The sequence below is a fragment of the Simochromis diagramma genome, unplaced genomic scaffold (genome assembly GCF_900408965.1).
Source record: "Simochromis diagramma unplaced genomic scaffold, fSimDia1.1 OVJJ01000596.1, whole genome shotgun sequence".
NCBI lineage: Eukaryota > Metazoa > Chordata > Actinopteri > Cichliformes > Cichlidae > Simochromis > Simochromis diagramma.
The window spans coordinates 25,154,833-25,226,921 of NW_024387245.1; the positions used below are offsets into that span (position 1 = coordinate 25,154,833).

At 40.8% G+C, this 72,089-nt stretch overlaps 2 protein-coding genes across 3 annotated transcripts; both read right to left on the minus strand.

The window, feature by feature from the left end:
- Nucleotides 1-5,909: 5,909 nt before the first annotated feature.
- LOC120714375 (protein asteroid homolog 1-like) lies at nucleotides 5,910-39,634 on the minus strand. Of its 2 annotated transcripts, none has more exons than XM_040000557.1 (4): nucleotides 38,396-39,634; nucleotides 38,085-38,289; nucleotides 6,373-6,541; nucleotides 5,910-6,292 (listed from the first exon to the last, which is right to left on the minus strand). In XM_040000557.1, exons 1-4 carry the CDS (start codon nucleotides 39,596-39,598, stop codon nucleotides 6,028-6,030), a joined length of 1,842 nt encoding a protein of 613 aa, XP_039856491.1. In that variant the 5' UTR covers nucleotides 39,599-39,634; the 3' UTR covers nucleotides 5,910-6,027. The 2 variants fall into 2 exon arrangements, with proteins under 2 accessions (XP_039856491.1, XP_039856492.1); XM_040000558.1 differs by lacking the exons at nucleotides 38,085-38,289; nucleotides 38,396-39,634 and adding exons at nucleotides 6,773-6,977; nucleotides 7,084-8,848.
- A 2,081-nt stretch (nucleotides 39,635-41,715) lies between these two features.
- On the minus strand, nucleotides 41,716-51,670 carry LOC120714374 (protein asteroid homolog 1-like). The gene is made up of 4 exons (XM_040000556.1): nucleotides 50,326-51,670; nucleotides 50,017-50,221; nucleotides 44,853-45,018; nucleotides 41,716-44,772 (listed from the first exon to the last, which is right to left on the minus strand). The coding sequence occupies exons 1-4, from the start codon at nucleotides 51,535-51,537 to the stop codon at nucleotides 44,007-44,009; spliced, it is 2,349 nt and encodes a 782-aa protein (XP_039856490.1). The 5' UTR covers nucleotides 51,538-51,670; the 3' UTR covers nucleotides 41,716-44,006.
- Nucleotides 51,671-72,089: the final 20,419 nt, after the last annotated feature.

Below are 72,089 nucleotides of genomic sequence, written 5' to 3' on the forward strand. Positions count from 1 at the left end.
TTCTTCATACCTCGCTTACTACATCCAAGATCAAATCATCGCGCTAACTTTGAGCTCGCTATTCCGGTTCTCCGAACACACCTGTTGTTGACGATTAGTATAGCTGGATGAAGTAATGTGAGATCACTGGGTGGCTTAACAGGGGCTACGCATCGATAGTAGAAACATTGATCGGCAACCCTCTGATTGGTCGGCGAAAATGTCGAAGGAGCGCGCTCGGTATTTTTCAGCAGCAGAGCAAGAACTCTTGATTGAGGGATTTCAGGAGTTTCAGAGTTTAATTAAAACGCAAGGGAACACTGCGAAGGCTGCAAAAGCAAGGAGAGAGGGCTGGCAGAAAGTTCCTGACAAATTAAACTCGTAAGTAATGTAATAATAATAATAATAATAATAATAATAATAATAATAATGGATTGGATTTATATAGCGCTTTTCAAGGCACCCAAAGCACTTTACAATGCCACTATTCATTCACTCTCACATTCACACACTGGTGGAGGCAGCTACAGTTGTAGCCACAGCTGCCCTGGGGCAGACTGACAGAAGCCAGGCTGCCATATCGCGCCATCGGCCCCTCTGGACATCACCAGTAGGCGGTAGGGTAAATTTATTATATTATATTATATTATATTATATTACATTATATCCTCTTTCACATTAGAGCCACGACAGGACCCACTGGAACATGGGAACAAGTAAAAGTGAAATGTAAGAATATTCTACTGAATGGTAATATTTATCACTTATATTGCTTTTAGTCTCTTGAAAAGAGACCCTGAAATAATCTGTTTGTTTGTTTATAAAAGCAACCAAGAAAAGGGCAGAGCACAAAAAGACAGGTGGTGGTCCTGCACCCCCTCGTCAACAAGTTGGTTAAGTAAATAATACCCTCACGGGAAAATCGATATCTCTCAATGAGCACACTGTCGCGCTGAGCTAAAGGATCCTGTCTATCCCGCAATATACGCTGAATTCTGAAAACTCTCCTTATCAATCTTGCACCTCCCGCAATGGGTGGCTCGCGTATACGGACAGGACATGGCTGCGACAGGCTTCCCAAATCCACCTTCGCTTTTATAGCCGTGGTCTCTCATCTTGATTACACGAAGTAATTTACAATTACTACTCTGAAATATGAATTACATCTGAAATAATCAAATACATGAAATAGAATGATTAATAGTACATGTCCCTTTTTTTAGGAAATGACCTGTATGTATCTGTATGAAATCAATAAAAGGATCAAGTACTGCATTATCTTTAGTTACATTGATAATATTTATTTATGGTAAAACAGTGGTAAAATATCGCTGTTGCTTTCGTATAAATGAAGCGGACATACCTGAGTGGCCGCGATCTAATCTTGTTTACATAAAGTAAACATGCTCCCGAGCAGGTTTACGCTTACGGATCTGTTGCTATGACAGCAAGTCCCAGATGAGCTTCGGAGAACCGAACGATCCAAGATCACGCGAAATCGTCAACAATCAAATCCAGCTAACTTACTTAGCGAAGTACGAAGAACGGACCCCAGAGCTGAAGCAGGTAGCATCAACACATAAATCTATTCGTGCTGCCGGCTTAAATCACAAGACCACCTCTGACTGAAAACCTGTAGATTTTTCTTTTTTGCACAAATTAATTCAGATTCACACTAATTCTGTTCACAGCTCCAACAAAATGGGGAAGAGGAGGGGGAGAAACACACTTAGATTGAATTAGAATTGGATGGAAGTCGAGGACAAGGAGAAGGAAGCTTAGGATGAGGAGGAAGAGAAGCAGCAGGAGCATCTTTAGGGATCTCTATGATGTCATTTCTTTCATTAATATTGTCCTCTCATGAAAAAGATGACCTTGTTGTAGTTCACCTACTTCCTGTATTAAATAGTGATGCGGAAAACCACAGAGCAGGCACGTATAGTGCATCTGCGGGTAAATGAACATCAAATCTCTCAGACTAAAATCTGTATTATACTTTTAGTCTTAAGACTATATGTTGCTGGAGCGGGGGGGCTAGGAGGAGGAGTTGGCCGTCCGACTGCGGTCTGGAGTGTGGGGCCTCCCTGCTGCTGCGGAGTCGGGGCGGTCTGCCTCTCCCCACCGCAGGGAAAAGGGTAACACCACCTGGGTCTGGGTGCAGTTCCCCCCTCCAGGGGCAAGGGTACCTAGACCCGGGGCTTAGAGTACGCTTGGGGAGTGTGATTGTGTGTACAGCGTCTCTTTATGTCTGTCTCCACGTTGGTTGAGTGTGGAGTAAGTGCATATGAGAGCATGAGGGTGGGAATGGATGTTTGTGTCTGTGTGTGCCTGTATGTCTGTGTCTATATGTCAGGTTGGGTATCAGACGCCACCTCTCTGGGGACATCTCAGGCCCTCCAAGGTTTGGAGGCCTATCTCCACCCACCACCACTTCCCCTGCCAGTGGCGGACTCCCTCAGGTGTCGGTGCGTTGGTGGTTCTTTGTGTCTGGGGGTGGGCGTCCGGGTACACACCGGCTCACTCCTTGGCGGCCGCTTATCGGGGCCTGGAGCCTGGGGCTCGCTCGGGCCACTTCGGAGGTGGGGTGCCCCCGGCCTCTCGGCCTGGGGCTCGGTCACTCAGGCACAGCTGGCTGCCGGCGGAGCTCACGGGCGCGTCACTGCAACTCCCCCTGGCTTCTGCTCCGCGGCTGCTGAGTGAGCCCTCATCTGGGACTCTCCTCAGCTCTTACTGGGACAGTGGCGCGGCTGCCCCTCTGTTGGTCTTCCTTGGTCTCTTGTGTTCTGGGGGCCTCTGGATGTCTGGAGTCTTGATCTCCTCCATACCTGCTTCATGCCCTGGAGGACGGGGCTGTGGCTCCCCACACTCCCTAGCAGATCGTTACATGGAGAAACCTTTGGAATGCAAGCATGCTGATCCACACAGGTATGCACACAGGTGTACACACGGGTATTCACAGACGCGGACTACAGCTTTCTTGGCTGCTGCCTCAAAGCACATTGTGCGTTGTCTATCTTGCGTGCTGCACAATATCGTTTATTATTTAGTATCTACTGATATCTACTGCTAGCTAGTTTATTGTGATGGTGCCATTTTTTATTTATTTATTATGTTGCTCTTTGTTGTTTGCTTTCTCTTCTGTTTTTTTTCTCCATACAGGTGACCCAGGAGTTTTGTTCTTTTTTTTTTTTTTTTTTTTTTTCTTTCTTCCCCCCCTTCTCACCGTCTCTTCTCCCATTTGGTTTTCTTTCTCTCCCTCTCTTTCTTTCATTCTTTCTCCCTGTCCTATCCTCCAGTCATGTCTGTCCCGTTTGTAGCAACTGAAAATAAAATAAATTCATAATTATAATAAAGGTCAATCAAATGGACCAATATGGAAAGGCCATGACGATCCACTTGGTAAAATAAATCCGCTTGGCATCTTTCTTGGCCTTAAGACAACAATTCTGATGGCTATAGATCCAAACGGGACACAAAAAAAAAAAAAAAAAAAAAAAAAAAAAAAAAAGACTATATGTTGTATATTTATCACCCTTGTGATAAAACCCATGTGAACTCATTGATCCAAGTTGTGCCTTGAAAACAGGAAAGTCGTCTGCATACAGGAGAACTTTAATAGCAGGCTTGTACAAAGTGAAGCTTTGTACTCACATTTGCTGCAAACTCTCGTTGTAATTCTGTCACCCTGTTTTGATGCAGAATTCATTTCAAATCAGGCAAGAACGGGACTTTGTTTTATAATGTGGTCTTGTGAATTGATTGTATATCGCATACATTTGACTTGGGTTCCAGTCCTTCTTTCTGTAAGAGGCTGCGGCGAGAGGCGGGACCTCGGCTCATCCAGCTGGACAGCCTGACCGGGACTTTAACTCGGCTCTTCCAGGGCACCATTCAGGCTCGGCTGATGGCACTGATGAGGGAGTGCGGCCGCCGCTGGGATGACGTGAACGCCAAACTGGAGTCCATCACAGGTCGACTGCAGGTATGCGAGTCAGACCTTCTGAGGAGGGTTTCACTTTTCTCTCTTCTTTATAATTGATCTTTTCTCTCTCTCAGCTCCTTGTCTTAGAGTGGGAGGTGTTTGAAGCACATGGGAGTAGCTTGTCGTTTGGTTGGTTGATATGGCTGTCCGCCTGAGTGAGACTGACCAGCTGACAGGAAACACCTGTGAAAATCTGAAACAACTGCAGGTGTGGGGTTGTTTTGATATGACACATACGTCAGAGACTGACATTGTCCTAAACTGGACTAACAAAGGACCAAGAGTCCAACATGAAACTTACCTTACATAATGTAAGGCTGAAGTTTGTTGATAATTTTAATCAAAAAAATTGTTGTTGAAATATTTTTACTGAACATGTAAAAATCTGCTGATGAAAATGTGTTGATTTATTGGTCTGTTATGAAGCAATTGTTATTTCTAATGTGTTTTTATCACTTTCTGATGATTTATTAATTAAACAATACATGTATTCATTGTTGTGTTATCCTAGTATAGTTTAATGTGTATTTATTTATAGAAATATTTAATTATTACTGTTTAAATGACTAATGTGTGACATGTATTAGTAGTGATGTTGTGCTGAGGGTTAAAATGCCCTTTTTGATTTTTGGTATACAACAATAAACTATTAATATATGTGTACGTGCCTGTATTTATTTTACCCTACTCAAATTCAATTTATGATACATTTTATTTTGAAAGATTTATAGTGGTTCTTTAAAGAACCACTCAAAAAAGGTTCTTTAAAGAACCATTGTAAAAAAAATAGTTCTTCGAAAAACTTCTTTGAAAAACCCCAAAGAACCATCAAGAAATGGTTCTTTGGGGTTTTTAAAGGTTCTTTAACGAACCACTGAAAGAAATAGTTATTCAAATAACCATTGCTTGAAAGGTTCTTTGTGGCACTAAAAAGGTTCTTCTATGGCATCAGTCTAACGAACCACTTTTGGTTCCAGTTGGCACCTTTATTTTTCTGAGTGTAAGAGAGATGAATTTGCATTTAAGCTGATGTTTAGATTCACTCACTGAATTCCAACTTTATACCGTCTAATACAAAGACAGTATAAACAGTATACTGTCAGTGTAGGGGACATCAGACATGATAGTTTCAGGCTGTGTACATCTTGTTGAATTCAGTTGTATAAATCCACAAAGAGGAGCAGGTCAGATCAGCTGATCACATCATACACACAAAGAAAATCTACTGAAGCTCACTTGTGCTTGTGTGGGAAAAAATATTGTGAGTTGTAATTTTTTTTCCCATTGCTGAGCCACTACACACATATTTGTGTTCCCCCAGCTGCCGAATCCAACTGTAACCCTTGACTGTTCTCAATTTAGTGTGTAGGTTTGGAGGCAAAGTCATCCTCTCCCAAACAACACCTCACCAAGAGGTAGGTGTTATTTATTTAAATTCTATAGCAATGCTTGTGTCCTACATAACAGAATAAAGCTGATTAGATTCATTAGAATTCAGATTTAGACTGGAACAGCATTTTATTGTCATGTAATAATATTTTTATTATTATATTAATATAATACAAGCTTCAATTACCTTTGCACAAAAATCCTAGTAGAATGTCCTTCAACAGGCTATTTTTTACTTCCTTACTCTGAATATATTGCAGTGCTACTTTTTCACTTTTTCTTGAATAAAGACGTTGCTTCAGCAGTTCAACTTTTACTGGAGTATTTTGTTCATACACGGGTATCTGTACTTCTACTTATGTAAATAAAGTCTGTACTTTTGCCACTTATGACTGTTTGTTACAAACGGTGAACAACACAATGATAATCAGGTTACTGAAGTCCCAAACAAAAAAAATTATAAATCATTTCCGTGTTTACTGAACTGGATCAAACATATTTAGCCCATACTGCTAAAGATTTTTACCTACATGAAGAATGCATCACATTTGACCAACCCTCTACCTGAAAAATTTAATTTAATCATAAAGACAAAGCAAAGAATAAGAACTATGTAATAGTCCTCCTTCGACCAGCAGCTCTTTTGTTCCTGACAGGAGTAGCAACATCATTCAATTTCAATAATCACTTCTTTTTCTGCGATTTGCCCCCCCCCCCCCCTTTTGTTTTTTCTTTTTTGTCTGCCACTCCCCACTAGAAGACTCCTTCTCAGTGGAGGGAACCTCAACCCTAGAGGACTGAGAGGATCCCTCTCCAGAAGATGGATTACAAGCAGTCTTTAGGTTCTCATATAATTCCTTCTTTTCTCCTCTCAGTGTTTTCTGTACTTCTTCAATCGTGTCTTCATCTGCCAGCCGATGAAGGAGAGGTCCACAGTAAAGCCTGACAAAGCAGAAAATCTCAGTTAAAGTTGATGAAGTGTGTTAAACATCTGTGGAGCGCATCATTGGTCTGGTGTTTACCGGGCACACTGAGGTTCTGGTAGAGGGGAACAGAGCAGCTGGTTCAGGTGGAGGCTCTGCCTCATGCAGCACAGCCATTGGATGAAAGCTTTAGCAACATGGGGCTGGGGCTGCCAGTTACTCACACCTTCATCCTTTAAAGTTTTCATCTTCCTCTCAAACTCGTCCTCTACAGACAAAATAAGACAAAGTTTCAGTGACACAGAACCAGAGACCAGCAGCAGTTTGTCTTCTTGTTCAGGCTGATGTGGAAGCATCAGTGCTGCTGCTGTCACACAAACTCTGACTACAGTCCATCTGCTGACTGCTTTCAGAGAGACTAACCTGCTGACAGCTGACTGTGAATAATTAACAGAATAATCAGATTTATGGAGATGAAACTGTAGAAGTTGAGACCAACCTGGGCTATTGGGGTCACACACAAACCACAGCAGGAGGGCGTGGAGGACAGTTTCAGCTTTTTTTTCAGCTTCAAGCTTTAAGATGTTAAACCAGAAAACAGTCACACAGACTGGCAGCTTCAGCTGGTCGGGGATGTTTTCTAAGGCTGAAGTCTGAACCTGCAGAGCTTCTTCAAACACCCTGTGACGCAAACCCTCAGGAGCCTGCACAGAGAGGTACCACACAGACAAGATGCTCATGTGTACCACAGAAACACATCTATGACCTGTCAGAGTAATTAAACACATATTTCACGATTAACCTCAGTACCTTATGCAGACGCTTTAGTTGTAGCTTCTTCTGTTCATCACTGCTCACTTTTGGCAGGAGAGCTTGTACATCTATTTTATGATTCCTGTCATATTCAGTGCACATCTTATCTCCAATTAACAGTCCATAGAAGTACTGTCTGATGGGGTAAGCAGCTGTGTAACTACTGCTCTGTAAAAAGTCCTCCACAGCTGGAGTCAGCATCATTGTCTTCTGATCCACAACACTTATGACGAAAGTGGTGAGTTCTCCACGCTCAACTTTTTTACGCACCCATGATGGCAACTTAGAACTTGGTTTTTCTGGTTCAACATATTTTTAAATGGAGAGTTTGAATGTTTTGTTCTCTTTTTTACCAACATGATTTAAAGCTTGACTCAGAGCACGTTCTCTCTTCTGTGAGTCGTTCAAACCATCCAGATTCACTTTACTTAAAAACCTGAGTATACCATCCAGTCTTTTAATGCTGTTCTCACCAGGTGAAGATGATTCATTTGCAAACCTACCCCTATCTTCTAATCTTGAATAATCATTTCCTGCTATTGAAGCAAAGACTGACATGAGAGCAGGGTCTAATTTGAAATGCTCACAAAACTTTGAACGTGTGTAGAGCTTAGCAGGAATTTTGCCATCCTTCTTTCTTTTCCACTCAAAGTTGCCAAGATGAAGGAAACCTTTGTGCACATCAAAGATGTAAAAATCCTTATCAATGGACAGCACAGCACATTGATTCTGATTTGCAACAGAAACAATTACAGGGTCTGCCTCTCCTAAACACTGTTCAAACATGATGTCTTTTTCCTTTAAGATTTCTATGACGACATCTTTTACCAGAGGTGGTAAGACGTTACATCCTTGTGGTGCAGCGTCAGGCTCAGTCTCTGCTACTGTCTTTGCTTTTTCCAGTTTATGTTTTAGACGATACACAAGTGTTTTGTGCTTCTCAGGCCCTGAGCCTCCATCCAGGAAGACGTACGGAGTGACTTCACAGTCTTGCAGAGTCTCAAAGAAGTTACAGACCTCATCTTTGAATCCAGGATAATCTCCTCCACAGCGCTGGTCCAGCTTTGGATCAGACGTATAATACAAAGAATAGTACAGAGCTGCACCATCAATGATGAGACCTGTTTTTTCTATATTAACCTGTTCCCAGAGACACAAATCATCTATAAGTTTCTTTAAATTTGAAACCTCCATTATTCCTTAAAGTGTTGTGAAGGTGAGCAGTGATTATTGTGCTAATGGCTCTGTGTCTGCAGATATTTATACACCTGCTAGAACATCATACAGGTACACACCCACACTGACAGAACCAGTCACACCTGTTCTGCCTAATCTAACATACCTATGTTACTCTTTGGTTTCATTTCTTTCATCTTCATGTTTTGATTTTCTGTTTCTTTTCACTCTGTGGAGCAAAATCAAATGTGTTTCATTAGCTTTCCAACTCTGTTAATAAAGCAAAGGTACTTAGTGTCCATCACAAAGGCTCAACCCTGCCATGAACTGGAAACTGTTGCAACACCAGCCTCACCGTCCACAGTGAAGACAGTGTTATATAACCATGGACTGAGAGCGTGCTGACTAAGAAAGAAGCAACAGCTCCATAATCGACATCATGAAGCTCGACTGAAATTTGTAGTTGCTCACATGGATGAGCAAAATGTTTTTGGAGAAAAGTTTAAGTTTGAGCAGATGACACAATTGACCCTGTGCACGAGAAAATGCTAACTTCCTGGTTTGAGACCGGATGTGGGGTTGTACATTTCCGGTAGCTTTACTTTGCGGTCAATCACTACTGCGAAGATATCCTCCAAAATCATGTCTAAAACTCGAAAACGGAAAGATCGCGTTAAGTTACAAAGAGCAGAAGGTGGGAACACTCACCACTGTGTGTCATAAAAAATCTAATGATCAATTTTGACGTCTAAAGAGTTTAGATCGATCAGTTGTTTACATCACTCAACACAAGCAGAACTGCATTACTGCAGCTGAAGACACATCGTCCACATTCAGAAGCACATCTCTGTATAGTGACTGGTCTTATGATCTAAACAGGCAAATGTTCAGCATTCAAACTGCAGGTGAAGAATAGTCAAACCAGATGTTTCCCCCATTATGTCGAGATCAGCTAGTCAAGTACACACCTACACAGCATGTTAACAAACCGTGAAAAAAGCCACACAAAAAATGAATGATTGCTGGTAACGGTTTCTATACGTTAGTATTTACGAAGGGTATGTTGTGACTTACCTTCAAAATTACAGCGGTCCCTCGCTATAACACGGTTCACCTTTCACCTCCCTGTTTCGCAGATTTTTTAGTGCAAGTTTGCATGCTTATTTTTACGTCACATTGTGTCCTGCGTCCTGATCGCTGCAGACGATCTCCTCCGTGACGTCTCTCCTGTACAGTACAGAATCGCTGCATCGATCGCTAGCAGTGTGACTCTGAAGTGCAGTACTGTATGTCCACGATGTCCACCAAACGTTTTGCACCGTCAAAAAATAAAATTGACTACTTGATTTCACCTATCGCTGGTTATTTCTAGAACATAACACCCGCGATAAACGAGGGACAGCTGAGAAATATAACATTTGAATCCCTTTTCTCTTTTGCCCTGAGGTGTGGGGAAAAAATATCGACAAGTCGATGAACATCATTTACAGATATATTTGCCCAAGACATCTATAGAAATGTAAATCACCGCTTGATTCATTCATTTGCTTAACTTGTTTTGGACCATAAACCAGGCGCGAATAGGACACCGGAAACAAAGCTCCCCACAGGAGTTTCCGCACCGGAAGTAGCATATGCTAACGTGCACATAGTCAATACACACATGAAACTGTTTTTGGAGAGGTCAAAGCAGCCCAAAGAGAAAACAAACAAACAAACATGCCTGTGAAGGTTCTCAGTCATCCAGGTCAACGTAGTCAAAGGAGCTAAACTGAAGAAGCTTCTCGGATGAGAGGTGAAACGTCTTCAAGCAACTTAAAGAAGTCCAGACTCTTTTCTTTGCAAGCTCCTTAAACAAACAAACAATTAAACCAAAAAATAAATCTCATTAGATATTAACCCATAATGCAAATAAGCATACAGCCTGATGTAAATCCACTTGCTTTCCTAAATTTGTAACTTTTGCAAAAGATTTAGATTTTTCTGATCTAAATTTTGCTGTAAGTGTTGGAAACATTTTATATTTAGATATTAAAACCAAAGTAAAAGCAATACATGACAACAAATATACTGTAAAAGAAGTCGATGCCAATGTTAATGCATTAACTTCTTGCCAATACTAATGTCAATTTGTGAATTACCTGTCACTGCGCTAAACATCTTTTTTTTTTTTAAATCCCTTGCTTTTACAGCTCCAGTGATAACTGTGAAAACTAAAAAAAAAAGTATTTTAATCAGTGACAGACCAGTGACCTGTCCTAACCCCCACCTCTCACCCAATGACAGCCCCTCATGACTCTGAAATTTATAATTGTCAATAAAAGAAAGAAAATGGATGTCTGTCCAGTCAGGTACAATCCTTCATTCATCCATCTATTCGCTTCCGCTTATCCTTTTCAGGGTCGCGGGGGGCGCTGGAGCCTATCCCAGCTGTCGTAGGGCGAGAGGCGGGGTACAGCCTGGACAGGTCGCCAGTCTGTCGCAGGGCCAACACACAGGGACAGACAACCAGTCGCACTCACTTTCATTCACACCTAGTGACAATTTGGATTATCCAATTAACCTATCCCCACAAGCTGCATGTCTTTGGACGGTGGGAGGAAGCTGGAATACCCGGAGGGAACCCACGCAAACACGGGGAGAACATGCAAACTCCACACAGAAAGACTCCGGCCTGATGTTGGAATTGAACTCAGGACCTTCTTGCTGTGCGGCAACAGTGCTAACCACCGTGCCACCCAGGTACAATCCTGTAGTTAGGAAATGGCTGGAAGCAATCTGATAGCAATGTCTGATTCCTGGCTCTTGAGGGAATGTTGTTTTCCAGCATGCCAACATACAAAATGTCATACAGTGCACTAACAATTGTTGTAAAAATATTAGTTACTTTGGCTGTGCTGCAGTTAAACCTTCTAGCTAGGTCTACATAGCCACAATTAAGTTTGAGCTTCATCGGGGTTAGAAATAACTGGTAAACTAGGGGCATCATTTGGACAGTACAATCAGAATGATATTTGAGTTCAAATCTGGAAAGAAGGGCTTCTAAAAACAGGACAGTAGCAGCATCAGGCAATCCAGTATAGTACTGGACCCTTTCAGGATTGTCAGATATTTGACTGAATGAGAAAGTCTGATTCTGATTCTCTACTTGTTTTTTTTAGTTTTTCATTCTCTTGTCTTAGTAGCCTATGTGATTCTGAATGTCTAGCACCAGAACAAGACAGTTGGGAAAAAAAATGGGGAACTTACAGTAGCTGTATAAAAGGCCCCAAAGTTCATAGAATAGTTTTACTGGTGTTTATAAGTTTATATAAGTTCATTTAATATTCAGTCTTCTGTCTGTCTGGGCCAGCCCACCTTCTAGTGACATCATCCGGTTAGTAAGGTGGGCAGTTTAATGTCGGATGAGCAGTGTTGGTCCGGAGGGGTGCACTGATTCCTGGGGAATGTTAGGTGTGCGTAAATGACAAGTAAGTAGTGACCTGTGTTGTATTTTGCCTTTGTTTGTGTCAGTACTGTAGTATGTTACCATTTAGGAGGTAATGTAATGGATTGGATTTATATAGCGCTTTTCTAGGCACCCAAAGCGCTTTACAATACCACTATTCATTCACTCTCACATTCATACACTGGTGGAGGCAGCTACAGTTGTAGCCACAGCTGCCCTGGGCAGACTGACAGAAGCGAGGCTGCCATATCGCGCCATCGGCCCCTCTGGCCAACACCAGTAGGGTAAAGTGTCTTGCCCAAGGACACAACGACCAGGACAGAGAGCCCAGGGATCGAACCAGCGACCTTCAGGTTACAGATGCGATTCCCAACCCCCTGAGCCACGGTCGCCCCATTTTCTGATGTAGTCCATAGTTGGAGCGGTAGGCCACGCATGCAACGCGTGAGTTCACCCTCATTTCATATGCTAATTTATGTTGTTAGCTTACCCGTTCGTATGTCCATAATGTCATTCCTGTGTTATCTGACCTTCTCTGTATGATGTATGTTATGCTTGTGATTGTTTACTTTGAAGTAGCGGAGTTTGTAGCGAACAATTAGGTACGTGGATTAATAAAATAGCGAACGAAGTTCGACCGGAAGTATGGCGTCCCGCTTGCCCTTCACAATAACAGCATTATAGCGGATTATAATGGGGGACGCTTATATTTTGTATAACTACCGGAAGTAGTTCCTGTGTACTGACGGTTGCTTAACCTCGCACTAATACCGTTTAGTTGCATAGTGTGAGCAGTTTGAAGTGTATTATATTTTTCTGATCTTTATATGTGATTATGTTAACTATGTTGTATTATGTTTATATTTGAGTATTTGACTTGTCTATTATCTTAATTTATCGTTATTTCCCTTGTTTATTTCCTTTGTAGGAAACCACACACACACACACACACACACACACACTCTTATGTACACCCAGAGGCGGAGCCAGACATTTGAAACACCCGGGGCTTAGCCCTAAAGGGTAGTATGCATGTGGTATTTTTTCTTTTTTTTTTTGGGGGGGGGGGGGGGGGGGGGGGGCTAGAAATGACTGAAAGATTGATAGGCTCTGTTTTGAGTTTTGTTCAAAAAAGAATGACTTCATATAGGGAAAAATATATATCACACATGCAGGACACCTTAAACTAGTTTTTTAATTAAGCAGCAAGGCAGAACAAAGTCGGGGCTGTATCAAGACACGAGGACTAAACCCCAATTCAACCAGACCCAGAACTGATCCGGAATTAAAACAGGACTACAACAGTTCAAAATCAGGACTACTTAGGATTTAACCAAGACAGAACCAGAATCAGAACTAGATGATAGCACTAAAAATCATCATAGACCTGCACTACACTTATTTTTTAATTCTACCAAAGTCCACTATTTAGATTGAGAAAAGTTTATATAATTATTTAGCCTTGTTGTGCAAACAAGCCTAATAAATGTTCAAGCTTAATAAATGTAGAATTTGAAAAATAGTAAACCTAAAAAGAAACACTAGGTACGAGATACATGAGGACCTATGATACGGTGATACTTTTGGTAAATAACCATTTGACTAACATGTCTGTCTCACCTGCTCTTGTTCATCTCTGTTCTGTCCTCATTCTCCATCTCCCTCTCTGTTCCTCTCTCTCCCTCTTTGTGCTGACAATCATCAAATATACAGTTGAAACCAGATATTTACAAACTCTTCAGATCAAAACACAAACACTTTTTTAATTGTAACATCAAATCAGACTAAATGTTTATTTTTTTAGATTGATAAATATAAAAAACATATTTGTTAACTTTAAGAGTAAAGTGAGAAACTATCTGTATTTCTTAATTATAAATGGCACCAAATTGTATTCAAAATTCAGCCACACTTATGGAGCTCCACAGTTCTTTTCCTGGTGTTTTGGTTGACATCTCTGGATTTTCCCATGTCAAAGAAACAGGCTCTGTGTTTTGCCTTATATGCATCCACAGCTGTGCCACCAATTTACTCACATGGACTCTACTAACCTATCAGAAGCTTCTTCAGCTCAGAATGGAATCGTCTGGAGTTTTCTTATTAATTAACAATAAACTTAGTGTACATGTACTCCTAAATTTGATGAAAGTGATAAAAAAAAAAGAAAGCTCTCTCTCTCTTTATTCTGACATTTAACTAATTCAAAAGATATTTCAATATTTTTCTAAAACAAAAGTTTACTCTAAATTGATGTTGTACAGTAAAAATGTTTTATGTTTTCTCCCTAAAGTGTATGTAAATATCTGGTTACAAATGTGAATATCCTGCTGTGTACTCAAATCCCTCTTGTTTTGCATAGAAATATACTGAACAACATGCAAAGCATAATATATAAAATAACATTTACCTGAGTTTTTTTCTTTGAAAGAAGCCTCTAATGTCCATTCTTATATTTCAGTACATAACTGAAACCGATTTAGTCGGGGAGGGTAAGAACTGAAAATATGAAATAAACACACGTAAGCTAAGACTCTCTAAAAAAATAGCATTTGTTCGGCTTTTCATTTCGCCATTTGTTGATTCACTTGAAGAGCAAGTAACGTAATATTGGTCAAGTGATCAGTTTGACATCAATCTTTCATGATACACCGTCATATTTACATTATTTGTACAGTACGAATGATTTGCTTTGGTACCTGGTCGAACTTAAGCTCTCCTTAGTATGGCTGGCTCCGTTTCTCCAACAGCGCACACAGGCAGCAGCTGCCCCGCCCCCTCGCTCAGTCGCTTAGTGCCTGAGCTTGGATCATACCAATATCAGGGGGGGATTCACGCACAGTCGTAAATTCCCACAGTGTGCACTATGTGCTTCGAATATTGTGTGTACTTTTTGTTTTATACAGTTGTCAGCCAGGCATCTAACTATGAAAAAATTACACTCCAAAATACCCCGGGCTTCTGACAAAACAACCCGGGCTTAAGCCCAGTAAGCCACCCCCACGCTCCGCCCCTGTGTACACACCCGCTGTGTTTACAGCCCCAGAAATTGAGTGGTGACAATAAAGTGCCTCAAACGGAACCTCAAGCTCCCTCCTTCTTTCGTACTCTGGGACAATTTGGCCTTAAGTGGTGTTCTGGCCGACACACCGGGGTGATCGTAGTGCTCAAAGACTGAATCAGTGCCACAGCCGTGCCTATCTTTGATATCTCCACTACAGTAGCTGTCTGTGTATCTGCATTGTTGGAGTGATGTAGCTCATCTGATCTTTCACTCTGATTTTCACCACTAGCTGGGACCTTTTTTCTTCTTTTTTCTAATAGGTTTGTGGTCATCTGGAAACTGAAAAGACTGGGGTGAGGTTTTCACGTCTGTGGACGTGTTTAAAAAGGGAGAGAGAAATTTCTGATCATACAGTAGCCCTCCATTAGTTATGTTTAATAGTGACCATAATTTAAGGATCTTGAAAAGAAAAGTGTCTGGACTTGAAGCTTCTCTCAGAGAGGTGAAATGTCTTCAAGAAACTTAAAGAAGTCCAGACGCTTTTCTTTCCATGCTCCTTAGATTACAATGACCTGGATGACTGAGAACCTTCACAGACAGGGACCCTAATTATTCAAATCTTACACATCGTTGTACTATTTGGTTTTTAAGCTTACCAGAAAGTTCAGTGCTGTCAAATTTTGCAAGGTATTTGTTGGTTAGATATCTGTTTTGGTCATTAACTCACACATAGGCTATGGATAGTATTTTCTTACACAGACAACGCTTTTTGGATGTAATTTTTATTCCTCTGAGTGTCGAAAGCTAGCTAAGGTTAATATATAGCAAAGTGACCCTTAGCTTTCAATCTTTGCTTAATATTAAACCCGATTCTTTGATCCCCATGATAGAACAGAGAAAACTCGACTCAGAGTGGTCAAAACATTTATATATTTTATTCAATCATCTTCCGGAAGAGAGAGCCCTGCACAGCCCAAAGCCAGTTGCAGAATCTCTAACATTAGAAGCTCAACATGAGTCTCATATATGTGTTATTTTAGTACTTCAGACGTCACACACAGTTTCAATACAAACAACTCCTTCTACTCAGTTCCTCTTTTCTTTGTGTCTTACTTCCTGTGCAGCTTGCAATAACTTCCCCTTTCTAAGGTCTGTTGCCAGGGTAACCTGTCACCCTTCGTCTGAACTTAGTTTCACTCTGTCTGCTCCTCATATACTGCAAAAACATGCAGTTTCCTGTTAGCCTGTGACCTAGTCAAGTCTGGGCCTCTCATAAAACAATCTAATCAGCAAATAAGCATTAATAATATGTATTAATTTCTTAACATTATATAAAAATGACATCAAAACTGTGGCGATGTCTTTGTTTTAAAAAAAATACAACAAAATAGTCTATATAAGTAAAATTACTTGTAAAAGCCGGTGTATCTTTTAGTAGCAGGTTTTAATTGTTCATTGCTAGCTATATTAGCTAACTAAAGTAAGAACTTACTTGCTCTTATCTTACAAGTTTATTCATTCATTTATTGATTGTAAGGTACCTTATCAACTGCACCAACTTCCACGGTTCATATTTGCTGTGTGGTCGGCTGCAATGTTCGATCGCACGACCGGCAAGAGAATAAGGTTGAAAATGGTTTATCTTTTCATTCTTTCCCAACCTGGAAGCAACATGAGGCAGCTCGTGTATCGATTTTACCAAACAATGGTGTCTAGCCTGGATAGCAGCTGTGAGACGAGCTGTTATCCAGTTCTCTTCCATCTCCAAATATCTGTTGGTGCTCCAGACATTTTCATTCCGGTAAGTTCTAAATATGTTCATATCACTCTTTATAGCCTATTAGTTTTATTTTCGATGCGCTCTGAGGTCATAGCAAATTAGAACAAACATCCTACTGAGTGATTTTGCAGAACTACCTTCTATTTATGGAGTTGCTAATTATTTGGCGTTATTGCAGCAAACCAGCCTATGAAATGGATGAAACATCGTGACTGGGTTCCAGCGCTACACAAGGGACCTGCTTCAAACATACCACCATGCCAATCAGATTACTTCTTCCATGTGAGGGTGAAGAGGTGACCCTTCTGGATAAGATGGTGAAGGTTTGCTGCGTTTGGTGAACAGTGTGATAGTAAAACCAGGGAAAATGAAACCTGCTCCTGTTAAATATTCTTAAGTCTTTGCTGTATAAATAGCGGTACTTTGTTTTTCAAAAGATACAGTAAATAAATTAATGTTAGTAGTGGGTGATACCATGTAAACACTGTCATAATTTGGTGTAAACATTTTGTAATTTGTAAACTATAAATGACATGGATTCTACATTGTAACTGATGTGATGTTCTGTGTAAAGTGTGCATGTTAGTCCCCGTAGGGAAATAGTTCCTCTGCATTTAACCCATTCACCCAGTGAAGCAGTGGGCAGCCACCAATGCAGCGCCCGGGGAGCAGTGTGTAGGGACGGTACCTTGCTCAGGGGTACCTCAGGGTAGCCGTTCAGTGGAGTCGAACCACCGACCTTCCGATCATGGGGCCACCACTCTACCTACTGAGCTATCCCCTATAAAGTGGTTTTAATTAAAAAAAAAAAAAAAAAAAAAAAAAAGAGGCAAAAATTAGTTTGTTTCTTTATTCAATTTTTGAACAGTGGTACTCAGTCAGTACATATTCAGTAAATGCAAATTATTTACATGACAGTGCACTACAGCCATAAATCTAGACCCCTAGATAAAACATTATGGCATTATAGCAGTGACAACTCCTCCACAGTAGCAGGTGGAATTTTTTTTGAGGACGGCTCCTTTTACCTTTTGGTCTGTTTATGTTTTGATCAAGAGCCTTTTTTTGGGCAGCTGAAGAGGAGAAGTCTATCTTATGGCCAACCTCTGGCTGTATCTTGGTCACATTCCCCAGCAAAACCCAGTATGCAGGTTCATCTGTAACAGTCCTTGTGCCACAGATCCGCACTGTTGATCATTTGCGGATCTGCAAATGTGCGGAACATTAAACAGAAGAGCAGTGACGTGGGTGCAGGTCTCCGCGCCGCGACTTCAGCCGCAAGAACTATGAGCCAAGGCCGACACAAATGTGTTTAATCTACTTCATCATAAATGTAACAAAGTGTTTAGAAAGTTAGCAGATACATGTAATTTTTCATTTCTTTATGTGTCTATCTATAGAACGCTGCATGTTATAGTCTAAATCTGCCTGTTCTCTTTCAGAAACCTGCCTGCAGAAAATGAACCTAAAGTATCTAATGCAAGGATGTCATCACTTTAGAGATGGGGAAAGGATAAAGTGACAATTATGAATCCCTTAATATGATACGGAGATTCTGCAGGTCATTAATCAATGTATAAAACTAAAATAAAATGTATTTTTAGTGACACAGGATACAAATATGGAAGCAAGTTGTATAATTAGAACTATTTATAATAAATATGAATATAAGTACAATAAGTACTTGAGCTGACTTACCTTTGTTTGAATGACGACTTGTACGCGCTGACTCCACAGACAAGGTACGAAAATATGTCAGGCTATGTCAATAGCGGTTGGTCTTCAGGGTTTCTACTCCACGGCCGTATTTCATACGGGTCCACGTTTCCAATGCACGCTATTTTCTGCAAGTACCGCTGCTTTGGGGGGGCGATCGTGGCTCAAGAGTTGGGAGTTCGCCTTGTAATCGGGCAGTTGCCAGTTCGAGCCCGGCTTGGACAGTCTCGGTTGTTGTGTCCTTGGGCAAGACACTTCACCTGTTGCCTACTGGTGGTGGTGGTCAGAGGGCCCGGTGGCGCCAGTGTCCGGCAGCCTCGCCTCTGTCAGTGCACCCCAGGGTGGCTGTGGCTACAATGTAGCTTGCCATCACCAGTGTGTGAATGGGTGGATGTGCCCGTACCTCGCCAGCTGACGTCAGTTCTGTTTATTCTCCCTCTCTCGCCTCTGTTCCCTCTTTCTCTCCCGCTCTCTCTTTCTGCTGCTGGGGCAGAGCCCACACACCTGGGGATGATCAGCACACATGCCGCTGATTATGAATTAGAGTGCTACTTAAGATGGCGGACCTGCTCAACTCGTCGCTGGATCGTTGAGCCATCAGTGTCAGTCATCCTGCAATCTGCAAAGTTTAAGTCGTGAGTACGCCTGAACCTGGAGACTAACGGTTTATCTGTATGTGTGTAGATTCCCCCCTGGACCCGTTCCCTGTGCACTGTGACTGAGCATGAGCCAGAGTGGTGGTGGAGAGAAGAGGAGCTGTTTGTGTTTAAGAAAGCTGTGTGGAAATCTTCCCTTCCTGGACTCCTGCCCCTTTCACTCCTGGAACCCCGGCCCCTTTTCTCAAACACCTTTGTATATATATTTCACTGTGGAGAGCACTGTAAATAAATTCACTCTTGTTTGAAGGAGTTAGTGGTCTGCGCCTGAGTCTGCTTCAGGATGACTGGATGTGTAAAGCGCTTTGGGGTCCTTAGGGACTAGTAAAGCGCTATACAAATACAGGCCATTTACCATTTTGAGCTGCTTTTAAGCATCTTTCTTGTAGTCGTCGTTCCAACAGTGTGTTTGTTTTGATTTGTAGACCCCGAAAATGGCGCCACGCTCCCACAGTGCATTGCGGCGTGACGTCAACTCCAAAGCCCTATATATAAGGTGCACTTAAAATCCTTTAATTTTCTCAAAAATCGACAGTGCGCTTTATGTATGAATCACTGAGAGTTAAAAACTGTGTAAATTATTTTATCTTTAATAAAATGATCAGTGTTGCTGCTTTACCAGGTGTAACAATGAAGTTTAACATCCAGGCATGCATGAAAACAGAATTTATTAAATTTAACGTAGTTAGAAATTAGCAGGAAACTAGCTCGCTAGTTTTTACCTAAACATGTTACACCATGTTCTGACTGAGAGATTTCTGAAAAAATTAAAACATACAGCTCTGCTACCACTTCCGACACCAATGAAGACGGCAATGAACTTGTTTAGGGCTACCGAAGTTGGACTAGCTGGTATATAATGATGTGCTACGTGATTGCTAGAGACACAGCTATGTTAACATAACATTAGCACAGTGAAGGTGGAGGAAGAACGCTAACTTTTTTCCATTCGATAAAAGTTAAGGTGCGGCTTCCCGATGGTTAGGGACAAATGTAATTGCCTGGTAGGATACTGTAAACCAGGGGTCGGCAACCCTGGGCACGGGTGTCACAGCTGACATGCGAAGGGTTAACTGTTGGCACGACCATAGCTGGACTGGCCATCAGGTATAACAGGCATTTCCCGGACCAATGATTTTTTTTTTTCTTGTAACGGCATAAACAATGAAAGGTGGTGGATTGGCGGAGCTTCCACAGAGGCCAGCGGGTGGATTAGGGAAAGAGAAGGCAGGAGGAGGAGAGACCCGAGGCAGCTGCCTTCTCCAGGTAAGAAGTTATGACCTGCAGTCTATCTGGGTCAGATATAAACCAAGTTTAGGTGGAGTTTATTTTCGTTGTGCTGACTTTTTACAGTCAGTTACAATAACTCGTCCTGCGTACTAGCTAGAATGACGGAGTTTCTATACAGCTGGTTGGGTGCTATGATGTTACTGAACTTTATTTTGTGAACTTTATTCATAAGGTTAGTAGAGTTGCCAACCGTCCGGAATCGTGTCGTATTCAGAAATATTTTTTTACGCGTTTCGTATTGAGCTGAAAAGGAACACAGTTTGTCCCGTACTTCAGCTAGAATGGAAAAAGACACAAAGCTGGAGTTATTGTGCATTTTTACACTGCAGCTGTTTCTTCTCCTCTTTCCCTCCCTCCTGATTCTTCTTCAGTCAGGAAACTGATCAGCTGATCAGCTTTTCTCTCTTGTTTGTTTAATGCCCACTTTGCGCCAGAAAGAAGAAACCAGCGGATGTCGCACTAAACAACAGCGGTACGTTTAAGCTTGATCAGCTGTTGTTAGAATTTATTTAATGTTAATTTCTAGTATCAGCTGATGTTTGCTGGAGCCACAGCTGTAAAGCTGCTGGTCATGATATCGGTTTGGATATGTGGTGAGAGGGAAACATGAAGATGAAACCAGGAGATGTCTTTACTAGGGCTGGGTATCGTCACTGATTTCTTGAATCGATTCCGATTCACACGGTCCCGAATCGATTCGATTCGAATTGGGGAAATTTTGCCTCAGAGAGTCAGAAATATTATAATTCAGACCCTGCATCAGTACATTTCCATATTTTTATATCTATAAAAGAAAACTGACACTTTATCAAAGGTGTGAGCATCACAGCAGATACCTTTGTGTCAAAGTAACTGAGGATAAAACACAGAAATACGTGAAGGTGATTTTTTGAAAAATATTCAGCAGCAGATCAAAAACGAAAGAAAACCATTAATCAACATATGAACATTACCTGATGCTGCTGAAGTGAAGCAGAGCAAAGTTACAGAGGTTTTATTAGAGTCACAGCTAAGCGTTTTGCAGTTTTGAATAATTTAAAGTTTATATTTGTTCAGTAGCCTACTGAACAGCAGAAATGAGGCTTTCTTTTCGGAAGTAAGTAAAGGAAAAGAACAGCGGCTGACAGCGCTGTAAATAACGGTAGACTTGAGCGTAACAAGCAAGCGAATAATACAGAAAACAGATTTTTAGACGGGAAACTGTTCTTGAAGTATACAGAGAGAGAGAAATGTGTGATTTTATCGTGGTGGAAGCAAAACAGCAAAAGTAAGAGGGAATTCATGACGATGATTATGTGAAGCGTAGTTTGGATCTTCTTTTGCTGCTGGTTCAGTCAATATCATTTGAAGAGAGATAAAACCTGCAGCTCTAGAATCTAGCATGTGAACACAAAGCGCGGACCCACCGAAACATCAGAATCGGCAAGCTGTCGGCTCGACCGTGTCCGTGCCGTGAGAAAGGCGACATCTCACTGATTCTGATCCCTCGGCGGGTCCGCACTTTGTGTTTGCATCTTTGTGCAAAATCCGTGTACCCGCTCTCATTTACTGTTTTAGCTGTTTGATGGTTGTTGAAAATTTGTGAGGTTTAACCTGAGATTCTGGTGTTTCGAGCAAAATAAATTTATATTAAAAAATCGATTCAGGATTTTAATGAATTGATATCACATTATCCAAGCTAGAATCGATTTTAATCAATAAATCGATAATCAAAACCCAACCCTAGTCCCTACTGAATCATCAGAGCTGAACAGGTGATGGAGAAACAGGTTTACCTTTTAGGTGACATGAATGAGTTGAAGGGAAGTTCTGAACTGTTTCTGAGAGACAAATTACACCAGGATCCTTTTCTAAGTAGCTGACAGCTGGTAACTGTGCAGGGGCGGGTCTAGTAAAGTTTTGCCAGGGGGCCAGGTAGGGCATTAACAGGGAAAGGGGGGCACAAATAAATACTTTTCTTTCTTATTCTCATTTAAAATGTCTAGCTTTTAATAAATAATTATCTGAATCTTACAACCGAAGTTTTTATCTGACGTAAAATGTATAGAAATCATACATATACCAACAAGACAGTGTACATCACTGTCACAACAGCATCTGTTTTCAGTCAAAGCTGGTGGGCCGGTGCCGATTTTTTGTCCCAGTCCAGCCCTGGGCACGACACGCAGTGAATTAATCTGAGAAGGTACATTAAAAAATAAATGCCGGTGCACATCACAAATCAGCTCGCATAGATACATTAGTTGTGCTGCTTCTTAATGATGGTATCTTAGCTAACAACCCCAACTACCAGATTCAACTTGTAAAAATAACTCGCCTACCGGTGAGAGAGACGTTGCTAGCTGTCAGTTTTTTCAAGCGATGTTGAAATTTCCACATTCCGACATTTCAAATGCTTCAGGAGCTTTACGCTCAGCACAGCATCAACACAACGTAAATGCATGGATACATCGAGACAGAATTCACAATGCGTTTTCGGGACTTTCAGGTGTATGGACCAGTGTTTTCTTTTCTGATCAAACCAGAAAGCTTTAATGAGCAGCTAGATTTGTCTTGCATTAACTGGTTGAGTTAATGCCAGTTAATGCAACATCGAAAGATGATTGAACTGAAAAGCTCGACTCTGTGGGGGTCAAAGTTTGCAGAACTATGAATGCATCTGGAATCCACATCTGTGAGTGTTCATGGAGCTTGCATTTTCACCTGCTGGACATCACTACCTGTCACGTTTAACTGTCTTCAGAACATTGCAGAGGCCTTATTGACAGGATTTGGCTCTACATGTCTGTGTGAGCAGATTTTCTCTTGCATGAGTGTCCTCAGGTAGCCGTCTGAATGCTGGACACTCGGAGACCTGTGTGTCTGAGTGGGAGACCAGAGATCACATTAACATGTGTATCTCTGTATTAACAAACATGCCAGGCCCAGTTCATTTTTCTTATCATTGTTGTGAGGAGACCATAAATAGCATTTACATTTTCTGTTGTACAGTTTATTTGCTGTTATGGAGTTCTTGTTATGGATAAAAAGTGTCTTTTTTGTTTCAAAATAGCTGATAGCTGCCAACATCTGCGAACAAATATAATTATAAATTATAAAGTTGTTCTATATAGTGTGTAACTGTTAATATAGAGCGTTATTAAATTTATAATGCGATCATATAGTGCATTGACTTCTGAGGAAATTTTAGATGGCACTCATCAGAAAGGTTGCCGACCCCTGCTGTAAACGGACCAAACTTCAGTCAGTAGAACTGAAGTGAGATAATCCATCCACAATACGAGGTTAGTCATTAATATACTGAAACAACATGGGAATAGAGCAGCTGTGAGAGAATTCAACATTAACGAATCAATGGTACAGAAGTGGAGGAAGCAAGCAGAATAAGTTGAGTAAAGTTTGACTTATCTGACTGTTTTGTTTCGCTTAATGCATCTTATAATCCGTTGTGCCATATGGTCCGAAAAATACAGTATTTGCTTAAGCAAAAAGGAACAATTTTAACCTAATCTTAAAAGTAGAGATAGTGTCTGTCTCCTGAATCCAAACTGGAAGTTGGTTCCACAGAAGAGGGGCCTGAAAACTGAAGGCTCTGCCTCCCATTCTACTTTTAAATACTCTAGGAACAACAAGCCTGCAGTGCTAGAGTGAAGTGCTCTAATAGGGTGATATGGTACTACAAGGTCATTAAGATAAGATTGGGCCTGATTGTTTAACACCTTGTATGTGAGGAGCAGGATTTTGAATTCTGGATTTAACAGGGAGCCAATGAAGGGAAGCCTAAACAGGAGAAATCTGCTCTCTCTTTCTAGCCCCTGTCAGGACTCTTGGTGCAGCATTTTGGATTAGTAGAAGAAGAAGAAGAATCCTTTAATTGTCCCACAAGGGGAAATTTGTTTATTTTCAGTTTGTTTGTATTTTCACTCTAAGACAGCATGTTTCTAATTTTAGAGATATTGCACAAATGGAAGAGGGCAAATTGGTTTAATTTGTGCATTGAAGGGCACATCCTGGTCAACCAGCTTCAACCTGTTCACCCTGATCTGTGGATCTATGGAGCCTTTGAGAATTCAAATATGAAAAGTTGAAACTACTTGTACCAGTTTCACGGTCAGTGCCAAAGTTTCTGTGAAATCACATGACACAAAGCCTCACCTCCTCCTCCACCCATCTCACTGATCCTTCTATGTCTCTCAGAGAAAATCAGCTAATGGAGCCTGACATAGCTCACTTTCATTTTAGCTGAGTGGTGCTGTGGACACATAAATGCATCAATAATAAAAAAGATTGTTATCGGTTGGTACAGCACTTTTACTTTTAACACAGAACCATGGAGCCCAACACAATATTGGTTCATTTCTTGTGTTTGGAGCTTTTTTATGCTTGAATTATTCACAGGTCAGTGTTTTAAGAAACAAGCAAACATTCCTGTGAAAATGGTGAGCGAAAAGAACTGGATTGAAAATGAGTGAAAAAGCAGCCAATGTCCACAGAAGAACTTTGACCTTTGAATTGCTTGAAGTGAAATATAAAGAAATGAGGGGTGACTGAATAATTCTGTACAGTACTGTATTTAAACAAACTGATAAACATCAGACTGGAGAAAAAGCAAATTATTTTTATGCTGTTAAAGCTAACCAGTCACCAATGGTCACTATTTGATACCAACTGGAGACCAACACTATTGGTTGCTGCTACAGTTCAATATGAAATCCATCATTAGATGAAGATCAGTCATCATTCTGTCTCTTTTCATCTAATGACATCTGTCTTCACAACCACATCACTTCCTGTTTGGTTGACTTATTTTTTCCTTTAACTGGGCATCATTAATTACTTTCATAATTACTTGTTTAACACTGTTTCTGTCACTGTACTGCATTTGTCTACAACATCTGCATAGTGTCTTCAAGTGTCCACTGACTTTCATTAATACACAGTGAGCAAGTAACATAATGGACTAACCTCAAAATATAATCTTCTTTTTGAATAGCAGAATAACACCTAAGAGGGGAAATCACACAAAATGCCCTTAAACAAACAGTTAACAGTTTTCTTTTAAAATAATAGCGAGGCATTTTTGTTTTGTTTTTTTCTGTGACACAGTGGCTGATTTTGTAAATAAAACATATACATCATATATACTACACATCATATTATTCTTTACTTTGTTTCTGCACTCAGGTTCTTAAATTCTTGATTTTGCATGGACATAATAACTTGAGATAATTTATCAGCACGGGTTAAAGTGGGATTTGGTAGGTGGAGGAACCCTAAGATCAGGTGTAGCAGTTCAGTGTGGGAACAAGAATCATTTTGAAATAAGTCACATAATAATTACCGGATGTATGCTACCTCTGATGTAGCAGACATCGTCTTAAAGACACATCTTGAAAAATAACTGGTTTCTGTTTTTTTCCCCCTGTATATATTGTTTACCTGTGCACACATACCTGACCACTTAGCAGTCGTTGATTCCTAACTTTAGGAATTTATGTTGATTTAACATTTCCATGCATCCATGAAGATCAGTTTGTAGTTCACGTGTGAAGAGAAGGCACATTTCCACTGAGAGGAGCAGAGTTTGCAAAAGCATGTTCATCATGACGACTGCAACATGTACAGAAATATTACATCATCTGTTTTTTAATAGTTGTTCAACTGTATTTTAAGCACCAGCTATCCATTAGAATTTTCAGAGTTTATTATCAACGTAACAAATATATTCAAATAAACACATTTCTTATTTTGGAACTAATCTTTCAAGAAGTGAAAACAGTCTGTCCATCCTCTCCCTGCTCTCTCCTCTCCTCAGCAGAGGCGGAGCCAGACATTTGAAACACCCGGGGCTTAGCCCTAAAGGGTAGTATGCATGTGGGATTTTTTTTTTTTTCCCTTGGGGGGGGGTTAGAAATGACTGAAAGATTAATTGGCTCTGTTTTGAGTTTTGTTCAAAAAAGAATGACTTCATATAGGGAAAAATATATATCACATCTGCAGGACACCTTAAACTATTTTTTTAATTAAGCACCAAGGCAGAACAAGGTCGGGGCTGCATCAAGACACGTGGACTAAACCCCAATTCAACCAGACCCAGAACTGATCCAGAATTAAAACAGGACTACAACAGTTCAAAATCAGGACTACTTAGGATTTAACCAAGACAGAACCAGAATCAGAACTAGATGATAGTAGCACTAAAAATCATCATAGACCTGCACTACATTTATTTTTTAATTCTACCAAAGTACATTATTTAGATTGAGAAAAGTTTATATAATCATTTAGCCTTGTTGTGCAAACAAGCTGCAAAACTTAATAAATGTAGAATTTGAAAAATAACAAACCTAAAAAGAAACACTAGGTACGAGATACATGAGTACCTGTGATACGGTGATACTTTTGGTAAACAACCATTTGACTAACATGTGTGTCTCACCTGCTCTTGTTCATCTCTGTTCTGTCCTCATTCTCCATCTCCCTCTGTGCTCCTCTCTCGCTCTTTGTGCTGACAATCATCAAATATACAGTTGAAACCACATATTTACTCTTCAGATAAAAACACAAACACTTTTTTAATTGTAACATCAAATCAGACTAAATGTTTATTTTTTTTAGATTGATAAATATAAAAAACACATTTGTTAACTTTAAGAGTAAAGAGAGAAACTGTCTGTATTTCTTAATTGCAAATGGCACCAAATTGTATTCAAAATTGAGCCACACTTATGGAGCTCCACAGTTCTTTTCCTGGTGTTTTGGTTGACATCTCTTGATGTTCCCATGTCACAGAAACAGGCTCTGTATTTTGCCTTATATGCATCCACAGCTGTGCCACCAATTTACTCACATGGACTCTACTAACCTATCAGAAGCTTCTTCAGCTCAGAATGGAATCGTCTGGAGTTTTCTTATTAATTAACAAACTTAGTGTACATGTACTCCTAAATTTGATCAAAGTGATAGAAAATAGAAGCTCTGTCTCTCTTTATTCTGACATTTAACTAATTCAAAAGATATTTCAATATTTATCTAAAACAAAAGTTTACTCTAAATTGATGTTGTACAGTAAAAATGTTTTATGTTTTCTCCCTAAAGTGTAAATATCTGGTTACAAATGTGAATATCCTGCTGTGTACTGAAATCCCTCTTGTTTTGCATAGAAATATACTGAACAATATACAAAGCATAATATATAAAATAACATTTACCTGAGTTTTTCTTTGAAAGAAGCCTCTAATGTCCATTCTTATATTTCAGTACATAACTGAAACCGATTTAGTCGGGGAGGGTAAGAACTGAAAATATGAAATAAACACACGTAAGCTAAGACTCTCTAAAAAAAAAATAGCATTTGTTCGGCTTTTCATTTCACCATTTGTTGATTCACTTGAAGAGCAAGTAACGTAACATGGGTCAAGTGATCAGTTTGATATCCATCTTTCGTGATTCACCGTCATATTTACATTATTTGTACGGTACGAATGATTTGCTTTGGTACCTGGTCAAACTTAAGCTCTCCTTAGTAGGGCTGGCTCCGTTTCTCCAACAGCGCACTTACAGGCAGCAGCTGCCCCGCCCCCTCGCTCAGTCGCTTAGTGCCTGAGCTCGGATCATACCAATATCAGGGGGGATTCACGCACAGTCGTAAATTCCCACACTGTGTACTATGTGCTTCGAATATTGTGTGTACTTTTTGTTTTATACAGTTGTCAGCCAGGCATCTAACTATGAAAAAATTACACTCCAAAATACCCCGGGCTTCTGACAAAACAACCCGGGCTTAAGCCCAGTAAGCCACCCCCACGCTCCGCCCCTGCTCCTCAGCATCTTTTTACAGAGATTATTTTAATTAAAAAATAACCATAAGTAAATGCCGAAAGACTAACAACACAACCGTTACAACAATTAGGTTTTTGCAACACCAGATTTTCATATACTTACATTTAAAAGTGTATTCCTCTCCTGCGTTTACTCCCGCTTCGACTGCCATCGTTATCAGAAGAAATCTCCTGTATGGCCCACAATGAATTCTGGGATATGGTAGGACACAAAGGATACACCCAACCCATCCTTGAAATCTGGGCAAAAGTAGGACACATTTGTTGCCACATTTGGAGGACACTTCAAATTTGGACAGCCTTCATTGCATCGCTGTTACGTCATTGCCTACAAATACAGCATTTTGAAGCACCCTTCTCCTGAAATCGGACACAGCCAGTATCTCTACTTTTAAGATTAGGCTTAAAACTTTTCTTTTGCAAAAGCATATTGTAATAGAGTGAATTGTTGCCCCCCAGTGGTAAAATACAGAAGTGCCTGTTACAGGGCTAGTTCTTGGTTGACCAATATATAACAACAAAAAAGGGTAGTTTTCTGCACCGCTAAGAAACAACAAGTTAGTGTGTGATGTCCTGCTGTTCAATAAAGGCACCTATCCACGTCCTTCTGTCCTGATCCTTTTAAGAGCCTAATCCAGAATATCACAACTGGCGACGAGGATTCTAAAGATTTCCACAGCGTGACAGAGGCTGTAGGAGGGTTGTGTTCACATGTAAAGAAAAAGACAAATCAAGACGTTTTCTTCACGGCTGCAGTGGAACAGCTTTTGGTGAGCTAACATGGCGATGCATGTGGGTCGTGTTGAAGAGTATAATGAATCGAAGGAAGATTTTGAGTCATATTTGGAGCGGTTGGAGCAATGGATGTTGGCAAATGATGTTTCCGATGAGAAGAAAGTGTGCACGTTTCTCTCTGTGATCGGAGCAGATACATACAGGCTGCTAAAGAATCTTGTGTCTCCGAGGGTACCGAGTACCATGGGATATGCAGCGCTGACTGGGGCGTTAAGTGCGCATTATAAGCCGACTCCAGTGGTGATAGCTGAGCGTTTTCGTTTTCAGAAACGTAACCAGAAAGAAGGGGAGGCAGTTTCTGACTATGTTGTCGCCCTGAGGCAGTTGTCAGCCACATGTGATTTTGGACAATATTTGGATGAGGCCCTGAGGGATCGTTTTGTTAGTGGGCTGCGTTCTGATGCTGTGCAGCGCAAGCTACTATCGGAAAAAGATCTTACATTTCCACGTGCATGTGAGATTGCCGTATCCATGGAACTCGCTTTGAAAAATACGATGGAGTTCTCAGGACGCCAGGACCCTCACCACGTAAATGCCTTGACAAATGCTCCACATTTTTTCAACAAAGGATGGAAAGGACAGAACAGGCAAGAGGGCAATAACAAGCCAAAGAACTGGAAGGGACCTAAAAAAGACACAGGAATGAAGCAACCATGTTATCGTTGTGGTGGAAAGCATTCAGCACGTGAGTGCAAATTTAAGAGTGAAAAGTGTCATGTTTGTGCAAAAATAGGACACATTGCACGTGCTTGCAGGAATAAAAAATTCAGTCAGCAAACTCAGTATTTGGAAACTGAGGATGAATGCTCAAGTAGGAATGATGAAGCTGAACTTTTTGGAGTTTATTCAATGTACTCCATCACCTCCAGTGAGAAGGGATACACAGTGGATGTTGCGCTTGGGAGCAAGAACACCACCATGCTGCTGGATACAGGATCAGCAGTGTCGGTAGTATCAGACAAGTATTATCAGATGCATCTCACTCATTTCCCTATAAAACCAGCCAGTGGGCTAAAGCTCAAGTCCTACTCAGGCCAACACATTGCTGTGCGTGGATATATTATGTTACCAGTACAGTATGGGACTCAAAACATCACCCTACCACTGATCGTTGTTCAGGGAGACAGACCAGCTCTGATTGAACGAAACTGGTTAAAGAAACTACAGCTGAACTGGAAACAGATTTTCACAGTACACAAGGTACTGGTGCAGAAAGAAGCAAAGCCAGGAGTACTAGAAGTGATTCAGCGCCATCAGGCAGTGTTTTCGGATGACCAAGGCTGCATAAAGGGATTTAAAGCTAGAATCCACACTAAACCAAACACCACACCAATTTTCTGTAAAGCTCGCCCAGTTCCTTATGCACTAAAAGAAGCTGTGGAAAAGGAGCTGGACAGATTGGAAAAGGTGAAGGTTATTTCAAAGGTTGAGAAAAGTGAGTGGGCATCCCCTATTGTTACTGTGCCAAAAGCAGACAAAACAATTAGGATATGTGGTGACTACAAAGTCAGTGTCAACCGGTGTGTTGAAGAGGAAAGATATCCACTTCCAAATACTGAAGATTTGTTTGCCACTTTAGCTGGAGGAACATCCTTCAGTAAACTTGACCTTTCTCATGCCTATCAGCAGCTACAGTTAGATGAAGAATCAGAGAAGTATCTGGTCATCAACACACACAAAGGTCTCTATAAGTACAATCGCCTCAGCTATGGTGTTTCCAGTGCTCCGGCTCTTTTCCAGTCTGTGATGGATCAAATCCTTCAGGGGATGGAGCATGTCACCTGCTTTTTGGATGACATCCTCATCACTGCTTCATCTGAAAGGGATCATTTGAAGAGGTTGGAGGAAGTACTCACACGTCTGGAGAAGCATGGTGTCAGAGTGAAGCTTTCCAAGTGCCACTTTCTTCAGAGCAGTGTGGAGTACCTGGGACATCGTATTGACAGGGATGGTCTGCATCCTTTAGAGGAAAAGGTAGCAGCCATAGCAAATGCACCAGAACCAACAAACGTCACTGAACTGAAGTCTTTTCTTGGTCTTCTAAATTACTACAGTCGATTTTTGGAAAATCCATCCACCATTCTTCAGCCTTTGCATAACCTGTTGAGAAAAGATGCTAAATGGATTTGGACCATGGAATGTGCAAAAGCATTCAGGGATGCAAAAAGTCTACTGCTGCAGAACAAAGTGTTGGTGCACTACAGCACAAATCTGCCATTGAAGTTAGCCTGCGATGCATCACCTTATGGATTGGGCGCAGTCATCTCTCATGTCATGGAAAATGGAGAGGAAAGGCCTGTGGCTTTCGCATCAAGAACATTAACTGAAGCTGAGCGAAAGTATGCCCAGATAGAAAAAGAGGCCCTTGCCATAATTTTTGGAGTAAAGAAATTCCATAAATATCTGTATGGAAGGAAATTCACCCTCATAACAGATCATAAGCCACTGCTGGCTATACTAGGGCCAAAGTCAGCTGTCCCAACACTCGCTGCACTAAGAATGCAACGCTGGGCTCTTATTCTAATGGCATACAACTATGACATTGAATATAGAAGATCAGCTGAACATGCTAATGCAGATGCATTGTCACGTCTACCTCGGAATACGCCAGACAACATTGCAGAGGAGGGAAGTATCTTCTATTTCTCACATGTGGAAGAGCTACCAATAGTAGCTAAAGACATTGAGAGAGCAACCATGAAAGATCCAATCCTCAGCAAGGTCTGGAGCTACACCATGAATGGGTGGCCGAGTTATATGCAAGACGAATCACTTAAGCCTTACTTTACACGCAGACACGAGCTGTCAGCAGAACAAGGATGTGTTCTTTGGGGACAACGGGTCATCATTCCACCGGTTTACCAACAGAAAGTGCTGGAAGACCTGCATCATGAACATCCAGGTATCTGTCGTATGAAAGCACTCGCTCGCAGTTACCTGTGGTGGCCAGGCTGTGATGGTGATATACAAGAACTGGTTCAAAGCTGCTCAGTCTGTCAGGCTGTACAGAAGTCACCACCCGTTGCACCACTCCATCCGTGGAAGTGGCCTGAGAGAGTTTGGCAACGGATTCACATTGATTTCGCTGAAAAAGGCAAGCAGTACTTTTTAGTTGTCATTGACAGTCATTCAAAATGGTTGGAAGTGTTCCCTATGCCATCCATTACCTCACACAACACCATTTAGGTTTTGAGAGGGTTATTTGCTTCATATGGACTTCCAGAAGAGCTTGTTTCAGACAATGGACCTCAACTTGTGTCAAAGGAATTCAATCAGTTTCTGGAGTTAAATGGGATCAGACACACAGCTGTTCCTGCCTATCATCCTGCATCAAACGGGGCAGCAGAGAGGTCAGTACAAATCCTGAAACGATCTCTGATGAAAAATGTGCTGGAAGCAGATGGTAAGGCCACATTGCCACTCAGTCATCGTTTGGCAAACTTCCTTATCATGTATCGCAGTACACCGCACACTGTGACGGGTCGTACACCAGCAGAGTTGTTCCTGAAACGTCAGATCCGGACTCGCTTCAGCCTGCTGAAACCTGAACTAAGCAGACACATTGAACAGAAATAGTCTGAGCAGAAGCGACACCATGATTACAAAACCCAACCTGTTCGTGTTTTTTCGGAGGGAGACGCTGTGTGTATCCGAAACTTCAGGGGGAGGGAAACAAAATGGACTCAGGGAACCGTTCTGAAGAAAATGGGAAGTGTTACTTACCTGATACAAGAGGGACAGAGAACACGCACAATACACGTGGATCACCTGTTACCATGGAGACAGACTGTGGAGAAACCCCCAGTTATATTTTCACCGGTTTCAGAGGGACGGCCAGAAGTGATTATGGACAGTGTTGTTCCAGAGATACCACCAAGTCCACCTGGGATTTTAACATCACACTCCTTACCTCCTGAAGCACCTAAACAGACAACCGATGAACCACCAGTATCCACCCCAGAAACCACCCAAAGCCCATCTGTGGAACGCAGATACCCAGAGAGACGCAGAGTTCCCCCAAAGAGACTGAATCTTTGAAAATGTAGAGTTATGTTTTAGTTATTTACTGCCAGTTATTTTAGAAGTGAAGGGTTAATAATGGAAGTAATGGCTACATTTGTTCATTGTTCGTAAGGGCCACAGAATATTTCTTTTTGGTGGGGGCAGTGAAATACATTCTTTAAAGGGTTGCTTATTTCAATTACAAATCTAAAAGGGGAGGAATGTAATAGAGTGAATTGTTGCCCCCCAGTGGTAAAATACAGAAGTGCCTGTTACAGGGCTAGTTCTTGGTTGACCAATATATAACAACAAAAAAGGGTAGTTTTCTGCACCGCTAAGAAACAACAAGTTAGTGTGTGATGTCCTGCTGTTCCATTAAGGGAACCTATCCACGTCCTTCTGTCCTGATCCTTTTAAGAGCCTAATCCAGAATATCACACATATAGTTAGGGCTGGATCAGGTGACCATGAATCCTCCCTTAGTTATGCTGCAATAGGTGTAGACTGCTGGGGGGATTCCCATGATGCATTGAGTATTTCTTCTTCAGTCATCTTTCTTACTCACTATCTTTTATTAGATGTCTCTGCATTTAATCGTTACTTATCTCTGGCTCTCTTCCACAGCATGTCTTTGTCTTGTCTTTCTTTTCTCATCCCAGCTGGTCACGGCTGATGGCCGCCCCTCCCTGAGCCTGGTTCTGCTGGAGGTTTCTTCCTGTTAAAAGGGAGTTTTTCTGGATGAAGCTTGCAGCCATATGTTGTATTTGAGTTTTATACTTTTTCTAGCTCAACACATGGCAAAATGTGAAAAAGTCAGAGGTGTGTTTAAAAAATACTGAAAATAAGGAGGGAATTTCAAGTCCAGAAACAAAAACTAATAGATTAATTGTTGTGTTGTGCTGCCCTCTAACAAAGTTTAAACCTCTGATGCCATAAACACATTAACCTACGGCTTTGCTATTGTTTAAGCAGTGAGGTCAGGTATCCAGGTGACTGTGTGCTCCAAAGAACAGCTTCAACCTGTTCACCCTGATCCGCCTTTGACTGTTCAGGTCTGAAAAGACAAAACTGCTTGCACCTGTTTCAGATTTTCTGTTAAATCACATGACCCAGAGTCTCACCTAATCCTCCACCCTCCTCACTGATTCATGTCTGTTTCTCTGAGGAAAGAAAAATCAGCTATTGCAGACTAAAAACATCCTGGTCATATGTGCAAATGTACATTTGCTGTACAGGAAGTCGTGGTTTGTTCCCCGGTTGCTCTACTCTGTGTGTTTTAGTGTCCTTGGGTGAAATGCTGAAACCCGAGTTCCCCCCAGTGCACCTACTGGAGGATGAGTGTGTGAATTTTAGGTTAAAACACTCAGAAATATAGAACTGTATGAATGGATTAATAAACCAATCAGTTTCTTTGTAAGAAAATTTAAAAGCAACAGGTTGACCAAAGTGCTGTACAAAGTAAAAAAGTAAAACAAACACAGAAAAAACAAAAACAAAACAATTAAAAGCTAGGGAGTAAAGACGTGTTTTCAGACGGGATTTAAAAATGTTCAGTGTTGGAGAGATCTTAATTCGAAGAGGCACAGCAATCACAAAGGCCCGGCCTCCTCTGTGTTTCAGTCTGCTTCTAGGAACATTCAGAAGCAACTGATCAGCTGACCTAAGAGTTCTGTTTGGAGTATTTTTAGTTAAAAGATCAGAGAGGCACAAGGAGCTAATCCATTTAGAGACTTAAAAACAAGCAATAAAATCTTAAAATCAGTTCTAGAGCGTACTGGAAGCCAGCGTGAACGAGCCAAGACTGGGAAATTATGGTCACGTTTACGTGTGCCTGTCAAGAGTCGGGCTGCAGCATTCTGAACAAGCTGAAGACGAGAGAGCAGAGCCTGGCTGAATGAGGCGTGCAGTGATAAACTGCTTTGCGTGTTTAAGTAAAGGGTTAGAGTTCTTTATTCTGAATATAATCATACAAAACAATAAAACCACATTAATTATTCATCCATAATGCAAACACACATGCAGCCTCATAGCCTTCTTTCATTGCAGCTGAGTGATGCTGTGGACGCATGAATACATCAGTAATAAAAAAAAGATTATAGTCAGTCAGTACAGTATGTTTACTTGTATCACAGAACTATGGAGCCCATTACAACACTGGTTCATCCCTTGTGCCTTCACAGGTCTGGTTACAGTTTAAATTTTTTTCTTTAATTTGGCTTCATTAATTACTTTAATAATTACTTGTTTAACACTGTATATCTCATTGTTTTTATTTGTCTGCTACTATTCTGTATAGCGTCTTTAAGTGTCCACGAGATTTCACTAATACCCAGTGACTGATTTTGTAAATAACACATATGCACCATATATACTTAACACATCACATATTTTTCGTTACTCTGTTTCTGCACGCAGGTTCTTAAATTCTTGATGTTGCTTGGACACAATAGCCTAAGATCGTTTATCAGCAGGGGTTAAAGTGAGAGTTGGTAGGTGGAGGAACCCTAAGATCAGGTGTAGCCGTGCAGCGTAGGAACAAGAATCACTTAGAAATAAGTCATATAGTAATTTGCAGGGATAGAACGAATCAACAGTCCCAACATTTAAAGATCACCAGCTGCAGCAGGAGAAACAGAGAGGACAAGTTTAAGGCAAATGTTAAAGAATTACTTTTATAAATGAAGAGTTAAAATATAACTCGTGGATCATCAGTGCTCAAATTCATGAATATGAATGAACTCTGATCATTTTTGTTTGTAACTGCTGTGTCTGACTCAGAGCTGCATCACTGAGCGACAAAAAGTTCAGGCTCATGAATATTATTTATGAACAAACATGAATATAAAATCAGATCAGATCAGTGCTGGTGGGGAAAATGAAATTCTCACAGATTTAATCACACACTCGTCCTGTTTTGAGGGCTTTGGGTTTTTGATTCGTGTTCATCTTTCTTGTTTTTATGATGACAGTGTTGTGATACTATTCTGTTCTTGGCTTTTGTGTTCAGTCATTATTAGAGACAAATTGTTGAAAAGAGCTACTTTTTACTGTCTTGAACTGTTTTACGTTTTCTTGAGTTTAGCTTATACCGAGAAAAAAAAACAGATTTACCAACATACAGAAATAAAATGACCTTTGACCCTTAGTTGTACCACTAAATCCTCTACTTCAAACACTTCATTCAATTGTGCAGAAAAAATAAAGAACAAAAAATTAAATTTAAATATAAACTATTTGACCTGTATAATTATCATCTGTTTTCAGTATGGCTTCATGTCACATCTGAAGATCTTTTAAAAAAAGAGCATACAGAGGATGCAGTAAAAATAAAGTAAAAGGGGAAAAGGACACAGGATCCCTTTCCAAAAAGTTAATGACAAACAGTCTTTAGGTTCTCATACAATTCCTTCTTTTCTCCTCTCAGTGTTTTCTGTACTTCTTCAATCGTGTCTTCATCTGCCAGCCGGTGAAGGAGAGGTCCACAGTAAAGCCTGACAAAGCAAAATCTCAGTTAAAGTTGATGAAGTGTGTTACACATCTGTGGAGCACATCATTGGTCTGGTGTTTACCGGGCACACTGAGGTTCTGGTAGAGGGGAACACAGCAGCTGGTTCAGGTGGAGGCTCTGCCTCATGCAGCACTGCCATTGGCTGAAAGCATGAGCCACACGGGGCTGCCATTTCCTCCTGATAGCTGCATCCTTTAAAGTTTTCATCTTCCTCTCAAACTCGTCCTCTACAGACAAAATAAGACAAAGTTTCAGTGACTCAGAACCAGAGACCAGCAGCAGTTTGTCTTCTTGTTCAGGCTGATGTGGAAGCATCAGTGCTGCTGCTGTCACACAAACTCTGACTACAGGAACTCTGACTACAGTCCATCTGCTGACTGCCTTCAGAGAGACTAACCTGCTGACAGCTGACTGTGAATAATAAACAGAATAATCAGATTTATGGAGCTGAAACTGTAGAAATTTCATCAGAATGGCAGAGCTGTCACAGGTGTTCCTAATAAAGTGACATGTAGCTAGGGCTGCTCAATTAATCGAATTTTAATCTCGATTACGATCTGGGCTTTCAACGATCATTAAAAATGACTGAGTCGATTATGAGCCCCTCCCTCGTGCTTTACTCTCGCGCTGCTCCGTGTGGCAAATGGAGCGCACCTCTCTGCATTTCGAACACGTGTCACAACAATTAAGAGCAGCGGTCCCCGACCTTTTTTGCGCCACGGACCGGTTTATGCCCGACAATATTTTCATGGACCGGCCTTTAAGGTGTCGCGGATAAATACAACAAAATAAAACTAGTACCGGTACCGAAAAAAAGAAAATTTATTCATAACACACGTGAAAAGACCCAGGAAAACCGAGTAAACGATAAAAACAATAACAAAATAACGCCAAAAACCGATAAAAACCCTGAAAATCACACATTTCACACCTGAGCCTCAACTCTCGTGGCCCGGTACCAAATGACTCACGGACCGGTCCGAGGCCCGGGGGTTGGGGACCACTGATTAAGAGGTCCCGAGGGAAGCTCAGAAAGCTAAGCAGAAGTTATTTGGGACAACTGTGGCTCAGGGGGTTGGGAAGCGCATCTATAACTGGAAGGTCGCCAGTTCGATCCCCGGGCTCTCTGTCCTGGTCGTTGTGTCCTTGGGCAAGACACTTTACCCTACTGGTGTTGGCCAGAGGGGCCAATGGTGCGATATGGCAGCCTCGCTTCTGTCAGTCTGCCCCAGGGCAGCTGTGGCTACAACTGTAGCTACCTCCACCAGTGAGTGAGTGAATGAATAGTGGCATTGTAAAGTGCTTTGGGTGCCTTGAAAAGCGCTATATAAATCCAATCCATTATTATTTGGAGAGGAGAGTGACTGCTGCTGGTTGAAAAGAGAGGTAAAAAAAACTTCAGTGGTGTGGAAACATTATGGATTCGCGGAGTCAGACGTGGATCAAGTAGACACAGTGTGTAAACTCTGCTACAGTGTCGTAGCTGCACCACAGAGCAACACTGCAAAGTTCACTAAACATAGATGTTTACATTTTTCATTTATGTTTTATATTGCAAACATTTGCACTGTTATCAGTATTTGCACACTATTTTATATTATTTTTTGACCATCTTTAAAGTCATTATTCAATACATTGTTATTGTTAAATAAATATCATCAAATAATCGAGATCTCAATTTCAGTGAAAATAATCGTGATTATCATTTTTGCCATAATCGAGCAGCCCTACATGTAGCTATGCATTTCATTGTAAATATCCATCATGGTATCAAGTAAGACTTACCTGGACCATGTTGGTCAAACACAAACCCCAACAGGAGGGCGTGGAGGCAGTGGACAGTTTCAGGTTTTGGGTGGTGTTGTAGCCTCTTGAACCAGAAAACAGTCACACAGACTGGCAGCTTCAGCTGGTCGGGGATGTTTTCTAAGGCTGAAGTCTGAACCTGCAGAGCTTCTTCAAACACCCTGCGACGCAAACCCTCAGGAGCCTGCACAGAGAGGTACCACACAGACAAGATGCTCACATGTACCACAGAAACACATCTATGACCTGTCAGAGTAATTAAACACATATTTATTGATTAACCTCAGTACCTTATGCAGACGCTGTAATTTCAGTTGTTTCTGTTCATCACTGCTGAGGAGTATGGATGGGACACGTTTGTCTTTGATCTCTTCTCTATCCCTGTCATATTCAGTGCACATCTGACCTCCAGTTAACAGTCCATAGAAGTACTGTCTGATGGGGTAAGCAGCTGTGTAACTGCTGCGCTGTGAAAAGTCCTCCACAAGAGCAGGCAGCAGAATAGTCTTCTGATCTAAAACACTTATGACGAAAGTGGTGAGTTCTCCATGCTCAACTTTTTTACTCACCCATGTCGGCAACTCAAGACATTTTTTTTCTGGTTGAACATATTTTTGAATGGCGAGTTTGAAAGTTTGGTTCTCTTTTTTACCAACATGATTTAAAGCTTGACTCAGAGCACGTTCTCTCTTCTGTGAGTCGTTCAAACCATCCAGATTCACTTTACTTAGAAACCTGAGTATACCATCCAGTCTTTTAATCCTGTACTCACCAGGTGAAGATGATTCATTTGCAAAGCTACCCCTATCTTCTAATCTTGAATAATCATTTCCTGCTATTGAAGCAAAGACTGGCATGAGAGCAGGGTCCAATTTAAAATGCTCACAAAACTTTGAACGTGTGTAGAGCTTAGCAGGAATTTTGCCATCCTCTTTGCTTTTCCACTCAAAGTTGTCAAGATGAAGGAAACCTTTGTGCACATCAAAGATGTAAAAATCCTTATCAATGGACAGAACAGGACATTGATTCTGATTTGCAGCAGAAACAATTACAGGGTCAGCCTCTCCTAAACACTGTTCAAACATGATGTCTTTTTCCTTTAAGATTTCTATGAAGACATCTTTTACCAGAGGTGGTAAGACGTTACATCCTTTTGGTGCAGCGTCAGGCTCAGTCTCTGCTACTGTCTTTGCTTTTTCCAGTTTATGTTTTAGACGAGACACAAGATGTTCACGCTTCTCAGGCCCTGAGCCTCCATCCAGGAAGACGTACGGAGTGACTTCACAGTCCTGCAGAGTCTTAAAGAAGTTACAGACCTCATCTTTGAATCCAGGATAATCTCCTCCACAGCGCTGGTCCAGCTTTGGATCAGACGTATAATACAAAGAATAGTACAGAGCTGCACCATCAATGATGAGACCTGTTTTTTCTATGTTAACCTCTTCAGAGACAGAAAAATCATCTATAATTTTCTTTAAGGTTGAAACCTCCATGATTCCTTAAAGTGTTGTGAAGGTGAGCGGTGGTTATTGTGCTAATGCCTCTGTGTCTGCAGATATTTACACACCTGCTAGAACATCATACAGGTACACACCCACACTGACAGAACCAGTCACACCTGTTCTGACTAATCTAGCATACCTATGTTACTCTTTGGTTTGGTTTCTTTTATCTTCATGTTGTGGTCTTCTGTTTTATTTCATTTGATTTGATTTGATTTCAAGTAAACTCATGTGCCCTGGCTTTTTGTGAAACAATTAATTGGTTCTCGACCCGTCAGAGCATTCACCCATACTTTTAAATGACAGAGTAAAAACGGTGTTAGTGGTAAGTTAGACAGAATCATTACCTCAGACTGTCTTCTGATTATTGAGAGAAATAGAAGTGGAGATACTTCTGTTACAAATGCAATATTAATATAATATCAATAGATAATAATACAAATTTTATTTCAATGCATGTAATCACTCGGATCATCTTTTATGTAGAACATAAGCAAAGAAAAACATTGTACAGCTGTGGTCAGAAGATCTTAATAATAACCCCGAACCACCAAGGCTGCAAACAAGCCGACAGCTGAGCTACTAAGTTATACATGAAACAACACTATTTTTTTTAAAGAAAGATAGCGATGTAGAAATACACACGACTGTGTTTTCAGATAAAAGTAACAGTCACACAGAGAAAGGCAGAAATAGATGAGGAACAAACGGTGCTAAAAGAGAAAGTTATCATATTCATGAAGCTAAACTTAATAAATTGTGCGTTATTGATCAGTATTTACTCAGGTTTGGATTTACGCATTTGTAATATAGTCTTACATGTGTTTATATTGATTATTTGTGTGTGGATTGAAGCACGCATTTCCTGAAAAGTTACACACAAATCATTGTACACATTTGTGAGTCTAATTTTAAGCTTTTGGGTGATCCTTGAATGAATGTTTGGATGAAACACCCTCGCTTTCGCAGAGAATTCATTCCAACAGCATTTTGATTCTATAACTCCTCAATCACGATATCATGAGTCACAGGACATTCTGGACATTCACGGACACGCTTCATGCAAAATGCACCTTTTATTTGTATGGATGTGTGCAGGTATATGTATACGTATGTATATTTAGTGTACATGTAGTATAGACATGTACATGTGTATACTTATTGATATTTACAGATATCTATTACTTACATAGTAATAGTAGTAGTAGCATAGTTAAATTCATGTGAATCTCTGCTACACTTCATGTAACCTACCTGTGACCATGAAACCACCGACACTGTGCAGCAGTCACACAGTTCTTTACTTTGAATCCATCACAGTGCAGCAAACTAACCTGTTTATCCTGCACTAACCTGCAGAGGATGTTCATGTAACCTTTAACACAGTTTACCTCAGTTCGTTTAGCAGCAGGTTTCACAATATGAAAAAGCCAAAGTCTCATGTATGCAATGTGTGATTTAAAAACATGAGCACTTACATGTAAGCTTTAACCCTTGGATGCACAACCTACCAATACCTACGCTCTTTCTTTTTGTGGGGTCAAAAATGACCCCAAATAAAATCTGTTTTTGCAATAAACTGGGTGTTATTCTTCAAAATCTTTAAAACAAAGAGTTGTAATATATTCATATTCCAGGTATTCCTCATAAAACACATTTGTGACATGAGGCCATTTGCATTTTTATGTATTTTTTCATTAATTTTAAGAAATTGCAGTTTTTGTATCACTACCTCAGTCTTCACAAAAAATCAATGCTTTTTTGCAGTAAACTAAAGACATTTCTCTCATTTTGGTTAAGATGATATATCTTGTTCAAATAAAAGAGTAATTTCATTTTTGACATGTACATTTTTTTATTTTCATTCACATTTTAGCACTTAGCAATCAATCAATCAGGCGTCAAAACATGTTTGTGTTCAGAACTACAAATTAAATGTCTTTTATCAATTATTGTTTTTTTTAATGTCACAATTCCAACCCTCCTTTATCCGGGCTTGGACCAAGAAAAAAGTGACCCGAAATAGGCACTCTGGTGAAGTTACTTTGTGTTTGTGTTTGTATTTATAAGTAGTTTTAAATCTTGTGATCCACAAAACATCATAACAGTAAAAGAAATGACGGTTTATTGATTATTGAACATCAGCTCCAGTAGCCCTTCTTAAGTCTAACGATCGAGTCAACTGATAATCGCACAATATCTAGCTTAATACCTGGTTTCTATGAATTCATTAGCACTTCATCAGTGTTACATGAGGTTATAGTCTGAGAAGCAGTGCCAAGACAAAAGGTATTGATATTTATGCAAACAAAAAGAGAAAATAAAATGTCTTTATCTTAAATAATATTTTCTTTTTTCCTGCTAATGTGCCCGGTAAACTCTGTAACATTGTTCATGGTGTTACATGTGATTTCTGTGTCATAAATCTTTTACATGTTGGTTAAACTGCAATAAAAATGATGGGGCACATAAGGATGTTGAGTAACTTGAACTCAATAGTATAATGTGGACTCATGAAAATATTAATCCTTGATGATATTAGTGAACAAAAAAACCTCCAAAATCATATTTTCAAATTTGTTGTCCATAACGCAGTTGAAAAATAACAAATACGAATGATAATTTTAATTTTATTTTGTTTTTTATTCCAACATTTTATATCCCACTACGTTTTTCTGACCAATCCCAAAACAAAATAGAAAACATTCTTTTAAAACAATTTATTACTTAGACTGTAAATTAGTATTTACAAACTCATAAAGCATAAAACTCCTAACAACATGTTTCCTGTACTTGATGAGGTACGGGCTACAGCATGGAGATACAAATGACATGCAACACACACACACACACACACACACACACACACACACACACACACACACACACACACAGCATTAACCTTGTACAACAGCAGCACAAGCTGAAGCACAATATGCAACACAAACTGTGCTCACCCAACTTTATTGATCATCAATGACACGTTCTATTAAAAGGGTCCAGGTGATCAGGAAAATTGACAAAATGTGTCCCAGTCAGAAAAAGGAGATAGGGAGGCAAAAGGGTTAAATTAAAGTTTTATTTAAGTTTCTATTAATAACTCAACTAAAAGAGAAGGAGAAGCCGCTATGACCAGTTAAAGAAACAAACAACTCAGACATTGGTCAGTAAACTGAAAAGTAAGTAAAAAGAAAAAAAAAAAAAAGAGTTTGGTCACCAAACACTCCTCTCCACAGATCAGGCGTAAACAATCACCGAACATAGCTCTCTAGCTGCAACAACCAGAGCTCACCGTTCTCCTGCCTTAAATACCTTTAATTGCTGATGTGAGTCAGCTGTTCAAAAGCAAAAAGGTGGCACCTCAGGCAGGACATACGTAGGACACGCCCACACAGGCAACTTCAGGAGAAGGCCCTGCTAGGGCCGTAACAGAAACAAACACCCCTACAATCAAACACCAGTGAAACATAAACACAAACACACACACACACACAGGGACATTAGACAGAGCAAAACAATGTATTTATTTTTCATCACCTTTTATTTCCTGAACTAGCAAAACTCAGGCTGGTCCAAGTTTGTATTTGTTAAACTGAGCATAAAGGGGGGGGGGGGGGGGATCTGATGAAAAGAAAATCACCGGAGAACAGCATGAAATCACAGAGGTAACAGGATTAGGGGCTGTATGTCAGTATGAGCAAACAGAATATAAGGTGGCTGATTACAGACACCACCTGAGATTCAGCCTCAGATGCAGAAAAAACAGGATTACTCCTAAGCTGCAAATGAGCTCTGTTAAGGCCTTGAAGCAACAAAAATACTTCAGAAGGCACAGCAACAGCTGAACGGGTAAGACAAACACATTTTTACCATCAACATGCTAAAATTTAAAGAGGACCGGATCTGACAGAGACTACAATTTTTCTGGATGAGAATACTCTCCAAAAGGTGTTTGATTTCACACAAAAAAAAAACTTGTCTATACCAAATGATTTGTCTGATAAATTCTTGAAAGGCTCCTCCTTTCCTCTCTCAGCTGCTCATTAAACACCTGACTGGCATCCATGTTCCTGTTTTCTTCAGTTTCCTGCTGCTCATAAACTATATTTGACTTAGTGCAGCTCAATCACCTGACTGAAAAAAGTAAAACAAACCAAACTGACAGCTCTTTATTTCCCTGATTTTGTTCTTTTCTTCTTGCTGTATTAAATGTTGAGGCAGGATTGTGTTTTATTTCTGCATTACTTTAAGTTTTAAAAACGTCATCATGTTTATCCAAAAATAAAAGGAAGCCATTAATCTCTTAAACCTGCATCACTTCATTTCTCTGTGTTCTTAACGTCTACTGTAAAAATAATATATTTAGTAAACCACATTTAGCTGTTTTGACTCTTTGGTGTTATGGAGTCACAGCCTCTATGACAACAGACCCTAACTCGGCTTTCTTGTCCAAATTCTGTATAAATTCATCCAGACGTCTAGAAAGGAGAGCTGCACCATCCAAAGTGGGATGGATGCCATCTTCCACAATAAGACCAGGGTTTTCCCAGAAGGTTTGCCAGTTATCTAAGAATTTCACGCTGTTTTCTGAACACCATGCAGACAGCCAGTGGTTCAATGACAGCATGCGGCTATAGATGACATCATTGGTCTCATAGGGGAGGGGACCAGAGAAAACTACAGTGTCTGACATTTTTTTGGCAAAGTTACAAACTGATGCAATGCTAATTTTAGTGACCTCGGATTGACTGAAAATGCTGTCATTACTGCCAACGTGAATTACAATCTTCCCATATCTATGTTCATTCTGAAACAGCAGTTTCAGATAAGCTTTAATGTCACCTGCTCTTGCTCCTGGAATGGAATTGATCACAGTTCCTGGAGTCTCTAGCTGCACATCTCTGAGTACAGCATCACCAATAAGCAGAGTTTTTTCCACAATGTGTGGATTGTCTGGATTGGTTTTGGAATCTTCATCTGAGTTCTCCTCTTCCTCAGTCTTCTGTACTTGTTCCTCACTTGAGGGCCCTTCCCCAGTAGTTTTTGGATAAGAAATCGTCTTTAAATATTCATATAATTCCTTCTTTTCTCCTCTCAGTGTTTTCTGTACTTCTTCAATCGTCTCTTCATCTGCCAGCCGATGAAGGAGAGGTCCACAGTAAAGCCTGACAAAGCAGAAAATCTCAGTTAAAGTTGATGAAGTGTGTTACACATCTGTGGAGCGCATCATTGGTCTGGTGTTTACCGGGCACACTGAGGTTCTGGTAGAGGGGAACACAGCAGCTGGTTCAGGTGGAGGCTCTGCCTCATGCAGCACTGCCATTGGCTGAAAGCATGAGCCACACGGGGCTGCCATTTCCTCCTGATAGCTGCATCCTTTAAAGCTTTCACCTTCCTCTCAAACTCGTCCTCTACAGACAAAATAAGACAAAATAAGACAAAGTTTCAGTGACACAGAACCAGAGACCAGCAGCAGTTTGTCTTCTTGTTCAGGCTGATGTGGAAGCATCAGTGCTGCTGCTGTCACAGGAACTCTGACTACAGGAAGTCTGACTACAGGAAGTCTGACTACAGGAAGTCTGACTACAGGACGTCTGATTACAGTCTTAACCTGCTGTGACATGCAAGGGCATGAGTCGCCTCTGTGGGCCCTCTTCCTTTCAGTGTAGCCAGTAGTGATTCATATTCTACATTTATTAACAGTCCACGATGTCCATGTCTGCACAGTTTTCACATTGATTTCCCAACACTTTATAATCTACAAATATTTTTTGGTTAAATAAGGTTTTTTTTGTGTATCTTAAAACATTGAAAACTCCGATTACACTTGTAACACTAAAGACAACTAACAACATTTCACCAGAAACATGTTTTTGCCACTGTCATCCTCTGTCATGCTCACAATCTTCTTCTAGCCTGGTCCCCTGTTAACCTGCTTAGAGCCTCAGACTGTTTTTGACCTGTTTGGTGTTGAAACTCAACAGGGGTCAAAGCAGCTCATAAAGACACACCAGAATAACTGTAAATAATATACTTATCTTTGTAACTGAGAAAGTTTAAAGTTTTGAAACTTGTACTTAGAGTGTTGATACTGATAGATACAACTGTTTATAACTTAAGGTCTCCGCTATATGAGCTCTCCTTGTTTCCCATCATTTGGAGAGGAGGCTGTCGATGCTGCTTCAACCTCTCTGTTAGTTTCTGAAATGAAGGAACATCTTTCACATGTGACACTTTTGCATTGTTTTCAGTGACAGCTGATAGCTAAACCAGATTTTATTTTAAATTGTATAACAGTTAACTTCCCTCATTTTGCTCTTCTTGATTTCCTTCTTTTCATTTTTAATACCTTTTATTCTTCTTCCATGGGGAAAGATATCCCTCATGGTGCACATTCGCAATTACTTAGATAGAATAAATAGGCAGTGACGTCCAGTGTAGGACGGACAACACAATTTTATAAGTGCCATCAGAAAGCCTCCATTATATTGTTTTTTTCTTAACCATTCTTCCATAAAAAACAATTGTAAGGTCACTGATGTTGGACGAGTAGGCCTTGCTCGCACTCTCAACTGTAAATCATCCCACAGTTGTTCTGTCAGGTTGAGGTCAGGACTCTGTGCAGGTCAGTCAAGTTTGTCCACATCAAACCTACTCATCCATGTCTTTATGGACCTACTTTGTGCAGTTATGTGCAGTGATGTTGGAACAGGAAGAGGTTGTCCCCAAACTGTTCCCACACAGTTGGCCAAAATGTATTGGTATGCTGAAGCATTAAGAGTTCCTTTCACTGGAACTAAGGGGATGAGACCAGCTCCTGAAAAACAATCCCACACCATAATCCCCTCTCCACCAAACTTTACTCTTGGCACATTGCAGTCAGACAAGTACTGTTGTCCTGACCACCATCAAGAACAGACTCATCAGTCGGATATCCAGACAGAGAAGTGTGGTTCATCACTTTAGATAACATGTCTCCATTGCTCCAGAGTCCAGTGGCAGCTTGCTTTACATCATTGCATCCCACTCTTCGCATTGTGGTTGGTGATGCAAAGCTTGGATACAGTTAGTCGCCATAGAAACCCTTTACACAGGGCTCTCTACGCACTGTTCTTGAGGTAATCTGAATGCCACGCGAAGTGTGGAGGTCTGTAGTGACTGTCTGCACAAAGTTGGTGACCTCTGAGCACAATGCTTCTGCTTACTCTGTAATTTTACATGGCCTACTACTTTGTGAGTTGCTGTCATTCCCTATCGCTCCCACTTTGTTATACTGCCACTAACAGCTGACTCTGGAATTTTAGGCTACGTCCACACGTACACGGGTAGTTTTGAAAATGCAGCCTTTTCTATGCGTTTGGGCCTTTCGTCCACATGTAAACGGTGTTTTGGATCATTGAAAACTGAGATTTTTTAAAACTCTTTGCATTTACGTGTGGACGAGGAAAACTGAGATTTAGTCAACCAACGTCAAAGGTGTGCGCCATTTTTGACTTCACGCTGTGTTTACATGAGATAAATTTCTACAATGGCAGATATAGACAAAATACTGTTGCAGTTTTTTCACGCTTATATACACACACACGGAGTTACTTTCCCTCCATTTAGAAAGACTGAGGTGTCAGAGTGAACTTCTACTTCTGTGGCTTCTACATTCAACACATATGCTCTCACAACCCAAATCCCAACGCCAAAGCTGTCTGTTTCGGACGAAGACTGGGTCGAACCACCTCTTGATAGACAACTTTGAAAGCACGGAGGTACTTCCAGAAAAATGGCGAGAGAATTTTTGCATGTTGAGGACTTCACTTTTGACTCTTTGTGAGCTACTTCGTCTGCACATTGAAGCCCAAACAACCAAAATGAAGTTGCCTGTCAGTGTTGTAAAAAAAAAAGTTGCATGCACATTGCATTATTTAGCTGATGAAGTGAGGTTATGCAAGACTGCAAACGCTTTCGGACTATTAAGGCAAGTGGTGTTGAAAATAGTAAGACAAGTTTGTACTGCAATTACTGTTCACTTGGGCCCTGTGTTTATACAGTTACCAGCAAGTACAAAGTAGAGGAACTTGTAGCAGGGTTTTACTGAGCCTATGGAATTCCTCAGTGTATTGGTCCTGTGGATGGGACCCATGTGGAAATAAAGCAACCATCCATGAATTCTATGGACCATGTTAATGGGAAGGGTATGTTTTCTCTGAACATACAAGCCACCTGTGACTATAGGTATTAATTTATTGATGTTGCGTTGGCAAGGCAGTGTACACAAAACCCATATTTTTGCAAATTCTATGCTGAACACACATTTGAAAAATGGCATGAACTGTGGAACATAAAGAGGCAATTCCAGTTTTCCTTATTGAGGATCCAGCATACCCATGGCTTCCTTACCTAAAGAAAGAATACGCAACCGTGGGAAGCACTGCTCACGAACACTATTTTAGACTATGCTTAAGTCGAGCTCATTGAATTTGTTTTTACAGACTGAAAGCATGGTTTAGAGCATTGCAAAGGCCCTGGCAAGTCTCCCAGTTCGTGTTTTCGTGTGTTTTTGCTGTTTTATATTCCAGCGTGATATTGAGGAATAATTCCACCTCACTGTCTCTCCACACATAGGACTCCTTTCTGCTTTTATGTGCCATCTTTGTTTGTGCTTAACTGGCCAACATGGTTAGGATTATTTTGCCACCTTTTTTTTTTTTTTTTTTTTTTTAGCATGTTCTTGACAGCATTTGATTTGTTTTTTGCCTTTACATGTGGACAGAGATATTTTTTCAAAACTGCACGTGTGGTCCATTTTTTTTTTAACGAAAACTGAAAATCTCTGTTTACAAAAGTACCTGTGTACATGTGGACATAGCCTTGGTAGGCAGGAAATTTCACGACTGTACTTGTTACACAGGTTGCGTGGTACCATACTGGAATTCACTGAGCTCCTGAGAGCGAAGCATTCTTTTACTCATGTTTGTAGGAGCAGTCTGCATTCCTAGGAGCTTGAGTTCATACACCCTAGACCACGAGAGTCATTGGAACACCTAAACTCAATGATTTGGATGGGTGAGTGACTACTTTTAGTACAGGGTGTGCCATTTATATGGATACACCATAATAACATGGGAATGGTTGGTGATATTAAAGTCCTGTTTGTGGCACATTAGTATATGTGAGGGGGCAAACTCCTCAAGATGGGTGGTGACCATGGTGGCCATTTAGAAGTCGGCCATCTTGGATACAACTTTTGTTTTTTCAATAGGAAGAGGGCCATGTGACACATCAAACTTATTGGTAATGTCACAAGAAAAACAATGGTGTGCTTGGTTTCAACGTAACTTTATTCTTTCATGAGTTATTTACAGGTTTCTCCTTGTTCACATGTCGAAGAGGTTAACACGTGAGGAGCGGATCGAAATTGTGTTGATATCTGGTGAACGGAGTAACCAGGTCATTGCAGCAGATTTCAATGCAAGACACCCTACGAGACCACCCATCTCCCATGCTACAGTTAGCAAACTGCTTGCTAAGTTTTGTGAAACTGGTTCAGTGTTGGATTTGCCAAAATGTGGACGCAAGAAAACTGTCACTAATGAAGAAACATCAGTGGCTGTCCTAGCTTCATTCAGCAAGAGCCCACAGCGTAGCACTCGCCGCGTGTCACTGGAGAGTGGCATTAGTTGAACATCCCTTCTGCGGATATTAGCTACTCACAAATGGCACCCTTACAAACTCCAGCTACTGCAGCATCTCAACGAGGATGACCCAGATTGGCGCACAGAATTTGCAGAATGGGCAAAACAAAAATTGGAACATGACCCTCAGTTCACGCAGAAGATTTTGTTCAGTGATGAGGCAAACTTTTATGTGAATGGTGAAGTTAACAAACAAGACCACCGCTATTGGTCTGACACTAACCCACATTGGATGGGTCCCTCCAAGACTGTTGGAACAACAAAAGTGATGGTTTGGTGTGGTATATGGGGTACAACGATACTGGGTCCATTCTTCATCAATGGAAACATCAAGGCCACTGGATATTTGAAATTGCTACATGATGATGTGTTGTCCTCTTTATGCACTGAAGCTGGCACGTTCCCTGAGTTTTTCCAGCAAGATGGTGCACCACCACATTATGGGTGCCAGGTCCGAGCATTCCTAGATGAACAGTTTCCTGGAAAGTGGATTGGTCGTCGTGGGCCAGTTGAATGGTCCCCAAGGTCTCCCGATCTGACCCCCTTAGACTTTTATCTTTGGGGTCATCTGAAGGCAATTGTCTATGGTGTGAAGATACGAGATGTGCAGCACCTGAAACTACGGATACTGGATGGCCATATATAAATGGCCCACCCTGTAGTACAGTATATTTTCTATCCATTATCTGGGAAATATATACCATGTTACCCAGTGAGACTTACCTGGACTGTCATGGTGATACATAAACCCCAGCAGGAGGGCGTGGAGGCAGTGGACAGTTTCAGGTTTTGGGTGGTGTTGTAGCCTCTTGAACCAGAAAACAGTCACACAGACTGGCAGCTTCAGCTGGTCGGGGATGTTTTCTAAGTCTAAAGTCTGAACCTGCAGAGCTTCTTCAAACACCCTGCGACGCAAATCTTCAGGAGCCTGCACAGAGAGGTACCACACAGACAAGATGCTCACATGTACCACGGAAACACGTTTATGGCCTGTCAGAGTAATTAAACACGTTTATTGATTAACATCAGTACCTCATGCAGACGCTCTAGTTCCAGTTGTTTCTGTTCATCACTGCTGAGGAGTATTGATGGGACACGTTTGTCTTTGATCTCTTCTCTATCCCTGTCATATTCAGTGCACATCTGACCTCCAGTTAACAGTCCATAGAAGTACTGTCTGATGCAGTAAGCAGCAGTGTAACTGCTTGGCTGTGAAAAGTCCTCCACAAGAGCAGGCAGGATCATTGTCTTCTGATCCACAATATTTATGACGAAAGTGGTGAGTTCTCCACGCTCAATTTTTTGAAGAACCCATAAAGGCAGCTCAGAATCAGTCTTTGTTGGTTCAACATATTTTTGAATGGAGAGTTTGAAAGATCTGTCCTCGATCTCACGAACGTGATTTACAGCATTTTGCAGAGCGTGTTCTCTCTTCACTGAATCATTACAGCTGGCCAGCTTCAATTTGCTTAAAAATGTGAGCATACCATGCAGTCGTTTGATGTCGTTTTGGCCAGGTGAAGATGATTCATTTGCAAATATTTCTTTACCTAATCTTGAACAATCATTTCCTGCTATTGAAGCAAAGACTGACATGAGAGCAGGGTCCAATTTAAAATGCTCACAAAACTTTGAACGCGTGTAGAGCTTAGCACGAATTTTTCCATCCTTCTTTCTTTTCCACTCAAAGTGTTTAAGATGAAGGAAACCTTTGTTCACATCATAGATGCAGAAATCTGTGTCAATGGACAGCACAGCACATTGTTTCTGATTTGCAGCAGAAAAAATCTCAGGGTCTGCCTCTCCTAAACACTGTTTAAACTCTATGCCTTTCTCCTTCAAGATTTCTATGAAGACATCTCTGACCAGAGGTGGTAAGACGTTAGGCCTGTATCTTTTTCGTACAGTGCAGCCAAGCTCAGTCTCTGCTACTGTCTTTGCTTTTTCCAGTTTTTTTTTTAGATGAGACACAAGATGTTCACGCTTGTCAGGCCCTGAGCCTCCATCCAGGAAGACGTACGGAGTGACTTCACAGTCCTGCAGAGTCTTAAAGAAGTTACAGACCTCATCTTTAAATCCAGGATAATCTCCTCCACAGCGCTGGTCCAGCTTCAGATCAGAGTAATAATACAAAAAATAGTACAGAGCTGCACCATCAATGATGAGACCTGTTTTTTCTATGTTAACCTCCTCACAGAGAGAAGGTATCTGATCTATCAAGTCCTCTAACTTTAAAATTCCCATGATTCCTTAAAGTGTGGTGAAGGTGAGCGGTGGTTATTGTGCTAATGCCTCTGTGTCTGCAGATATTTATACACCTACTAGAACATCGTACAGGTACACGCCCACACTGACAGATCCAGTCACACCTGCTCTGACTAATCTAGCATACCTATGTTACTCTTTGGTTTCATTTCTTTCATCTTCATGTTGTGGCTTTCAGTTTTATTTAACTATGTGGTGCAAAATGAAATGTGTTTCATTAACTTTCCAGCTCTGTTAATATATCAAAGATACTTAGTTCTTTAAGATAAGAAAACGATATGATAAACCTTTATTAGTCCCAAACTAATAAAGGTTAAAAAAGGTTTTATTATCAACACATGTCCCAACTGGTGTTTAAAAAATCAGTATTTAAATTCAGTAATGAACTATGTTGTGAAGAGGAGCTTTTCAAATTGAGAGCCACTGCTAAAGAAAGGCACGATTTTACCACCTCTCGGGTTGATCACTGTAACACTGCCTATTCAGTCCATGTTCTCCTTTCTTTACTACAAACAGTCCAAACTCAGGTCCACTGGCTTTCTGTGAAACAATGAATTGATTGACTCATTAGAGCATTCACCCATACTTTTAAATAACAGAGTGAAAACAGTGTTTGTGATAAGCTAGAGAGAATCATTACCTCAGACTGTAATCGGATTATTGTGAGAAAACCTGATATTGTTGGAGACTATGTGAGGAGCAGGCATTGCACTGAAGTAAAACACATTTACAAAAGATTTCAACATTTCATATCTTGACTCATGAGCTTTGAATAGCTGCAAATCACTGCAGTGTGTTTGTATTCACATTTTTAGGTTTCTAATCAGAGGTGAAACAACTAGAGTCATTTGTCACCTAAGTAGAAGTAGAGATACTTGTTAGAATCAGAATCAGAATCAGAAAGGGTTTTATTGCCAAATGTTGAGCAGGTTTACAACATTAGGAAATTGCTGCGGTGCTTCAGTCCAAACATACTGTCATAAATTACGCTAAAATAGACATGAAAATAAAAATAAAAATAAGAATTAAAAGTGCTAAGTAGATAGATAGATATATACATGATATATACATGAGTGCAGGTGGTGATCAGTGCCAAACATGGAATGATGCAGTGACACAGCGTAGGGTCATGTGTTAGGGGTGGGAACAGTCATACGGTTATTGTTCATGTGTCCAACAGCAGAGGGGAAGAAACTGTTCTTATGGCGAGAGGTTCTGGTGCGAATGGACCGGAGCCTCCTGCCTGAGGGGAGCAGGTCAAACAGACTGTGTCCAGGGTGAGAAGGGTCAGCTGAGATCCGAGCTGCACGCCCCAGTGTCCTGGAGGTGTACAGGTCCTGCAGAGATGGGAGTCTGCAGCCAATCACCTTCTCAGCAGAGCGCACAACACGCTGCAGTCTCTGTTTGTCCCTGATAGTGGCTCCAGCGTACCACACGGTGATGGAGGAGGTGAGGATGGACTCGATGATTGCAGTGTAGAATTGCATCATCGTCCGTGTTGGCAGGTTAAATTTCTTCAGCTGCCTCAGGAAGTACATCCTCTGCTGGGCTTTCTTAATGACGGAGGTGATGGTGGGCTCCCACTTCAGGTCCTGGGTGATGGTGGTACCCAGGAAGCGGAATGAGTCCACAGAGGTGATGGGGGTGTCAGTCAGGATGATGGGGGGGAGTGGAGCTGTGTGCTTCCTGAAGTCCACAATAATCTCCACTGTCTTCTGGGCATTCAGCACCAGGTTGTTGTGGCTGCACCAGGACACCAGACGTTCAACCTCCCTCCTGTAGGCAGACTCATCCCTGTCCCAGATGAGTCCAATAATGGTGGTGTCATCTGCAAACTTGATTAGCTTGACAGACTGGTGGGTGGAGGTGCAGCCGTTGGTGTACAGGGAGAAGAGCAGAGGAGAAAGAACACAGCCCAGAGGGGAGCCGGTGCCATATTAATATAATATTAATGCATAATAATAAAAAGTTTATTTCAATTAATGTAATCACCTTGAACATCTGTTATGTAGAAAGTAAGCAGAGGAAAACACTGTACAGATGTGGTCAGAAGATTACATACTCTAAAACCAACAGCTGAGTTAGTAAGTTACACATGAAAGCGGTAGAAAGAAGAACAAAGATAGTCTCTGTCACCAGCTGCATCTGGAGAGGCCCAGCATCCACCTATTGCTTTTCACTGTCCACAGCACTGTTTGTTGCTTATCTATTTCTTCCTTTCTCTAAGCTGATGTGGACTTGAAAGAGCAGTTTGTAAGAACTGATCCTGCCACTGAGACAGGTTTCTCAGGTAGGAGGAAAGTAGCTCTGTGCATCTTGACCATGTTTGGCTCCACTCCACAGTGAACTTTATCAAAACTAAATACCGATCCCAGCTCATCAATGAGCACCCCACATGTGTATAAGGATGACCCTGACTCCATTCAAGCCCAGGTTTAAAATGCTGTCAGAATAAGCTAAAGCTCAATTCATTCACTGAGCAGAAAAGTGGGGAGTTGATTAAATATGGAGAGAAATTTGCACCCAAATGTCTGAAACTACATGTAACATCTCCCTCACTCACTCACAATACCTCAAATACATGTGCACCGGTCACCTGGTACACACAGATCATATCACATGCCCACGTGGGGTTCACACAGATCGACAAGTGTAAGCTATGTTCAAGTCCCAGTGTAAAACTGGGACTTCTGGGCTTCAACTGTGTACCTGTGTCTATTTGTTTTGTTTTGTTTGTTTATTCTTTTTACTTATTTCAAATAAAGTGGACACTTATGCTCGCAGCAAAGTTTTTGAAAGATAAAATTATCGGATTCATGAAGCTAAACTTAATCAACTGTTTGTTAATGATCAGTATTTACACGGGTTTGGATTTATGCATTTGTAAAATAGTCTTGTGTGTTCAGATCGATTCTTATTTCTGTGTGGTTTGAAGCACGCACATGTGAGTCCTCAAAAGTTCCACACAAATCATTGTACACATCTGTAAATATTATTTTACGCTTGTGGATCATGTTGTATGCATTTCCAACACTTTTGAGGCAAATTTCTCTCTTTTTCGATCTCTTTAAATTTTAGTTGAATACCCCTAATATACTGTTTATGCTGTGTTTATATTAGACTCTGCAAAGCTGGTATGAAGGTGGAATTCAGTGAATGAATCTCAGGATCATCATCTAAAAGTCATCTGAATCTCTGCTACACTTGATGTAACCTACCATGAAACCACAGACACTGTGCACCAGTCACACACTGTTCTTTACTTTGAATCCATGACAGTGCAGCAAACTAACCTGTTAACCTGCACTAACCTGCAGAGGATGTTCATATAACCTTTAACACAGTTTACCTCAGTTTGTTTAGCAGCAGGTTTCACAATATAAAAAAGCACAATGTCACATGTACAGACCCAATGTGTGATTTAAAATCATGAGGACTTACATGTAAGCTTTAAATGAGCAGTCCTTACCTTTAAATATCACCTGCCTGTGAAATACAGCAGCTGCACCTTTAGCTAGCACACAGTTTGTGCGTTTGTTAAGCTGATAGAAACATTGCGTTTGAAATTACCTGCCACTTAAAAATATTTTACTCCTTTTATGTTTTTATTGTCTTTATTTTTATCTCATCTTCAGTAGAGCTAGCTAGATGCTGAAGCAACATACAGACACCTGCAGTGTCATGGTCCGGAGTCTGGTGACTCTGTGTTTATGTTTTGTTTTCTTATATTTATATGATTTAGTGGTTTGTCATGGCTTTGTCTTTCGTATTTCTAGTATTCTTAGTTATTCTTTGGTAATTTAGAGATTTTCCAGGCCTTAGGTTTTGTCAGTGTGCCTACCTTATGTTCCTTGTGTTCCTCATCAGATCGTCTGTTTTCTCCTGGGTGTAATGTGTCTCATCCCCGGTGTCTATGTCTCAGGCTCCGCATTCCTGGTGTTCAGGTTTTTGTAACATTTACTACTAATAGTACTACTAATTACTTTCCTCGTGTTCTTTTGTTAGTTTATCCCAGTTTAGGTTTTGTTAGTCTAAGTCCCCCTCATGCTCTGCTTTTGTTTCATTTTGTCTTTCACTAAATAAATTCACTCACAGCTACGCTGTCATCAGTGCCTGCACTTTGGTCTGCTTTCTCTTCTCTCCACACGGTTCCGTCGCCAACTGTGACCAAACCAGTTAACCTCTGACTATGGCACACAGTTTTGCCTATTTTGTCTCTTTTCATCGGTCGGTATAACACATAATACATCCTAGATAAGCGGAAGAAAATGGATGGATGGACAACGGGTTTACTTGTAGCACAGAACGATGTAGCCCAGCACAGCACTGCTTAATCCCTTGTGTTTGGAGCTTTTTAATGTTTGAATTATGAACAGGTGTTAAGGTTCAAATATTGAGGAAGGAGAGTACAAACAACCATGGTCCAGAAGAGCTTGGTCAAACAATTGATTTTAATGAAATCCACGCGTGGGAAGACCACTCTGTACGCAGACAGCAATTGATCTTCGACTAATCAAAGCATAAGCAGATATTTTATACCATCAGGGTTTGAATTTAATGACGCCCCCTCATGCGTCATCAGATACAATATATGCATACGTCAACTCAAAACAACAATGACTTTTAACACAATTTGAAAAGAACATTGTCTCCGTCTTCATGGCAGATGTTTCCTGTCAACCTTTTGACTTCCACTTCTCGTCTGGAACACCAGACACACATCCTGCAAGAAACTGTTCCTCTTTTTGCAGAGACAACAAGAAACTGTTCCTCTTTCGCAGTTGCGAGCAAACATGACTAACCTCTCACCTATAAATGCGTCTATCTACTGTGTGTGTGTGTGTGTGTGTGTGTGTGTGTGTGTGTGTGTGTGTGTGTGTGTGTGTGTGTGTGTGTCGACCTTACATGCGCTCTCATCTCACCCGTTGCACTTCTGACCTTTTACCAGAACAGAGGCTCATCCTTATGTGTAATAACCTAACTAAAACTATATGTACTATGTTGAATAAATGTTATAATCAAGAACCTGATTTTATTTATTTATTTATTTAGGACAGTGCATGTTAATGAACATAAATGTAAAAAAAAAATTACATGAATGTAAACATACCAGATTATAGCCAAGGGCTAATTTCCATCTGTTGTCCTTAAGCATAAAAATAGACATAATAATTCATAAAAATTCATCATTCATTCATAATAAAAACTCCATCACCAAACTTACACATACACACCATTCTGTTCCCAAATAAAACATTAAAACTGTAAAACTCATACATGATCACACACTTGATTTGTCCATAACCAGTTTTTAACCTTTGCCTTAAACAAATTGAATGTCGAGCATTCTCTAATGGGTTGAGGAAGACTGTTCCACAGATGGCCTCCCTTGACAGAGAGGACGTTCTGCCCAAATGCTGTCCGTCTGTAGGGTATAAACAAGTCTCCTCGGATTGAAGCTCGAGTGGTCCTGTCTGAGCTTTCTTTATGCCTAATGAACTGCTTTAGTGGTGGTGGAGCAAGGGAGTGTAAGACTTTATATATTAAACACACTCTTTTAAGTTTCACTAAGTTATTGAAGTTCAGTAATTTATGTTTTTTTTAACACATGACAGTGGTGGTGGGAAGTCAGTTTTTTGTCAAGTAGTTTTAAACTTCTTTTATAAATGTTTTCAATAGTTTTAAGTGTTGTTGGACAAGCAAGTGACCAGGACGTCAAACAATAGTCCATATGAGAGATGATCATTGAGTAAAAATAAGTTTTTGCAACATTCATATTTAAATTATTACGTATATGATTAAAATTTCGATTGTTAAATTTAAGTACCTGGGACACTTTATTTATGTGACTCTTGAAGGATAATGTTGGGTCTAGAATGACCCCAAGATATTTAAATTCTGGAGCTAATTCAAGCTCTACTCAATCCAGGAATATGTTTGACTGCTTCAAGTTTAAGGGGCGTTTTGAAAAATACATACCGACAGTTTTTGAGGTGTTCAACATTAGGCATGAGTCCTCCAGCCAGCTATGCATTAATGCTAAAGCAGCTGTAAGATCTTTTGCCACCTGCTGGACACTATTTGCTTGCGTATATATAACTGCATCATCCGCATACATTTGAGTAAATATATTTGGACAGACTTCAGGTAAGTTATTGATAAAAAGAGAGAACAGTAAGGGCCCAAGAACAGATCCTTGAGGAACCCCTGTATCACAGTCTAAATATGGAGATTTAACCCCATCCAACACCACACACTGTTTCCTGTGTGAGAGATATGAGGCAAACCACTGAAGAGCCTGACTGGAGATATTAAACCGAGTCAATCTGGACAACAATATCTGATGGTTTACAGAGTCGAAAGCCTTCCTCAGATCTAAAAATACAGCTCCAACACAGGGACTCTTGTCCAGCAAGCTCTTCAAGTTCTCCACTAACATACACAGGGTTCAAGGTTCAAGGTTCAAGGTTCTTTATTTGTCACATGCATAGTTATACAAGTATAACACACAGTGAAATGTAGCCTGACACGCTCCTCGACATGTGCAAAAATTGGGGGGTGTAGAGGAAGAACATTATATATATATATACAGACATATAGTATATACACTGGGTGAATGTGCAGTATCTGTGGAGTATCTGTGGAGTGATGTGCCCGAAAGCCAAACTGCAACGGATGTAATGAGGGTTGGGTGTTTTCTAGGTGAGCAGTGAGGAGTTTAACCACCCACTTCTCAGCTATTTTAGATACGACCAGGAGTATGCTTATGGGGCGATAATTAGCCATGTCAGTCTTCACACCTGCTTTGAGAATTGGTGTAACTGCAGCAATTTTCCAATCTGTTGGAACAATGGAGTGTTTGAAAGACATATTCAAAACATGAGTTGTTGGACGTACAAGCAAATCCATATGTTCCTTTAGGAAGTTTGTGTTAATACCATATACATCAAGTGCTTTTGATTGTTTTAAACCTGTAATTAGTTTAGCAACTTCAGTGTCTGAAATATGAGTGATGGTGAACAAATTTTGACCAACATCATTCACATTATCAGAGCATACGACTGAGTCAAAGCTCTGACTGATCTCCTTAACAGATGAAATAAAGAAAGTGTTTAAGTTACTGACAATAGATAGAGGCTCTCTAACAATAGAGTTATTTACATAAAGTTCAATTGTGTTTTTACTTTTGTTTGAATGACGGCCAAGTAATTTATTTAAGTGTTGCCAGATAATTTTTTTTTTTTAATCTTTATTTATAAAGTTTTGCACATGTAATTTAACATATCAGGCCCAATACAGCAAGTATCAACCGATATAAAGACGTATATCAAAACAGGTTGGGCCATTGAGATTCGGATGATAACAATAAAACAGAAAAAAAAAAAAAAAAAAAAAAAAAAACAGAAAAAAAAAGAAGAAAAAAGGAAGAAAAACAAAAACAACAACCCACGCACAGAAAAAAAAAAAAAAAAAAAAAAATCAACTCCCTCCCGAAACCATAACAGAAGGGAACCTTGTGGTACAAAAGTTTAGTCTATTGTGAGTGTTTTCAACGAGTTAAAGTAAGTGATAAAAGGCTGCCACATCTGTGAAAACTTATTAACATTCCCTCTGAGTCTAAATTTTATTTTCTCCATTTTTAAAAAGAACATAACATCTTCCAGCCAACGTGATTGGGCTGGAGGGTGAGAAGCTTTCCAAGACAGCAAAATTCGACGCCGTGCCAGCAGTGAAGTGAAAGCGATAATATCCAGTTGTTTACGACTAAGGTTCAGGGTGGCGTCCTCAGAAACACCAAAAATGGCAACTAGTGGACATGGTTTGAGAGTGACACTCAAAACATGAGAGAGCACTTCAGAGTAAAAAGTCCAGTATAATTGAAGTGACGGGCAGGCAAAAAACATATGAGTTAAATCACAGGGGGAGGTGTTGCATCTGTTGCACAGGTCCGGAATGCTGGGGTATATTTTAGATAATCTAGATGTTGAGAAGTGTAATCTGCATACCGTCTTAAACTGAATAAGGGAGAGTCTTGCACATGAGGCTGAAGAATGAATTCTGTCAATGACTTTATCCCAGTAACCTTCAACAAACTGAAGACCCAGTTCCTGTTCCCAACTCGAGGCAATTTTCTTGGTTGAGTAATTGCCCGATGACATAATTAAAGTATAGATTTGTGATATTAGAGCCTTACTGTGAGGCTTCAACTGGAATAAGTCTTCCCACCAAGGCTTGAAAGGCTGACTTGGAAACTCTGACCAGATAGAAGATGCACAGTGTCTTGTTTGAAAGTAGCGGAACAAATGATACGAGGGCAAATCGTACAAAGAGCAAAGTTCACTAAAGCTGAGAAAAATGTTATCTTTGAAGAAGTCATGAAAACATTTGATACCTTTTCTTGCCCATATACTGAAGGAGGAGTCCACCAGGGATGGGGGGAAGAGGTGGTTGTTGCAGACTGGGGTCAGAGCAGAAGCAGAGATAGAATTGAAGTGACGCTGGAATTGATACCATATTTTCAGAGAGCCAATTAGAACAGGGTTGTCTGTGAATCGTAACAGGGAAACCGGAAGGGATGAAAATAATAGTGCTGGGAGTGAGGAAGAGAAACATGATTGAGCCTCAAGGCAACACCATTAGCTTGAGGATCATTCAGCCAATAGGTATATTTCTGAATGTTGGCTGCCCAATAATAAAACATCAAGTTGGGCAAAGCAAGACCCCCACTGAGCTTACCCTGTTGTAGTGAGGTCATACTAATCCTGGGGGTCTTATTTGCCCATATAAATGATGAAATCATTCGATTCACAGATTTGAAAAAGGACTTAGGTAGAAACAATGGGATACACTGAAAAAGGTAGAGGAATTTAGGTAGAATATTCATTTTTATAGTATTAATCCTGCCAAGAAGTGACACAGGAAGATTTGCCCACCTTTGAAAAGCCAACCTGACATAGGTCAGCAAAGGGTTGAGATTAGCTGTTCGCAAAGCTTTAAATGAACTGGTAATATGCACTCCTAGATATCTAAAACCTGAGAAAGCTAAATGGAAATTAAAATCTGTCTGTCTAAGCTCCTTTGCAGCTCGGTTTATAGGAAAACATTCACTTTTTTGTATATTAATCTTGTATCCAGAGAAAGAGCCAAAACTCAGAAGTATTTCCATTATAGAGGGTAAATAAATTGTTGGATTTGTAACATATAGTAATAAGTCATCTGCATACAGAGCAACCCTATATTCCGTACCACCACGAATAACCCCTTGAAACAGAGGCGAGGTTCTGAGAGTCACAGAAAGAGGCTCTATTGCTAAAGTGAAAAGTAAAGGTGAGAGTGGGCAGCCTTGACGTGTACCACGTGATAGAGTAAAATACTCAGAATTCACATTATTAGTACAAACAGATGCCAGTGGCGTAGTATATAAAAGATGAATCCAAGATATAAAACTGTCACCAAAACCAAATTTCCTCAAGACTGCAAAAAGATACTCCCATTCCACTCGATCAAATGCTTTTTCAGCATCCAATGAAATCACCACCTCAGGGACGGTGCTATGATTTCTGGAATATATTATATTAAGAAGGGACCGTATATTAAAAAAGGAATGTCTTCCTTTAATAAAGCCTGTCTGTTCGTCTGATATAATAGAAGGGAGAACTCTTTCCAAACGGGTTGCTAGCAGTTTGGATAAGATTTTAAAGTCTACATTAAGAAGGCTTATTGGTCGATAAGAGCCACAACAGGTAGGATCCTTTCCTTCTTTATGCAGTAATGAGACAGAAGCCTGTCTTAGTGTCTGAGGGAGAGAGCCGCATTTCAGAGACTCCTCAAAAACCGACAGCAGCAGAGGGGCCAGTTTTAAGTGGAATTTTTTATAAAATTCGGCTGGGAACCCATCAGGACCAGGGGACTTTCCAGACTGTAAGGATGTGATTGATGATACAACCTCATCCAAAGTGAGTGGTGCATCAATTTCTGCTGCTGTTGAGGTTGTAATTGTAGGGGTATCCAATTTGTTAAGAAACTGGTTCATATCTATAGAATTAGAGGGGAACTCTGATGTATACAGAGAACTATAAAATGACTTAAAAATTGAGTTGATTTCCGTTGGATCAGAAGTCAAAGTTCCCGATTCATTTCTAATTTGCAATATTTGGCAAGATGCCGATTGGTGACGTAGCTGGTGGGCTAACAGATGAGAGGCTTTATCACCATGTTCATAATAGTTGCCACGGGACCGTAATAACAATTGCTCTGCATCATGGGTCGACAGGAGACTGAACTCCGATTGCAGGTTAAGACGCTGCTTATATATTTCAGGTGAGGGAGTTTGAGCGTGTTGCCGATCTAGAGCTTGAATTTTGGCAGAAAGTTCATTTTGCTTAGCTTTCTTAGATTTAGATAGGTGAGATAAATAGGAAATTATTTGGCCCCTGAGGTATGCTTTAAGAGTTTCCCATAGTAGAGAGTTTGAGATGTCGTCAGACTCATTCGTAGTTAAGAAGTTATCAATTGCAGATAAGATATAGTCACAGAAAGCTGAATCAGACAAAAGAAGAGAGTTCAACCTCCATGGGTGCTGAGGTCTATAGCCAGGAGACAAAGCCATATCCAGGATTAATGGAGCATGATCAGATATAACAATCGGAAGATATTCAGAGTTACAAACTTTAGAAGCCATGGAGCCATTTATAAAAAAATAATCGATCCGAGAATAGGTGTGATGAACATTTGAAAAAAAGGAATATTCTCTGGCTTGGGGATTAAAAAACCTCCAAGGATCAATGTATCCATTTTGGGTCATAAAGTGTGAGAAAGCCCTGGACATAGCAGATGATGCTTTAGAGCCAGTGGCAGATTTGTCTAAAGCTGGGTCAATAACGCAGTTTAAATCACCTCCAAATATCAGGAGGTGTGTATTTAAGTCAGGAATCATCCTCAGAAGATTATTAGCAAACAGAGTGTTGTCAAAGTTTGGGGCATAGACGTTCACTAAAACAACTGGGTTATTCACGAGGGTCCCTACAACAATTAGATATCGCCCATTTTTGTCAGCAATCAATTTAGTGAGAGAAAAATGTATTTCATTCCTAATTAGAATTGCCACTCCTCTGGCTCGAATATCAAAGTTTGAGTGAAACATATGACCTATCCATGGAGGTTTAAGTCTTTTATGATCTGTGGCTCGCAAATGAGTCTCCTGGAGAAAAGCTACATCTGCACTGAGATGTTTTACGTGGTTGAGAACCCGAGATCTCTTTACCGGACCGTTCAAGCCTTTCACATTCCAAGACAAGAATCTAATAGTACTATTGTTAGTGCTATAACTAGCCATATATATGTTTTACTGAAATCTGGTGACAATAACAAGTTGACCGTACATGGGAGGGGACAAGAGAAAATAAAAAAACAACAAAAAAACAAACAAACAAAAAAAAAAAAACCAACAACACACAACACAAACCCACATACAACCAAAGCAAACAAAAACAGGAACAATAACTCGGGGCCATAGTTCCCCCCACCCCGCCCCAACCACCCACTAGGTCCCCTTTCTGAACTAAGGTGACCGCAGTATATTCCCAGCAGCTTCAACCTCCTAGCCCAAACTCCTGCTACATAGAAACTCCATATAACCTTAACTTTGAAGTACTAAGTGTATATCCCAATCTAAGTCGAACCTTCTAGGGATCAGTGAACATTAATTCAAAATATTACAAAAGAAACATAAGAACCAAGTGTTAGAATGGTGACAACTAGTATACCCTGAAGTAACAGAAACATGTAGTGCTTGCCTGCCTTCTCTGCAATCGTCCGATTGCCTGCAAGTCAATAAGGATTCAAGTCACTTTACTCGCAGCTGTCAGTCACTGTGGCCTTTGAGCTTCAGCCTCGTTCCTCAAGCCCTGCACGAACTTATCGGCTTCTGAAGCAGACGTAAACCACTGTTTCTCCCCTGCGGGCAGAACGATGCGCAGTTTAGCCGGGAAGAGGAGCGCAGGTTTAAATCCCCGCTTATAAAGTTCAGACATCGCGTCTTTATACTCAGCTCGGTTCTTCACCACCTCCGGGCTGTAGTCTTCATATAGCCGGATTCTGTGGCCGTTGTAGCTGAGCTCGCCTTTCTTACGAGCTTCCCGGATTAGGTGGAGACCCAGACAGCCTAGGTGGAGGTCCGAGCAGCTGAGGTGGAAGCCCAGGAAGCTGAAGTGTAGGCCCAGGCAGCTGAGGTGGAGTCCCAGGCAGCCGAGGTGGAGGCCCAGGCAGCCGAGGTGGAGGCCCAGGCAGCTGAGGTGGAAGCCCAGCTAGCTGAGGTGGAGGCCCAGGCAGCTGAGTTGGAGGCCCAGGCAGCTGAGGTAGAGGCCCAGGCAGCTGAGGTGGAGGCCCGAGCAGCCGAGGTGAAAGCCCAGCTAGCTGAAATGGAGGCCCAGGCAGCTGAGGTGGAGGCCCAGGCAGCTGAGGTGGAGGCCCAAGCGGCTGAGGTGGATGCCCAGGAAGCTGAAATGGAGGCCCAGGAAGCTGAGTTGGAGGCCCGGGCAGCTGAGTTAGAGGCCCAGGCAGCTGAGGTGTAAGCCCAGGCAGCCGAGGTGGAGACCCAGGCAGCCGAGGTGGAGGCCCGAGCAGCCGAGGTGAAAGCCCAGCTAGCTGAAATGGAGGCCCAGGCAGCTGAGGTGGAGGCCCAGGCAGCTGAGGTGGAGGCCCAAGCGGCTGAGGTGGATGCCCAGGAAGCTGGAATGGAGGCCCAGGAAGCTGAGGTGGAGGCCCAGGCAGCTGAGGTGGAAGCCCAGGCAGCCGAGGTGGAGGCCCGAGCAACTGAGGTGAAAGCCCAGTTAGCTGAAATGGAGGCCCAGGCAGCTGAAATGGAGGCCCAGGCAGCTGAGGTGGATGCCCAGGAAGCTGAAATGGAGGCCCAGGAAGCTGAAATGGAGGCCCAGGAAGCTGAAATGGAAGCCCAGGCAGCTGAAATGGAGGCCCAGGCAGCTGAGGTGGATGCCCAGGAAGCTGAAATGGAGGCCCAGGCAGCTGAGGTGGAGGCCCAGGCAGCTGAAATGGAGGCCCAGGCAGCTGAAATGGAGGCCCAGGCAGCTGAGGTGGATGCCCAGGAAGCTGAAATGGAGGCCCAGGCGGCTGAGGTGGATGCCCAGGCAGCTGAGGTGTAAGGCCCAGGCAGCTGAGGTGGAGGCCCAGGAAGCTGAAATGGAGGCCCAGGCAGCTGAGATGGAGGCCCAGGCAGGCCTAGGCTAACTAGGCTAATTAGTTGTAGCCAGTCCAAATCACTGATGTTTGAATTAGGTCCAGGATTTAGTTCTATATCACCAGCCAAAAGTAGCATCAGAACAAGTTTCAGAATCTCCAGCGACAGTTGTGGTATATTTGATTGTTCATGTTTACCTGGGGGTGGTCTAGCATGACCAAAATCCAAGAATCTTGTGAACAAAAGATGTTGACTCCATTTGGCTGGGAAAGTGGTATAATTATCCAGCTTTCTTGGACATGTCGAACTCCACAGAAGATAAAAATGTATAAAAACAAAAAGACAAGTTGATGTCAAGATCCAGGGGTTTTTAGATGTTTTTTTAGGTGGGTTTTTTGGCAAACGCACAGGACCTGCCAAGCTGTGTGTCTGCACCCTAGCAGCCTACTACCAACCTCTACTAAAAGCTTAATAAAAGAATATAAAAGTATAACAGACAATTTGAATAACCTAGTTATTCACATAGCCTCGTCCAAACAGCTCCTCAGAATAACCTGCACTTAGACTCTGCTTTCGGTTTCACTTCTGCAAAAGGCACACTCTGCAAACCTGCAATTTCCTGTCAGCCTGCAACTTAGTCTTTCTGAAAGACACACACTGTTTAAACATCTGAATGCATTATCAATGCTGTAGATTATATTATTAATGCAATGATAATGATGATGATTATTAACAATAGCAGCAAAATAATTTCCCTGATCTCCACACAGGCCAGTGTTTTATCAAAGAATCAACCATTCATTGTTTGTTTAAATACATACTAGTTTTACTGTAGTGTTTAATTGCTTGAAGAAAAATATAATAAAATGAGGGGTTACTCAACAATTCTGCACAGTACTATATTTAAACAAACTGATAAACATCAGACTGAAAAAAGCAAATTATTTTCATGCTGTTAAAGCTAAACAATCACCAATGGTCAGTATTTGAGACCAACTGGAGACCAACACTATTGGTTGCCGCTACAGTTCAATATGAAATAGAATAGATCTTTATTGTCACTGTTGCAAGAACAACAAAACACAGTTTGGGATCTCTCCGTTGGCAGCATGTAGATTTACATTCAGATTCTTACAACGTAAGTATCTAGAAAGTAAGATAGTCGTTTTTATCTATACAAAAAAACGTATGTAAGATAAAAAGATAGGCAATGTAAGCAGGAAGTGAGGGATTAGTGCATTATAAGGTGCTATGTGAACAGTGGTATTGCACATTGAGTAAGGTTTAGAGATGCTGGGTTGCTACTATAATAAATACAGTTACAGTGGGGCAAAAAAGTATTTAGTCAGCCACCGATTGTGCAAGTTCCCCCACTTAAAATGATGACAGAGGTCAGTAATTTGCACCAGAGGTACACTTCAACTGTGAGAGACAGAATGTGAAGAAAAAATCCATGAATCCACATGGTAGGATTTGTAAAGAATTTATTCGTAAATCAGGGTGGAAAATAAGTATTTGGTCAATAACAAAAATACAACTCAATACTTTGTAACATAACCTTTGTTGGCAATAACAGAGGTCAAACGTTTACTATAGGTCTTTACCAGGTTTGCACACACAGTAGCTGGTATTTTGGCCCATTCCTCCATGCAGATCTTCTCGAGAGCAGTGATGTTTTGGGGCTGTCGCCGAGCAACACGGACTTTCAACTCCCGCCACAGATTTTCTATGGGGTTGAGGTCTGGAGACTGGCTAGGCCACTCCAGGACTTTCAAATGCTTCTTACGGAGCCACTCCTTTGTTGCCCGGGCAGTGTGTTTTGGATCATTGTCATGTTGGAAGACCCAGCCTCGTTTCATCTTCAAAGTTCTCACTGATGGAAGGAGGTTTTGGCTCAAAATCTCACGATACATGGCCCCATTCATTCTGTCCTTAACACGGATCAGTCGTCCTGTCCCCTTGGCAGAAAAACAGCCCCATAGCATGATGTTTCCACCCCCATGCTTCACAGTAGGTATGGTGTTCTTGGGATGCAACTCAGTATTCTTCTTCCTCCAAACACGACGAGTTGAGTTTATACCAAAAAGTTCTACTTTGGTTTCATCTGACCACATGACATTCTCCCAATCCTCTGCTGTATCATCCATGTGCTCTCTGGCAAACTTCAGACGGGCCTGGACATGCACTGGCTTCAGCAGCGGAACACGTCTGGCACTGCGGGATTTGATTCCCTGCCGTTGTAGTGTGTTACTGATGGTGACCTTTGTTACTTTGGTCCCAGCTCTCTGCAGGTCATTCACCAGGTCCCCCCGTGTGGTTCTGGGATCTTTGCTCACCGTTCTCATGATCATTTTGACCCCACGGGATGAGATCTTGCGTGGAGCCCCAGATCGAGGGAGATTATCAGTGGTCTTGTATGTCTTCCATTTTCTGATGATTGCTCCCACAGTTGATTTTTTCACACCAAGCTGCTTGCCTATTGTAGATTCACTCTTCCCAGTCTGGTGCAGGTTTACAATACTTTTCCTGGTGTCCTTCGAAAGCTCTTTGGTCTTGGCCATGGCGGAGTTTGGAGTCTGACTGTTTGAGGCTGTGGACAGGTGTCTTTTATACAGATGATGAGTTCAAACAGGTGCCATTCATACAGGTAACGAGTGGGGGACAGAAAAGCTTCTTACAGAAGACATTACAGGTCTGTGAGAGCCAGAGATTTTCCTTGTTTGAGGTGACCAAATACTTATTTTCCACCCTAATTTACGAATAAATTCTTTACAAATCCTACCATGTGAATTCATGGATTTTTTTTTCACATTCTGTCTCTCACAGTTGAAGTGTACCTCTGGTGCAAATTACTGACCTCTGTCATCATTTTAGGTGGGGGAACTTGCACAATCGGTGGCTGACTAAATACTTTTTTGCCCCACTGTATATACAGGGAGTGCAGAATTATTAGGCAAATGAGTATTTTGTCCACATCATCCTCTTCATGCATGTTGTCTTACTCCAAGCTGTATAGGCTCGAAAGCCTACTACCAATTAAGCATATTAGGTGATGTGCATCTCTGTAATGAGAAGGGGTGTGGTCTAATGACATCAACACCCTATATCAGGTGTGCATAATTATTAGGCGACGTCCTTTCCTTTGGCAAAATGGGTCAAAAGAAGGACTTGACAGGCTCAGAAAAGTCAAAAATAGTGAGATATCTTGCAGAGGGATGCAGCAGTCTCAAAATTGCAAAGCTTCTGAAGCGTGATCATCGAACAATCAAGCGTTTCATTCAAAATAGTCAACAGGGTCGCAAGAAGCGTGTGGAAAAACCAAGGCGCAAAATAACTGCCCATGAACTGAGAAAAGTCAAGCGTGCAGCTGCCAAGATGCCACTTGCCACCAGTTTGGCCATATTTCAGAGCTGCAACATCACTGGAGTGCCCAAAAGCACAAGGTGTGCAATACTCAGAGACATGTCCAAGGTAAGAAAGGCTGAAAGACGACCACCACTGAACAAGACACACAAGCTGAAACGTCAAGACTGGGCCAAGAAATATCTCAAGACTGATTTTTCTAAGGTTTTATGGACTGATGAAATGAGAGTGAGTCTTGATGGGCCAGATGGATGGGCCCGTGGCTGGATTGGTAAAGGGCAGAGAGCTCCAGTCCGACTCAGACGCCAGCAAGGTGGAGGTGGAGTACTGGTTTGGGCTGGTATCATCAAAGATGAGCTTGTGGGGCCTTTTCGGGTTGAGGATGGAGTCAAGCTCAACTCCCAGTCCTACTGCCAGTTTCTGGAAGACACCTTCTTCAAGCAGTGGTACAGGAAGAAGTCTGCATCCTTCAAGAAAAACATGATTTTCATGCAGGACAATGCTCCATCACACGCGTCCAAGTACTCCACAGCGTGGCTGGCAAGAAAGGGTATAAAATATGAAAAACTAATGACATGGGCACCTTGTTCACCTGATCTGAACCCCATTGAGAACCTGTGGTCCATCATCAAATGTGAGATTTACAAGGAGGGAAAACAGTACACCTCTCTGAACAGTGTCTGGGAGGCTGTGGTTGCTGCTGCACGCAATGTTGATGGTGAACAGATCAAAACACTGACAGAATCCATGGATGGCAGGCTTTGGAGTGTCCTTGCAAAGAAAGGTGGCTATATTGGTCGCTGATTTGTTTTTGTTTTGTTTTTGAATGTCAGAAATGTATATTTGTGAATGTGGAGATGTTATATTGGTTTCACTGGTAAAAATAAATAATTGAAATGGGTATATATTTGTTTTTTGTTAAGTTGCCTAATAATTATGCACAGTAATAGTCACCTGCACACACAGATATCCCCCTAAAATAGCTAAAACTAAAAACAAACTAAAAACTACTTCCAAAAACATTTAGCTTTGATATTAATGAGTTTTTTGGGTTCATTGAGAACATGGTTGTTGTTCAATAATAAAATTATCCCTCAAAAATACAACTTGCCTAATAATTCTGCACTCCCTGTAGCTAGAGGTAGGAGTGTTGGTTGCAATACAGTATAATAAATACGGTTTATAAATACAGTGTAAATGTCCATGAATGTAAACAGCACAGTTAGCCTTCAATCAGGGTGGAAGTAGGGCATGTTTTCACAACCACATCACTTCCTTATTTCTTTCCTTTAATTTGGCTTCATTAATTACTTTAATATTTACTCATTAAACAATGTTTTTGTAATTGTACTATATTTGTCTGCAACTATTCTGCATAGTCATTAAATGTCAAGAATGTCTTCATTCTTGACACTCGATGTTGCTTGGACATAATAGCCTGAGATCATTTATCAGCACAGGTTAAAGTGAGATTTGGTAGGTGCAGGAACCTTAAGATCAGGTGTAGCGGTGCAGCGTGGGAACAAGAATCCCCTAGAAATAAGTCATATATAAAAAGTCTGCTGAAAGAGCTTTTTTTATATATCAGTCTGCACCTTTTTAACACCAACAATACACCTTTAATGTTTACCTGCATGAACTCTGAAGTGTCATATTAGAAACAAGCGGCATCACTGAGAGCACATTCAGTAGTCCTGTTGTGAGTTCATCAGATTTAATGATTTTGTACTGAAGCATTCATTTTACTCTCTGCCACCTGTTCCTAGTGTTTGACTGCTGTAAGCTGCTCAGCTGATCCACTTTGTGTAGTCAACGTGTGACGCCCCTCCTTTCATGTGAGCGCACTCAGAGCTTGAAGTCGAAACTTTGGTTGGCAAACACAGTTAATAACTGGTTTCCCAAACTATCAGCCGATGTTCAACTAATAGAATTCAGAGAGTGAATCTAATCAGCATCTCCAGCTTAAAGTTAAATTGATGTTTCAGACAGAAAGATGGACAATAGAAAGTGAATAAAAGAAAGTTAAGACAGAAAACATCTGACAAAGAAACACAAACTGTCACCATAATTCAGAAATAATAAAAATAATAAAGCTGTTTAAACAGCAAAAATTATGTGATGATCAGTGTAACCTGCTGTTGTACAACATGTTACTTCCAGTGGATTCTGTGTGACATAAAACAGCCACTAAGTGTCATTTGTCATGTTAGCATTTCCACGTTCAGTGATCAAGAAATTAAGAAAATAAAATAATGGATGATGAAACAAATGGTCTTGATGGTAAAAGTCCTGATTTTTAACCATTCAGATGAGGATGTGGGATGGGGATCACATCAACATTTCTGCTATGGATCTCCAGAACAGGCTTATAACGTCATCAATACAGACATACAGATAAATCAAATGAGCAGGTAACTGATGTAGAGAAGCAAGCTTGAAAACAGCTGAAAATAATCCCCATCCCAGTCGGTCCTGATTAAAAGACCAAGTGTGTTTAAATCTGTGCAGGCAGCATTTTATCTTGGAGGGTCAGATTGCCACTGAGACAGGAACACATAACAAACAGCTGGAGTATTAATGTGGTCTTTATCTTACAATATAAAATGCTGTGAGGAGAGTGTTGTTGTGATTTGGTGTTAATTAAATGAAACCTGGGGATCAAGTTCATGAATATGAATGAACTCAGATCATTTCTATTTCTATCTTATTCAGAGCTGGATCACAAGTGAAGCAAAGTTCGTGCTCATGAATGTTATTTATGAACAAACATGAATATAAACTATTGCAGCTCAGTGTTGGTGAGAAGTTGAATTCCCACTGATTTAATCACAGATTTTCAGCATTTTGAGTTTTTGGTTCTTGTTTAACTTTATTGTTTTTATGATGACTTTTACTTTTGTGATGATTTTCTGTTTTTAGCTCAGCTAAGTTTCACCGTTTTGTTTTCCTCTGCAGTTCATCCATGTTTACTATTCGTTTTTTATGTTTTGTTGTCTTCTTGTTCCACTTCCTGTTTATGTTAGTAGCTGCTTTTCTTTTTTTCTGTGTGTGGTTTTATCAGAATCAGAATACTTTATTGATCCCTAGGGGAAATAATTTTTCGTTACAGTGCTCCATTATAAACAAACATTAACAAAGACAGACAATACACTAACTAAGAATAGCACAATATATACACAGCAAATCTCTGGAGTTAAAAATTTTGGAGTTAGGCATAAAAGTGCACAAGAGTTACATTCCGGGAGTTTATTTTTCACCTTATACTACAGTCAGTGTTGGGGAGTACTCTAAAGCGGTGTAATATTTAGGTGTTCATTCACTGGGTGCTAAGGAGTCTAATTCAACACATTGCTGGTGTTGTTTGTCTGTCGACCGTTACCGCGCCTATCTGTGTTTCTTTCTTGGACTCCGACATTTAGGAGGTAAAAATACTTTATTTACTTTGGAATTTTCTGTGAGTGTAGTGATGTTATTTATATATATATATTCAGTTACATGGATGCATAAGTAAAATATAAAGTTAACTAACTAGCACTACATGTGTTTTCTGTATGTTATGCTGATATGGACATAGCAGCTAGGCTAATGCTAGTCAAAGGTTAGCTAACTAACTTATCTTACTGTATTTTAAGATACACATTTCACGTTGTCAATGAAAATGTTTATTTCTATTTCTTAATTTTAACACTAACGTTTAATTTAACGTTAGCTAACTACAGTAATATTCTGTTTAGACTCATGGTAATGGCCGTATTTAACCAAAGAGAGGTGCAGCCTGCACTGATGAGATGTTGAGGTACCATTAACATCAGGTAGTTAGTCCTGCTGCACACTGAGATATGCACACAACCCTGTCCCCAGAACTGTAAAGACAAGGACACAGCAAACATGCGGTCACATTGTCTGCTAAACCTAGCCTAGCTAAATAGATTTTAAGCAATATTTAGTGTGGACAGGCTAACTCAATTTAAGA

What these genes read in the sequence shown, in the direction of transcription:
- LOC120714375 (XM_040000557.1), bottom strand. Translation starts at nt 39,598, where the DNA reads ATGGAGGTTTCAACCTTAAAGAAAATTATAGATGATTTTTCTGTCTCT. An exon ending in AATTACAGCGTCTGCATAAG is followed by an intron (nt 38,290 to 38,395) that starts GTACTGAGGTTA and finishes CTCTCTGTGCAG; the next exon opens with GCTCCTGAGGGTTTGCGTCG. An exon ending in GTTTGACCAACATGGTCCAG is followed by an intron (nt 6,542 to 38,084) that starts GTAAGTCTTACT and finishes TTTTGTCTGTAG; the next exon opens with AGGACGAGTTTGAGAGGAAG.
- LOC120714374 (XM_040000556.1), bottom strand. Translation starts at nt 51,537, where the DNA reads ATGGGAATTTTAAAGTTAGAGGACTTGATAGATCAGATACCTTCTCTC. An exon ending in GTATCACCATGACAGTCCAG is followed by an intron (nt 45,019 to 50,016) that starts GTAAGTCTCACT and finishes TTTTGTCTGTAG; the next exon opens with AGGACGAGTTTGAGAGGAAG. An exon ending in CCAGAACCTCAGTGTGCCCG is followed by an intron (nt 44,773 to 44,852) that starts GTAAACACCAGA and finishes CTGCTTTGTCAG; the next exon opens with GCTTTACTGTGGACCTCTCC.